This window comes from Poecile atricapillus, chromosome Z (assembly GCF_030490865.1).
Source record: "Poecile atricapillus isolate bPoeAtr1 chromosome Z, bPoeAtr1.hap1, whole genome shotgun sequence".
Classification (NCBI taxonomy): Eukaryota; Metazoa; Chordata; class Aves; order Passeriformes; family Paridae; genus Poecile; species Poecile atricapillus.
In genome coordinates, this window is record NC_081289.1 from 146,286,603 (window position 1) to 146,343,832 (window position 57,230).

The 57,230-nt window shown below is 42.4% G+C and overlaps 1 protein-coding gene across 3 annotated transcripts; it reads right to left on the bottom strand.

Annotated features, from left to right (window-relative positions):
* Positions 1-8,450: 8,450 nt before the first annotated feature.
* ARK2N (arkadia (RNF111) N-terminal like PKA signaling regulator 2N) lies at positions 8,451-55,586 on the bottom strand. 3 transcript variants are annotated; one of them, XM_058865413.1, is made up of 6 exons: positions 55,440-55,561; positions 44,377-44,489; positions 40,095-40,908; positions 21,541-21,723; positions 17,312-17,438; positions 8,451-12,199 (listed from the first exon to the last, which is right to left on the bottom strand). In XM_058865413.1, exons 3-6 carry the CDS (start codon positions 40,816-40,818, stop codon positions 12,016-12,018), a joined length of 1,218 nt encoding a protein of 405 aa, XP_058721396.1. In that variant the 5' UTR covers positions 40,819-40,908; positions 44,377-44,489; positions 55,440-55,561; the 3' UTR covers positions 8,451-12,015. The 3 variants fall into 3 exon arrangements, with proteins under 3 accessions (XP_058721396.1, XP_058721398.1, XP_058721397.1); XM_058865415.1 differs by lacking the exon at positions 44,377-44,489 and having other exon boundaries at positions 55,440-55,586; XM_058865414.1 differs by lacking the exons at positions 8,451-12,199; positions 17,312-17,438; positions 21,541-21,723 and adding an exon at positions 27,403-33,950.
* Between the last annotated feature and the right edge of the window lie 1,644 nt (positions 55,587-57,230).

Genomic DNA, 57,230 nt, shown 5'->3' on the forward strand with positions numbered 1-57,230 from the left:
CCTGCACACATCCCTGGCCGTGGCACTCGGGAAACACGTGTCAGGCTGTGCCAGAACCAGGGCCACTGGGGGCTTGTGATTTCCCCATCCCAGTCCCAGTCCCCATCACATCCCATCCCCATCCCCTCCCCACAGTGACACAGTGGCCCATTGTGTTGAAGCCCCAGTTACTGACAGAATTTATCAGTTGGGGCATCACTGACCTAAAATGGCTCCAGCCAAGCCCAGAGGGGTGCAGAGAGCACCTGGAAACGCCTGGGAGCTCGGAGCCATCCACCTGTTGGTGCAAAGAACACCCCCAGCCTAAAGAAGGGCGATTCACCCCCACCCAAAAAACCCCAAACAGGCGCACATCTCGATTTAAAGCTGTTTTAATGGAGTCAGAAGCCCCCGTTGTGCAGGAGGGATTTCTGTCAAAGCGCAGGATCCAGAGAATCATTTCACTCTGCTGCAAAACGACTTTTCCACAGCCTTCCCACCCTGCCCAGGCTGGTTTTATTTCCTTTTGCCCCCGTCCCCCTGCCTGCTGTGGCTGCCGTCCCGCTGTGGGGAGCCCCCTTAATCCCTGCTTAGCCTTATCCATCCCGTGCATCTGGCAGGTTTAAGCGCCCGGCAGCCTCCGGACGCGGATGTGCAATGGATTTGTCTGCCTGGATTATGGCATTTGGTCTGTCACTGGGTTGAGTTTGTGGGTTTGTTGTGGGTTTGTTTTTCGGTGTGATTTTCTTTTTTTTGGGGGGGTGGGTGGGGGGTGGTTTTTTGGTTTTTTTCTCCTAATCTGAGTTTGGTAACCTGAATCTCTGTAACCCCTTCCTTACCCGTCCCACAGCCCCAGGGCAGATGCCTGGGGAGGATTAACTTGATCCACAGGGAGAGCTGACAGCCCTTCCTCGAGCCTTCTCCAGAGCTGCAACCTCCACCCAAAAGGGCCCTTTTTGGGCACGTTCACACAGCTGCTGCTCTGCACTCCCCTCGAAGGGGAGCAGGACGAGTTCCATAGTGCCCTTCCCATTGCATCCCAGCTCGGATCTCCTCTCCTGCCTTGCCCAGTGCCTCAGGAAGCTGTGCTGACTCACAGGCTGCGGGAGCTCAGGACCTCTGACCAACGAACCAATATGATTTTGCAGAAGCCATTTATTGTTTACATCGCACACCTATTTATACATTCTAAAACTGCTTTTCTTCTCATTGTTGCCCCTGTCCTGTCCCTGCACCCCTCGGGGCACAGCACTGGTCACAGCCCAGCTGTTCCACCACCCTCTGTTATCTGGCTCTTGGGGTCCTGTTTCCTCATTTTTCACCTCATCTTTCTTGTTTTTAGAGTAGCTCGTGTCTCATCAACCTTGAGAAATTCCGGAGGGTGTGAAAATAAACTCTAAATAGGGTTTGTCTGGAGCACCTCACGGCCCAAGCTGCTCAGATACATTGCTACAGTGGGGGGCTCTTGGCAGGGAAAGGCTGGACTTTGTCCCCTGCTGTCACCGTGCTGTTGTGATCATTGCCCACCCCAGGGCTCAGCCAGCCCCGGCTCAGGACTGGCAGGCAGCACTTGATGTCCCAACAACATTAATATTTCCAAGGAAAGAGCAAAATTTGTTGTTTCATTTTTTTTTTTTTCTTCCCTAGAATCCCGGAATAGTTTAGGTTTGAAGGGACCTCAAGGCTTATCTAAAACCATGAGCAGGGACACTTTCTACTCTCCCAGTTTGCTCCAAGCCCTGTCCATCCTGGCCTTGGACACTCCCAAGGATCCAGGGGCAGCCACAGCTGCTCTGGGAAACCCGATCCAGGGCTTCCCCAACCCTCAGCATAAAAAAACCCTCCTTCCTCACATCCAGTCTAATCTAATTTTCCATGTTTATGCTGTAATGAAACGCTTCCTGAGTCCCGTTTGTGTCTCAGCATGGAAAAACAACCACTTCCCACCCGCCTCTGTCAGCAGCAGCAAATCACCCTCAGCACCGAGGTGTGATGTCGGGCTGGCTGTGTCACACACACCCGACGAAGGGACACCTCTTTAAGCGCTAAAAAGCCCGCAAGGCAGCCAAACCCACGCGTGAATGGGACGGGGAGGGATGCCCACCGCGCCTCCCCTGGCCCATCCCCAGCTGATGCCTGCAGGACGGGTCGAGCACCCTATAAAACAAAAACAAAATGCTCCCCTGAGACGGCTGCTGGCCCCGGGCCGGGGCTGCAGCCCTTCCAGCAGCCCCAGTTGCCTCGGGCAGCTGCTCCGGTGGCCCCCGGCAGTTGTCCCGGGCATTTCACGGGGCTCAGCCCCCGCTGCTGCGGCTCCGCATCCGCACACGCATCCCCGCCCGTCCCGGACACCCGATCCCCCGCACGTCTCCGCAGATGCCGCAGGCACAGGTTGCTGTTAAAATTAGCCCCGGGCTCCCTGCTGCCCGCCTGGTGCCTGCTGGTGAGCCCCAGCTCTGCTTTTGGGGTCCAGCACCCCCCGTTTGGGGCATCCTCCCGCCTTTGCCCCCGGCTCTCCCTAAAAGTGATGGCCGCGGAATTCCGCTCCCCCGGGATGCTCTCTGGCCCCGGGGTGTGGCGGGTGACACCGGGACGGGTGTTCTGGGGATGCTGCCTCACCCCTCGGTACCGCGGGGAAGGATTCTCCCCTTATCCAGGAGTATATCCAGAAATTAAAGGGCGATGCAGGGCAGCTGGGAAGCGCTGGGCCACACATGGCACATCAGCACCATCCTGGGGCAGGTCTGAGGGTCACCATCATTCCCAGACCTGCAAGATCTGCCCCCCAGCCTCTGCCCGCCACAAACCCCTCCGTAATTTCAGCCTGATATGGGACTTTTCACCATCTCTGCAAAACCAAGGTGCTTTGGGAAGTCAGGATGGTCTCAGCTGACTCAAAAAACCCATTTTCTTCAAATTTAGGGTTTTTTTGGGCTGGCCTCAGGCAGGACAGTGGAACAGCCCTCCAGTGAAGGGCTTTATCCAGCAATTTTGAAGCCCATGGTTTGCTCCAGAGGGACATCTCACACCCTCCCAGAGGCCTTTTTATGGAATCCCAGAATGGTTTGGGCTGGGGCTCTGAGGGTCTCAAGTCTCAGGTGCAGGAGGCACAAAACTTGCTGGTCTTGGAGGAACAACACCGGAGAACCTCCAGGGAAAAGCAGTGGTGAAAAAACTTAAGGCAGCGTGGATAGAGAAAGGGAGAAAAAGGAGGGGAAATCTCTACAGCAAATACCATTGCTCGGTGCCTGGGAGCAACAGCAATCCAAACCCAAATGGGGACTCAGAAACTGGAAGGGTTTTATTTGAGCTTTTTTTTCACACTGACATTTAATCTCAGGTTATTTTGCTGCTTTATTTTCTGCCTCCCTGTAATTTTTTCTCTTCTGCTTCTTACCTTGTTTCTTTATTAAAAAAAAAAAAAAAAAAAAGAGAGAGAGAGAGAGAGAGAAAGGCAAACTAGAGGAACTCATTATGCATTTGATTAAAGTGTAATATTTCAGCATTTCAATTTTCCAGTTTTATGGAGATAAAATAAGAAAGTGGGTAAAAATCTCAGCTCCAAAGAGCAGCCATTTGGGAGGAGAGAAAAGGAGAGAAAGAAAACACTTTGCAATTATTTCGCCATAGCCCATTTCAGATATGTGGCCCAGGAGGTGGGTTTTCCCTTTTCCCTGAAAGGAGGATTTTTGGGAGTTCACAGCAGCTTGAAGGAACCCAGCACATATCCAGAGCCCTCCCCAGCTCATTGAATGAGGGAGCACAATTTATGGTGGTAAAGGGGATGAGTGTCATGAACCCAGGGCAGGGAACGGAGCTGGGGAAGGGGCTGGAGCCCCAGGAGCGGCTGAGGGAGCTGGGAAAGGGGCTCAGCCTGGAGAAAAGGAGGCTCAGGGGGCCCTTGTGGCTCTGCACAAGTCCCTGGCAGGAGGGGACAGCCGGGGGGGTCGGGCTGTGCTGCCAGGGAACAGGGACAGGAGGAGAGGGAACAAGGTGTAACAGAGTAGGAGAGGATGGATATTAGGGAAAAAGATCTTGACAGAAGGGTGGTCAAGCATCAGACCAGGCTGTTCAGAGGGCAGGGGTGGAGCCCTCATCCCTGGAGGGATTTAAAAGCCACGTGGATGTGGCCCATGTGGACATGGGTCAGTGGTGGCCTTGGCTGTGCTGGGGGAATGGTTGGGCTTGATGGTCTTAGAGGGTTTTTCCAGCTAAAGAAATTCAGTAAGTCTGTGATGTCCCTTTTGTATCTTAATGTTTTGACAAAAATGAATTATTTTTCTTCGAGGAATTTCATTCTCCATTTGTATGGGTGTGGCAGATGACAAAACAAAGCTGTTTTTTTCTGACTTGTGGTAGTTGTTGCAAAGCAGGAGCTGGTGAAGATTCACTACATTGAGTCCTAAGTGGGATTTTGGGACTGATTTTAGGATGTGTCACATCACCCTGCTTCAAGCAGAATGACCTCAGATTCACCTTTCTCCTCCATCCTGCCCTTACTTTTGGGGAGCAGAGGTGTTGGTGTTTTTCCCTTGGTAGCCCCCTGATGTTCTCCCCACCCCAGTATCCTACCAGCTCCCTGCAGCAGCTTTGGGATGCAACCATGACCACTGCAGGAATTGTGGAAAAAGGAAAGCCCCATCCTGGAAACATGCTTTGCTGCAAAATCCCACAAACTCTGACACTAATCAAGGACATTGTACTATTTTATTTATGAAACCAGCTCCTTGGTTTACAATAACCAAAAATAAGGCAAGGTCAGCAACCTCTGTCCACATTCCAAGATCCTTGGCTTAATATCTGAAGAAACGACTCATCAGTGGTTAATTACCTCAAAATCACACCTGGTTAATTTCAGTATTCCATCCAGATGATTTGATTTTTTTTGCTCTTCCCAGGCCACTTCTCCCTGCCTTGGGATGGATGCTGGCTGCAGGGACAGGGTCTAACCATGGCAACTGGGTCCAGCAGCATTAGGAAAATTGAACATAAAATAAAATAAAATAAAATAAAATAAAATAAAATAAAATAAAATAAAATAAAATAAAATAAAATAAAATAAAATAAAATAAAATAAAATAAAATAAAATAAAATAAAATAAAATAAAATAAAATAATCTGTCTTTTCACATCCAGAAGCCCTTTTGCCTGTTTTTGAGGGCATTTTCCCTGTTCTGGGGGATGCAGAGGAGGGCGAGACGGCAGCTTAGATCCTGTATCCTCTGGCTCTGGTGCCATCTAGTGCTTTCCCAGGGGCTGCTTCCAGCCAGGGCTTCCTGAGAGAAAATATCAGTGGCCAAACTGCAGTAAAAATCATTGCTATTGCCTCCCTTGCAAAAAGGTGCTGCTGAGAGCCCTCATCTCCAGCCACCCACCCTTCCCCAGCTTTTCTGTGGGGTTGGGAGCAGGCTGAGATGAGTCTGGAGCTCCAGGAAATAAAGGGATTTCTCCCTGGGCACAGGAAAGGAAGAGGATGCAGGTATAAAAATAATTTTGGAGCATTTTGGATAACTTTAAGGGCATTTTAGAGTTTTTCTGTAACCCTGGACAAGCTGGGAATGTGGGTCCAGGGCAAGACCTTACACTGGCTATCGAAGGATGAGGGAGCGCTGCACCACCCTTCCAAAAACTTGGCTGTAGAATGTAATCCTGCTGCTTATTGGGAAAATGAAGCATTGAAACAAGACTTTTTTGGCTGTCAGGGAGCTCAGACCCTCATGGAAAGCTGACTCCCTGCATTGTGCCTTGCCCAGGTGGGACGGCTTTAAATATTGTTCTAATTCCTCCTTTTGACAAGCAGGTGGAGGAAAGAGAGATTGTCCAAGGAGTCAAGGATTCATCAGCTCCAAGTGGGATGGGGTTTTTAATGGTCTGAGACTTTTTCACAGCATCCCAACCACAGAAAATGATGGGGAAGTGTGGAGGTCTCCTACGGGCAAGAGGGGCTCAATCTCCTTTTGCTACGGGGGTTTGCACTAAACAGCATTTTCAACTTGCCAGGCCCTGTCCGAGACATGTTGTGAGGTTGTTTTTGAAATTATCCCCCTTTCTATAAGGATTTTTCTCACTGTGGTTTTGTATTCTGGTCTTGATACATTCACCTGGAGAAGAGAAGGCTCCAGGGAGAGCTGAGAGCCCCTGGCAGGGCCTAAAGGGGCTCCAGGAGAGCTGCCCAGGGACTGGGGACAAGGCCTGCAGGGACAGCAGCCAGGCAGTGGCTTTAAATGGACAGAAGGCAAGGTTGGATGGGATACTGGGGAGAAATTGTTCTTCCAGAAGGGGTTGAGGCCCTGGATCAGGTTTCCCAGAGCAGCTGTGGTTGTCCCTGGATGCTTGGGAGTGCCCAAGGCCAGGCTGGACAGGGCTTGGAGCAGCCTGGGACAGTGGAAGGTGTCCCTGCCATGACAGGGGGTTGGAACCAGAAGGTCTTTAAGTTCCCTTCTAACTCAAATAATTCTGTGATTCTGTGACTGGCCTGACATTGGGGTCCACTGGAGTTCAGCATCTCCAAGTCTGAAGTGGACATACAAGGATCTGGAAGAAACAAAACGGGAAAGGTTTGTGTGTCACGGATCAGGGGCCAGCCAGGGACAGAGCAAACTCTCCTCAGCTGCAGATGGCATTTCATCAGAGGCACCCGTCAGGCTCCAGGAGCTGTGCTCAATTCACAGCACCTACAGCAATGGAAAATGAATTTGACAGAGGACTCTTGTTTGTTTTCCCAGCTCTGATGTGGTTGCCCTGGATTCACCCGAAGCTGCCGATGCAGCGAGTAAGTGTAGAAAATTATCTGAAATTAAACTTCCAGACAGCTTTCCCCCTGCCCACTCCAGCTTTGCCCTGAGACTGTCTGAAAGATGTTTCCTTCCCAGTGGCTGGCACTCAATTCTAATTTTAAATTGAACTACAAATCCAGATGACTAACCAGATCCATGAGAAAACTTCCAAGGGGCATTTGTGAATCAGCAGTCGTCAGGACTCTCGGGATTGCATTTGCCTTTCAAAAACTCAAGATATAGACTGAGGAAGGCATGGGCTGGATCCTGGTCTGCCCTTTAGCATCAGTAACAAGAGAATTTCACCTTATTTGCACCAAAGTTGTCAGAAAATGCAGGGTTTTTCTATCCCAAGTTTGCATTTTGCAGGCATTCTGCTCCTTCCCTGTGTAGACAGAAGGGAAACTGCATCCCTGGGGTGCTCTGGAGAGAAAGCCACAGCAGCTGACATTCAGAGATGACAGCCCCAAAAAGGAGACACAAAACTGGTAGTATTCCAGCCAAGGGAGGTGATGCCTTCAGCAAAGAACACCATTTACAGATTCTCCAGGGAACTGGGGAATTCACTTAGCACAGCTCTTTCGGTCCTCATTTCAAGGCAGGCAAGCTAAAGTTTAAACACAAAATTAATCTGCATTGCAACAAATTCACTGGGAAAAGCACAATACAAAATCTAACCTGGTTTTGGGTAGTCCCAGAAATAACAATTCCCACAAAGTGAAGTGGCTCCTACATAAGGAACTGCCAAGGGCCACAGGAGAAATTTGGAGACATTTTAAGCTTCCATTCAGTGTACCCTGAAGCCTGGTGATAGAGAAGGTTCTCTATCTTGGTGATAGAGAAGGTTCAGGAGATATTTTATCTGTCCTCTTCCCACATCTGCACTGAACTCCACAGCTCTGTTCTCCCTCAGCTGCTGATAGACATAAAATAAAATCTGAGACGGGTGCCCACCTCTGCAATGACCACTAGGCCCAGAATTTGGATTTTCAGGCTCCACAAATGCCAAGGACTTGGTGAGGCTGAAAACCAGCTCACTTTACCTTCATTATCCATACTGGTACTTAAAATACGTGGATAAATGGCCTTCCTGATTGGCACTGGGAGCTTTCTCATGTGATAAATACATGTGAAACACTGGAAATGTATTGAATTATAATTATTATTATCATTCCCATTTCAATTTTGCCGTGAGGGGGCTGGCAGGCAGCAGGACCCCAAATTCAGCACAGTGCAGTTGTACTTTACCATCCTCTTCACTTGTGGCTCCAAATTCCCCAATACAATTTTGTGGTTCTCTGAATACAGCTCACCTTGGCACCACACCCTGGCCAGAGAGGAGCTGCCCTGGAGCATCAGAGTCACAGTCCCACTGACCAGCAGATGTCTGGGAGGATGGGACAGGGGGAAGCAGTCAGAGATAATGGTGGGAGGTTGCTCAGACACCTGAAGCTACAGGGAGAAGTGTTGGTCCTGCCCCGGTCCAAGATAAAAGGAAGGTTTTGCAGCCAGGAAATCATTTTATCATTTCGGATGAGCAAAATTAAATGTGTTACAGAAAGAAACAATGCTGAATTTTGGCTACTGTAACCCAGAATTTACAGATTTAATTTGGAGATGTGAGAAACACCAGCATATTTGATGGAAGTGGAAGGAAAAAAAAAAACCAAACAAATTGATATTGTTTAAATAATACACTCTATTTTATTTTGTCTTAAAATAGTTTAACCTTTATGCTACAGACTTGTTTCAAAAAACAGAAGGTCTCATCTTGCACCAAAAATATATATATTTATATATATATATATAACACTCTTTTTTATTATTATTTCTTTCCAAAGACCATTAAATACTAGATGGAAAATGAGAACTAAATAGTGAGTGTCGAGAAGAATCAAATTTTATTTTTACCTAGAGCCGCACATTTTAAACATTTATTTTCTGAGCAATGATTTGTCTTCACTATAGAAGATTCCAAGTTCACACTCCAGCAAATACCCTGAAGGGCTCGAGTCAATGCACACCGAGGTCGATGGGCAGCCCCACACCGACCCCAGTGGGTTCTGAACCAGGCCCCAAGTGCATTGGTTCTCAGCCATACAATGGCTAATTTTTTCTCTTTCCTGCTGAGAAGAGCAAAAACCACCCAGGCAGATTTTTGCTCTTTTTAAAAAGTAGAAGTTAAAAGAAAAAAAAAATAAACAAACAAGCAAACAAAAAAAGAAACAAAACCAAACAATTTCCTACCCATATCCAGTGATTGCGTTTTTCAGATCACTAGCCTTGAAGTTTGTCGAGAGAAAATACATAGTTTTAAATAAAAGAAAACCTGCATCAGACCACCATACATGAGCTGTTTGAACAAACACAGTGCACAATTGGAGGAAGTTTGGTTAGGAGGCAGTCATTTTTATGTACATGTGGAAGTCACATCGTATAGAAACTGAAAAACAAGGAGAGTTAGTTTGCATTTTTTCAGGGAAGGACTGCAAACGGGGTCCTGGCAGCTTTCTTCACAAGCGACCTTCAGGAGACTCTGTGAAATGGGAAGAAGCAGCCACAGGAGCTGGCTGTCCCAAAGTTACCTTTACAGCAGGTGTGTGAGCCCACAGCTGATGGAAACACCAGGAGGAAGGATGGGCAGAGGAGCACGGGGCCTCTCCCTGCCGTGGGGCCAACAGGCTCCATCCGCAATCCCCTCCCTTCCTCCCTCCCACAGAAAGGAATTGGTCACTACAAACACCACAGATATTTTGCTGGCCATGCAAGACACTTATGTTCAATGTTCTAGAAAGCTGGAAATGGGAATATCAATCCTTACCTAGCTGTTCTGTAAAGTGCAGTATGAACTGTTCTGCTTATGGAAGAAACAGATGCTTTTTAACTATACCCCCCTGCTGGGCTGTTTTTCCTTTATGTGACAACATAGGTAAGTCTACTTTAATTTTTAATTTTGCCCTCAGATAAAATTATGGGAAGCCAAATAAATTTTGAAACCAGCCAACATGAAAGGAAAGCAGAACTTCCCATGTCCTGACCACCCCTGTTCAGCCTTAAATAGTAAAAATCTAATGGCAGAGCTGTACAAAATTCAATAGAAACATCTGGAATATGAAGGAATGTTTCAATTGCACAGTAGACATTTAAAGTGAATAATATCGTCTTGTTAAAGTCTAATCTTTGGTTTTTGCCTCGGGAAAGACTCAAAATGACAGATGAGGGGCAGAAATTTCCATATAGTCACAGAAACTGCAGCCCACTAGAGCAGTTCCACTGGTTTTGGTAAATATTCTGGTAGAAAGTGTTTCCTGAATCTTGACATTTTCAAAACTAGCATGAGAGACATGACTGAAAGCCAGGGAAATGGTGCAGATTATTAATTAAAAAAAAAAATTAAAAAAATTAAAAACCACAACCTTAGTTTCTGACCCTGATCCTGCAACATATTTTAGGACAGAGTTTTAAGCACTTGAGTGGCCCCAAAAATTCCAGGAACAGGTCCCAGCTGAACACAGCCTTTTGCCAGGCTGGGACTTTGGAATTTGCTTGGGATTTGTTTTTTATTTTCTGAGATGGTGAATGATGCAAACAAGCAGTAGTAGAGGTGGGGACTATGAGTAAAGGATTTCACCCCTCTCCTTCATCTACTCCAGGCAAGACTTAGATAAAGGTAAAAAAAGTTCAGCTATAATTAAAAAGGAGAGGGATGCTGGGCCTTTTTATTACTTTTTCCTGTGCTTTTGAAATGTTCAGCTGTTCCTAAGTCACTACAATTACTATTTTAGCCATTCCAAGCTGTGGGAATTGACCAGTGAAATACAGCAGTCAAGTAGACAGAAGACTCAGCACTGAAGAATATAAACTGTAAATTACATTGAAAATAAAAACACTTTAATTAAAAGCTGTTCAGTGTTGGAGTCAGAGACACAGAGTGTGTGCACTTGTTTCTGATACTTAGTTCTAAGATACAGAAAAACACTGAATTTCATATAACATGAAATTCATGAGCATGTTTTCATGGTGATACATGAAAACAACTGTTAGATAGAAAAGCTAAAAGTGTGAGTGTGTAGATTAGAGAGTTTTCTTAGGTCAATGGGTGAAAAAGTTAGTTTAGAGTTTAAGTTAGTTTAGAAAGCAGAAGACAAGATGGAGGATTTAGAATGTTGTTTCTTTTCCCTTTTCTTTCTTCTTCATGTTCTTCTTTTAGAGGTTGTTGGGAGTAGTAAGTTATTGGACAGAAAATGCCGCAGTGCAACACATAGGTGATGGGTCATTGGGTCATTAAGGAAAATAATATCCGTGTCTATTGTTAATTGGGTAAGAATAAGTATAAAGATAATAGAACAACGTAGTTGGGGGCCATTTTCTGCTTTCAAACACAAAGTGAGCCACAAGGCCATTCTGTAACATCAGAAGAAAATAAATCAGATTGCAGTGAATTAACTTTGTGCAGCTAGTCTGCAGAGGCCTGCTAAGTTTTGTAATGGCCTTCTAATAAACAGAAGAAACAAGATTCTAATGAGCTCAAGAGTTTTCTTCAAACCTAGAGAAGTGAGATAAACGGGGCTCCCCAGGAGGGAGGATCCCAAAGAAACTCAGCTCAGAGGAGACTGAGAAATCCATGAGTGAAAAGAGAAATACAGAAGTGCAGCAGAATCAGAGAAAAAGAGAAAGAAATTAAAAAGAATTTTTAGAGAAAAAGTTACAGTTCAGTGCATTTGTTATGGGCCGTTTGCATTAAAGACAATCCCTCCTGCTTGTAACATAACCAAATCCACTTTAGTAAAAATACTCCTGGCCCAAATTTTGGAAGCATTGAATACCCCCCAGTTCCGCTGAAATCAGTGAGGACACAGCATTTCTCAAAACCACTGATGCTCACACAGCAACACACTAACTTCTACTAACAAACTCAAGATACTGATAAATTAAAAACGTTCTGGAGTCGGGAGGTGGGGAGGCTGGGAGGACGTAGGTTTGCACGCAGTTATTTCGTTAGATATACACGCACACATTAGTAACTGCAGATGTGTTTTAAATTTGGTGCTGTTAATTCTGGGCAGGAATCCTCCTTGGAGAAGGCAAAACCATTCGAGGTGATACTGAAGTCAGACTACATTCCTGTGGGCGTGGAGAAACGCCGTGGGTTTGGGTCTCATGGTGCCAAGGACGGGGCCTCTGGAGGCGATGGTTTAACCACTGAAGTTCTGTGCCAGGGAGGGCGGGAGGGGACAGGGCAGAGCACAGTGACACCGAGTTACAGGAGGTATTTGCGCCTGGTGTCCTCGTCCAGAGTGAGGTCCACCACTTCTGGGGGCGAGGACCAGTTCTGCTGGGGAGCCACTGCTGTCCATGGCTGTGCAGGCTGGGTGCTCCCGAACGGCGAGCCGCGCTTCCAGGAGGACACGCTCTGGATCACCCCTCCCCTGGGATGCACACACCTGCAGCGAGGAGAGGGACACGCACAGCGTCAGGGACACTGCTCAGCTCAGCCACAACACCCCACCCTCACTGTTTTATCACCATCTGGTCAGCACTTCCCTCTCCAAACTGGATTCTCCACTTGTAGAGTCCGTGGCATCTCAAACACCCAGTGAACAAAGTTAAATTTAAATTTGGGGGATTTGGTGGGGATTAAATTATTCTAAAGGAATCCCAGTGGGTGTAATGTGATCCTCCTCAAAAAAAATGTGTATGGATCCCAAGGATCTTGAGGAAGCCTGCCTGACCATGTGCAGTACCATGCACAGTTTCCTGATGGAGCTTTACCCACTGGACTTTTAAAAAGAGAAAAAGAGGAGAGGGAGATGAAGAGAGGGGAGGGGAGAGGGAGACGAGGAGAGGAGACTCGAGGAGACTCGAGGAGACTCGAGGTTTGGAGGGGTTCGGAGAGGTTCGGAGAGGAGAGGAGAGGAGAGGAGAAGGAAAAGAAAAGGAAAAGGGAAAGGGAAAGGGAAAGGGAAAGGGAAAGGGAAAGGGAAAGGAAAGGGAAAGGGAAAGGGAAAGGGAAAGGGAAAGGGAAAGGGAAAGGGAAAGGGAAAGGGAAAGGGAAAGGGAAAGGGAAAGGGAAAGGGAAAGGGAAAGGGAAAGGGAAAGGGAAAGGGAAAGGGAAAGGGAAAGGGAAAGGGAAAGGGAAAGGGAAAGGGAAAGGGAAAGGGAAAGGGAAAGGGAAAGGGAAAGGGAAAGGGAAAGGGAAAGGGAAAGGGAAAGGGAAAGGGAAAGGGAAAGGGAAAGGAGAGGAGACTCAAGGAGAGGAGACTCGAGGAGAGGGAAGGGAAGGGAAGGGAAGGGAAGGGAAGGGAAGGGAAGGGAAGGGAAGGGAAGGGAAGGGAAGGGAAGGGAAGGGAAGGGAAGGGAAGGGAAGGGAAGGGAAGGGAAGGGAAGGGAAGGGAAGGGAAGGGAAGGGAAGGGAAGGGGAAGGGAAGGAAGGGAAGGGAAGGGAAGGGAAGGGAAGGGAAGGGAAGGGAAGGGAAGGGAAGGGAAGGGAAGGGAAGGGAAGGGAAGGGAAGGAAGGGAAGGGAAGGGAAGGGAAGGGAAGGGAAGGAAGGGAAGGGAAGGGAAGGGAAGGGAAGGAGAAGGGAAGGGAAGGAAGGGAAGGGAAGGAAGGAAAGGAAAGGAAAGGAAAGGAAAGGAAAGGAAAGGAAAGGAAAGGAAAGGAAAGGAAGGAAAGGAAAGGAAAGGAAAGGAAAGGAAAGGAAAGGAAAGGAAAGGAAAGGAAAGGAAAGGAAAGGAAAGGAAAGGAAAAGGAAAGGAAAGGAAAGGAAGGAAAGGAAAGGAAAGGAAAGGAAAGAAAGGAAAGGAAAGGAAAGGAAAGGAAAGGAAAGGAGAGAAAAGAGGAAAAGAGAAAAGAGAAAGAGAAAAGAGAAAAGAGAAAAGAGATAAAGAGGAAAAGAGAAAAGAGAAAAGAGAAAAGAGAAAGAAAGAGAAAAAGAAAAAGAGAAAAGAGAAAAAAAGGAGAAAAGAGAAAAGAGAAAAAAGAGAAAAGAGAAAAGAGAGAAAAGACAGAAGAGAAAAGCTATACTAAAATATTTAATCAAAGCCATATTAAAACAAGGAAGTAATTGTCGTTCTAATTGGGGAATCAACGGCAGGAAGAACGACACGGACTCTCAAGAGAGTCAGAACAGGAGAGAATCTCTAGTTTATTGCTTCAGCCATGTTATATAGACTAGTTCGTGGAAAGTACAGAAAGGAAACTCTTATTGGTTAGTAAAGTGCTACATTACCATCATTGGTCAGTGGGGTTCACCACCCCCCTGACTTTCTCCTGCAAGGAAAACACGGGAACAGACAAACAGCACCTGCAGGCTGTTTTCTGTCTTTGAGGATTGTTTTGAATCCTCCCATGAAATTCCCAGGCTAGCTCTCAGGCAGGGCTGGCAGGCCATGGGCCCTACAGCCTGCTCCAAAGCTAGCCTCCATAAGTAATGATACTTTCATTACAATAATTGCAAAATAGGTCTTGCTAATTATGTTATTGCAACTGTTATGTCTGTTTTGTGGGTTTTTTTTTGGTTTGGTCTTTTTAAGTGAAAATTACAAACACGCTGGGAAATGCTCACTGACAACAGTTCAGCCCCACTTCAGTAAAACATTTAAGTGACTACAGACAATAGGAATAAAAGGTGTATTTGAAGATAAGGCTCCAGTGCCCTGCTGAAGCACAATTCACAAGTACCTACTCACACAGCATTTTCACCTGTTATGTCCACAGTAGATACATGACAAATGAAGCACAAGTTAAGAGCAATTAGAAAAAAGAAATGCAAAATGAAAGGCAGAATAATTTTGTGTATCATGAAGTGATGACGGGAATTTACTGGAGGCTTTAGGATGATCACTCCAATTCCAGCTGTAATTCCTACACAGGCACTAATAAAACTTGATACCTAGTGCTCCAAAAATTGGTTTGCTCTTCTAAGCACTGGTAGTGGCTGTAGCTGCTCCTGGCTGCATGGATAAACACGAGGTGCTCTGGCTGCTGGGGTAACCTTTTCCCATTTCTTTGGGAAGGCACGTGTATTTCAGGAACTCAAATTTCCTGCACTGATCAAACATCCTTGACATTTACATTTTATTTATTCCAATTTAAGTCTGTGCTATTTATTTTCTCCAAAACTACTTAGGTTACGCTCAGCTCTCTTGGTTCTGGTTGGAGTTTCATGAAATAGAATGAAAATTTGAGCTGTAACTCCTCTGAATAGAAATGTCTCATTGCCTTGTCAAATATGCTGCTTAGGTTTAGATGTGATGTTCAGAATGGCTCTTTTATTACTTCTTCAGTCATAAAAACACATACTTAAAGTATATATCTACAAAGAATTAGCAATAAGACCCTGGAACTCTAACAAATGTACAGGATTTCTTTCTTTTAAAGCTTTCTTTTAAGGAGATATATTTGTAAGCATAACTGGCAAGAAAAGCTTGTGGGCAGAGCAAATTAAATATGATGTTTGGTCTCAGGGACTGTGGTGCACCATTCTGTGAACAGTCCTCAGTGTTTAGACAAAGCTAAGACTAATTTTTCTTCCTGAACATGATGAAAACCAAGCCATAAATTATCTCACAGAAAAGATACCTTGGAAAAATAAAAGTGTTTATCCTCAAACTAGTCACACAAGCAGCCAACAGCAAAACAGTCAAACATGAGCTCAGGGAACATGCTTCCAATCTGCAACCAATGGAAGGTAAAGGCAATAAAAAAACCAAAAAAACCTCCTAGGCAAAACTAGAGTGACCAAAAAAAATTCTACTGGTGAAAAATTGAACAAACTGAAAAACAGGACTTGGTGTCCTAAGTAGATGCCAAGGAATATCCCAATGATGAGAAACAGCACCAATTCACTACGAATCTGAAGAACTACAAACACTGGACAAACTCCAGGGTGTCAACAGCCCAACGATGAGACGGAATAGGGAGCATGATAAAAACCAGGATCCAAACACTGCAGCAACTAAGCATGCAGAAAATACTGATCAAAAACCTAAGCCTTGCCCAAACAGCAACCCTGACAGAAGCCCATCAGTACTTCATAACTGCAAGCCTAGGCCTGCAGGAAAAATAAAACTCTTAAGTAGGATTCAAGCAACTGAAATGTGTGAGTATGCAAGGGAGGCAGTAAACACTGGTTTGTGGGAGATGGGTACAGGAACAAAGGAAAGCACAGAGTGCTTTTATAAAGTCTGATTTGCTGAAATTATTTCTGTCCATATCTACTAAAACTCATTTTAAACAGCAACTCTGCCTTTAGCTCATGTTTCCATTGCCATAGAGGGTGAGTACTGTTGAGGCAGAAGCATGGAAAGCTTTCAAAGAGGGGACAGAAGGGTCCTGTGTGCAGTGCTGCACAGTTTTACACCAGCCAGTGCTGGAGGGTGAATCCACACCCCTTACCATCAGCACAAAGACCCCCCCAAGCCCTGGGTTCTGCTGCATAAACAGCCAGGAGCACTGCTTCCAAAATTAGCATCTTTCAAAAGAGCTGGCCATGCAAGGACTTTCTCACTGTTCTAAAAGCTAACACTAAAACCCCTTCCTAGACCTGAAAATTTCCTTTTTTTCACATCCAACAGCACTGGGCTGTGCCCACATTATCCATGAAGTTTCCTGCCTAGGAAATTTGGTCCTGCACACCTTTCTTCTTTTCCTCAAGAAAGATTCAGTGATGGGACAAGGAACTCTGTTCCATCTTCCTCACACCTCTTTTCTGCCTCCAAGCACCCACTAGGCAGGCAGAAGAAAATTTTAAAAGGAGATTGCCTGTGTACTGTTTTAACTTGGTTTCATTCCACCAAATCCACACTCCACATTATTAGAAAATGTCAGTTTTCTTCAACTGCTTCATAATATTTTAAGCCAAGGGAAGACCACAGACTAAAGGTGAAGAGAAACATCAAAAAATGCCTACCAAGAAGAACAGCTGCACAGGATTCTGACCGAGAGAGAAACCTCTGACACCCTCATCCTCACCTGCTTTAACCTCTCTTGAAACTTGAAATAAAACCAAGATTTTTAACCTAAAGGGGATATCTTATGACATTTGCCATTGAAAAAATTACAATATTTTTACCACTACTGATTAATTAAATAAAATGGAAGCTGTTAATAACCTTAAGTTAATATTTTGAAAGGAAACGAGAACCCACATAAAGATTTTCACTTAGATATTTGCATATTCATGTATTCCTTTAAAGTCTGAATTTCTGATGTATGTTCACTTACTATCTCAATATTTGGTACTTTTATACGACACATCTTTAGCCAGTTAATGTTTGATATTGAGTCACAATTATAATCTGAATAACTATCAAGTTATTGATCTGATTGGTCACTTTCTAAAGAAAAGCACATTCTGACATCACCATGATCAGCAAAACAAAACAAAACAAAACAAAAAAGTAAAAAAGTGCAACATTTGCTGGTTTTTGGGCATCACTCATGGATGGGTAATTACGGAAGTGAAGGCCAGCAGTTCCTTCTTTATTGATTTTGGTAATGCAGACATTCTGATAAAATGAAAGTAATATTAGTGCAAGAAAAGGATAATTAATACCTGGCATGTTCCTGAACTCCAACAATCTCTACTTCGCTGTCAGAAGAGGCAATGTTAATTTCTTCATTGGCCTGGGAATTGCCACAAGAGGTTTTGTCACCTGCAAGGAAGCCTGGATCCAAGCGACCTACAGATGGGGAAAATGGGAATACAGACAGTGTTTAACAGCTTAAGTGACTCAGAAATCAGCTGGAAAAGGAGTTTCCTAACAAAAAAAACAGAACAACACTGAGATAAGAAAATCTCATTAGACCAAGTTTTCCAACTCACAAATCATCACCTGATACAAGAAAACCACTGGATTTAGCCAGTGTCAGTAGCTCTGGTGATGGTGTTGGCACACAAATGTGAGCAAAGCCTGAGTGTAGCACCAAGAACAATAAGAATTTCCAGCTCAAATGTTATGACAGTGCTAAGAGTCAGACTGTCCCTAAACCTCCTCGAAACCGTTAAAAAAAAAATTAAGAAACAAAACAATCTAAGAAAACACAATGATACTATAGCAAAAAAAAGCCTATAGTCTGGATAGAAACATCCCACACATCAAGGAAATTTAATTTAATTTCTTTAAATAAAAAACATGGGGAAGCTGATCAGTGAAAAAACAGAGCAAACCCATCACTTTCTGACAGTGCTGCTTCACAGATCTGCTCATTTATTACAAATACTTGAGAAGAAAAAGTGGTTTTCTTAAATCCCATATGCAGAAAGGCTGGTTTTTTATTACAGCTCCTCAATGACATCCAGTTTGTCAGTCAATCAAGACACAAGCCCTCTCTAAATACTCACAGCAAGTGTAGCACATTTTTGTCTTTTCTGCCAAGTGCTGCTAAGAAGGTTCTTCACCCCAATTAGTGAATTTGTTTTGAGTCATACAGGATAATACTTGCATGGGAAACACAAAGCAGCCAGAATTATTATTTCTCTCACAGAAAATAGATTTCTTGAAAAATCAATTAATTAGAATTTATAACTTCTACTCTTTTTTTTTTTTTCTCCTCAGGAAAAAGAGAAGATGATTAATTCCACTGTCTCTCTTTATCATTAGCCTGAGGGACAGTGGACAGCCGTGAAGTAGTTGATACTACCTACTTCTGAAAAACCACTTGCTCAGCTGTACTACACAGGGGAAGAGTCATTTGTTGAACAGGAAATTTGAGAGTAGGTGAATATTTTATGTGTATCGAGTTTGAGTGGACACCTCCTCAAAGATGAGAGGAGGAGGAGGAGAAGCAATAATGATCCGCAGGATTTCAAAGATGTGCGAACATGCAGAACTGATTATACCCCCAGGGAGATTAAAAGGAAAGAGAGAGAAGAAATTAAAACTTGAAACAAGTGCCAGGGAAACTTTCTAATGACTGCTTTAAGCACAAGGGAAAGATGCAAGCAAATAGAATCATAAAATGGTTTGAGCTGAAAGGGACCTTAAGACTCATCCAATCCCACCCCCTGCCATAGACAAGGACACCTTCCACTAGCCCAGGTTGCTCCAGGCTCCATCCTTGGACACTGCAGGGATCCAGGGCCAGCCCCAGCTGCTCTGGGCACCCTGTGCCAGGGCCTGCCCACCCTCCCAGCCAGCAATTCCTTCCCAATATCCCAGCTGGGCCTGCCCTCTGGCACTGGGAAGCCATTGCCTGGCTGCTGTCCCTGCAGGCCTTGTCCCCAGTCCCTGGGCAGCTCTCCTGTAGGAGCAGAGACCATGCTGCACGTTCAGCTTTTGGAAAGCCAAGACCCTTGGTGACTGGATCAGGGTTAGCAAGGGAATAAAACACATGTGCTGCCAGGTACCTGAAGGATGAGTTTCCACCTCACAAGACAAAAAAAAAATATTTGTCAGCTGAACTTAAAACAAATTAATAGCCCAGATAGTCTCTTCCTATCATTGGAGTTCAGCTGAACATTTCCTGGTAAATATCACTGACTGCCAGAAAGGCCAAAAATGGGTCATGGGTATTTCTTTAATAGAAATGGCTGGGCAGACTGTGAAACATTAAATGAAAGGGCTGGCTCAGAGGCTTTGACTCACTTGCTAGGGGCTTCACATTGACAGAGGGCAGGGTTAGATTGAACACTGGGGAGAAATTCTTCCCCATGAAGAGGGTGGAACCCTGGCACAGGGTGCCCAGAGCAGCTGGGGCTGTTCCTGGATCCCTGGCAGGGCCCAAGGCCAGGCTGGATGGAGCTTGGAGCAACCTGGGACACTGGAAGATGTCCCTGCCCATGGCAGGGGGTGAAATGGCCATTACATCTTGTTTTAATGCCTAACCACCCTTCATTTTCTTGACAGGGTAATGTCTGGCAAAGGAGCAAAGCAGATCAGCTCCTAAATAGCCCCAAAAATTTATACCTAGAGGTATAAATTGGAGTCCCAAAAGGTCCACATATTACCATAGCTTTAAGTTCAGATGACAAAAAGATAGTTAGCAGTAGTGAAACCATGATTAGCAGAGTAAATACTGCAAGAGTAGCTGAGTGTTAATCAGGATTATAGCACAGACAGACAGGTTTACAGCCTCTGGCCATAAAAATTTCATGCCTAATAACATGCCCACGCTGTTAATTTCTTTGCACAAACATTAGGATGACGCCCAAAGTGATGTTTTGTTTGCCCTGCACCACCAGGGCTTGCAAAACAGCCCCAAATATTTGCCCATGCACAGAGATGTGCTACTGTTACAAGATTTTTCACTTTGATAGAACTGCTTATGTTGTTATTTTCCCAGGGGAACACATTCTTTAAAGCCTGATAAACTAGATACTGGCTGAAGATTACACTTGTGAACCAGATGCAAGATTTGAAAGTTCTGCTTTCCCAATGTGCAACCCTAGACCTGGCAGGAAAAGGCCAGCACTGGCAAAGGTGCAGTAAGATGTGTACTGAGGCTGCAGGGTAAGGTGAATGCAGGAGCAAAAAGGCATTCATCCTTTCAGCTGCTGACATGGCCATAGCACCAGGACTAAATCCATATGAACAATCCCAGGGATGAAGAAGTCTCTTAATGTTTCCAGTTTTCTTTTACCTGCAAGTCCCCTTGGATATACGTAGAGGAAGGAAAAAAAAATTCTACCTGTGCTGCAGAATTTTAAGACAAAAGTGGAAGAAAGCTTGGTAAGAAACATTACTTTCTATTTCCTTACATTCATTTGGTGTACTGATCCATTAGTGCTATGTAATGCAGGTGATTTCAGCTGTTCTAATTGTTTAATAAATCCCTTAATAAAGGACTGGGATTGCTAGGGGTCAAATAGCTATCAGTCAGCTGCTGTTCTGCAAAAAATACCAGTGAGCTTGGAAAACAAAGGCAAGCTTCAAAAAGGCTGGAACAACATCCAGCCATGGACCACAGTGAAAATAATGCACAGAGATTCTCATACATCGTGGACTTGTAGACTCCATAGGAATGGAACATCTCTTTACAAAGCACCATCTAGTTATGTTTATTTAAACCTTATAGACAGTGAAAAGCAGCTCAGAGCCACCACAACACTCCCCATGTGGGTGCCCTGTGGCAGGAGACCTTTGGGAAACACAGCATGAAATACAAATTTGTTGTGCTCCACCATGGCAGGCAAGATTTATGTGTCTTATGTGGCCTGAAATCCTAACACAGGAGTTAAGAAAATGAGTGGAAAGGAAGTATGTTGGCATAAAAAGTTGCGGGATGAAGCTGATAGAAAATAATCCCTGTTAACATCCAAAACACTGTCCAATTTTTAAAGAGCATTGGAAATGCAGATGGAATATGGGAATAATTAATGCTTGTATTTTAGAGATATAAAGAGATAAACAACAACCATAAAAAATATACATAGGCAATCACAATACTGAAAATGAGATCAGGACCAGTTGACTAGCTGGTAGCATGGGTTGTCATAATCAACCATTCATTAACAAGATTATGTCACTTTCATTTTAAAAAAAAAACAAACACCACCAAAACCCCAGACCTAAGCTCCCTGTAGTAATTAAAAGGAAAAGAAGAAGAAGAAGAAGGGTAGTTAAAATTAGTGTCAAAAATATATTGCAGGAATATTTGTCAACTTTTATCATTTGTATTCTGGAGTACAAATGTCAGACCTTTTTAATAAACACCTGTCCTGTTCTCTCACAAAATCCACATAGGGAGTTTTTACAGCTGTATAAACTATAAAAATACTGAAAGCAAGAAAGGGAGAGCCACCAACTGCATTGCTGGCACAAATGTCAGAGAATTTAAACAAACCTGTATCAGCACTCATTTCATTCAGCAACCCTCTGGCTCTCCAGGCAGATCCTGAGTCTTGATTTCCTAAAGAATTATTGTGCTCTTGAACTACTGCAGCCGCCAACAGATTGTCCACATTTACCACTTCTGGGTCTGAGTTTGTGTCTGATATATCATAGTGAGCCACAACAGGGGGTCCATCTGCAGGGGAGAAAAGCAACATGGGTTAGAAATCAGCACAGGCTGAAAGACACCTCAAAAAGTATGAATAATTTGTTTAAGGATTAATGCAACATCCTACATGAAGCTCTTAAAGTTACATAGTGATAAACTGTATGAATTATTATTAAACGTCAGTTAATGAACATAGCCTGAGATTACAGAGACATTGTGACCTTTGCATACACAGAAAACACAAGTGTCAGAAGCACACGTTTATAAGAGTATCAGTTATTTGTGCACTGTCTTTTACATTAACACATAAACATCTCCATATCTGACAATGTTACATTTACAATCTTTAAAGGATAAAACCTCTGGTTTAAAATAAAAAAGTAATCAATTACAGGACATTAAATTGGGCAGACAAGATATTTAAATAGAGAATTTTACAGAAGTGAAGTGACAGCTTACACTATTATAGGGTTGACTGAATAAAACTAGCTTTTTCATAAAACTGATCCAGTGACGTTGAATTTAATATTAGGCAACTTTCCTTTCATAACATTCACCTGTCAAGGACAGGGGGATTTTCAAAATTGCAATGTTTTTTGGTGGTGTTTGCTGTTTTGCTTTTAAGATCAAGAATAACAAGAAACAAAATTATATTGTGCAGTAATAAATATGCTTTTCATGCAGCATGATTGTCATATGAATTATTGGTCACCTTAATGAAAGAGGAAAGAGGGAAATAAAATTGCTTACGTGATTCTGAAATCTGTCCTTAAGGAATAACAAAAAACTATTTTTGATCTGTTTTGTTAGGACCAACTAAATTCTTTGTAATGAATGAAAATCACTTATAATTGGAAAGCAATTCTGCTGGAAACAGAAGAGGCTCAGAAAAAAAACCAGGCAAGTTCAAGACAAAGATTGATGTGGAAGCAGAGAGAATGGATAAATAATGCAATTCTGAGAGGATGTGAGTGTTTTATCTCAAATGCCTTGCTCCATCTGCAGTTCACTGGCTCAGCGTGGATGAAAGTGGTTGGAGCTCCCGCTCCCCAAATGAGAGGATAAAAACTTTCTTTGGACCAAGGCTTCACCCACACAAATGAGGATGAGACAGAAACACAGGCTGGGCCAAAGCTCAGCATCTTTGCAATCCTTTAACTCCAAGGAGGTTCTTGGAGTTCTGCAGCTGAGCATCTGCAGGATCTTTTGCTATAGGTGTGACACATGGAGGGCACAACTTGAATGGGATAATAGAAAATAATCACAAACTAAGAATGTGTTCAGGAAGACAGGACTTTCAGAGTTAGAAAATGACTAATGAAACTTTTTAAACTGATAAAGAATAAAATGAAAAGCCTTAGTAAAAACTGTTTTTGGAGTTTTAAGTGGCTGTTGAAGACAGAAAGAACACGATGAACTAGAAGTTTCAAATTTACTTCTCTGAAAAGCTGTTTTTCTGAGATTTTGGAATGGATTTTAGTTTTAGGAGCTTTTTTGGAGGGGGTGTTTTTTAGTAACTTGGTGCCTGAAATAAAATTCCGCTGACTATATTCATAAACCCCTATTTTATGATTAGCAACACAGTTCATCAGAGAGTGACATTTTGCTTAAGTCGTACTAAAGATCAGTTTTGCAACAAGGTATGAGGAAATTCACAAAATATTTCAGATCAGACCTGCCTCCAAAACAACAATTCCATGAAACAATGTTACATTACAAACTTAAAACAGACCCAACAAAAATAAATGAGTAGTTAAATGCCAATGTATTAAAGACCAAACTGTTCGCAACATGAAACGCTGATGATTATGACTGGAACAGAATTCCTGATAATTAACTGGAAGGCAATCTTCGTCTTTTTAAAAGGCAATTACAAAATAATGGAATACCGAGTTCAAAATTAAGCTGGCTGATGTTCAGTTAATTATTTGTGACAGCTGATGATTAAATTACATGCAGAAGTTAGGGCTGGACTGAATCATGGGAGGCATGTTTTCTTTCAGTCTTATCATCAGAGTTCAGCGTGAACATATATAATGTGAGCTGTAAAAATAAACAGTCGAGTGCAGAAGATACGAGGGTCAAGTACAATATTGACTATTTGACCATTTTTTCAACAGGTTATCTAAAATTTCAGGAGCTCTGGACTATTCCTTCAGGCCTTTGTTTCTCTCGCTTCTGACTCAGACCTCCAAAAGCAGAAGCGAAATTTGATTTTTAGATAGACGTGTCTACACGAGTAAAACTGTATTTGGACAAAAGGCACCAATAGTCTCAAGTCAAAATTGTACCACTCCTACATGTATAATCATGCAAAAATGTATAATAAATGTATATACATGCAGAGTGATATTCTCATCACCTACCCATAGAAATAACTTGTGTGAAAGTCTTCATCAGTAGGAAATACAAGCATAAACTTGTTATCTGTAGCTCCACTCTTGTATCTTCCACACTTCCAAAGAGCACACCTTATAACTTAGCTTAAATTCAGTATACATCAAACAGACAAAAATATTTTCAATATAATTTACACACTGTAATTATATTTGTCAGGGTAATAGCCACCAATTTAACAATCTGTAAAAAAAACAAAAACCAAACAAGCTGCCTATTTACAAAGCAATCACAGCAGAGATCTATTTTGGCATTTCTCAGCCTTGCCTTTGAGGATAAGGTCTGGAAATCTTGAAAGGTCCCCAACACCTATCACCAGTAAATGACTAACAAAGCCAAGATAATGGCCATCAAACTTCAACAAATCTTCAGATTCCCCATACTTGTAAAAGAAGAAATAAGCATAAATGCTTATGTGTGTTAAAAAAAAAAAAAGTCAACAAAAACTACACAAAACCAAACAATAAAGAAGTTGCAGGCAACAGCAACTAGATGAAAGTTGCAGTGAAGGCAGATTATAAAAAAAAAAATCTTATAAAAAATCCCCTGTTCCCAAAAGCCTGTTTCCTTTTCAGTGTTGCATGGGTGGGACAGGAGTGGTTAAATCTGGAAATAAATAATACTTCCCTAGCCAAGTATGTGATCATCCAGTGATGTGATGTAAAGTGAATGTATGGTACCAAGAAATAAGGACAATTTGCTTCAGCTAGGAAATAAAGTAAAAAAAAGCTTTCAGGTTGAAAAAAAGATTAACTACAACCATAGATGTAATTCATCATCTTTTCTTTATAATAGAGAGGCTACATGTAATTACTGACTCTAACAGGATTTCAACAGATTAAAAAACAGACATCAAGACAAACCATGCCAGAAACAAAACTTAATGTAGAACTGTTTAGGGGGTTTCCTGGTCAGTAATTTAAGCTATCTACTTTAGAAAAATTACATCTTTTGAGAACCCAAGGTAGCTGGAAGAAGTACATTTCCCTGGTGACAAGCATTAATTCATTTCTAAAGCAATAAATGCTTGAAAAAGGCAAGGCTGAAAGTTAATAAGTACCAGCAGCAAAATACAGCTGTTGACATTTAATGCTATAAAGGGGGAGGGAAAGCCTGCTTTCTTTTTTTCTTCCCCAAAGAATTCAGAAGCAGAGGTCATCATGAGGACAGCGTTTCTAAGTGTCCAATTCTCCCTTAATTTACACAGCTCATCAAAACTAATTCCACTCCGAACAACTGAATCAGAAGTCACATGCACAAAAATCCAGGTCTACCACATACCAATTCTCATTTTAAAGTTGCAACACAGAAAATTAAATCACTTCTCATCTGCTACCTGCTCCCTTGCTTTTCTTAGAGCCGCATCTCAACACTCAGCAGCCTAACCCATGCTGTAAGATCCACACTCCCATTATCCCTTACTTCATTATAATGGCAGCACAAGCGGAAAGGGGGAACTCAAGCGTAAAACTTCAGCTGTGGGTTAAAAGCAGCCATTCCATAAGAAGCACTGTCCCTTTGCACTGCACAGGTTCTTTATCATTGCAAAGGAAAACACAAGATATTAGCTGGCAGAACCTGAGTGGGGAATTAAGTTCTTGAAATCTGTGGGGACAGGCTGAGAGCTGCGAGTGTTCAGGCTCCAGGGAGAGCTGAGAGCCCCTGGCAGGGCCTAAAGGGGCTCCAGGAGAGCTGCCCAGGGACTGGGGACAAGGCCTGCAGGGACAGCAGCCAGGCAATGGCTTCCCAGTGCCAGAGGGCAGGCCCAGCTGGGATATTGGGAAGGAATTGCTGGCTGGGAGGGTGGGCAGGCCCTGGCACAGGGTGCCCAGAGCAGCTGGGGCTGGCCCTGGATCCCTGCAGTGTCCAAGGCCAGGCTGGACAGGGCTTGGAGCAGCCTGGGACACTGGAAGGTGTCACTGCCATGGCAGGGGGTGGAATGGGAGGGGCCTTAAGGTCTCCTTCCACCCAAACCATTCTGTGATTACAAGTCATTCTTTCTCTTCATCTTTTTTACATTTAGGCATGCTGAGCAGAGCTCATCATCTAAACTCTTTCCCACCGCAGCCAGTGAGACTGAGATAATCTCAGCCTGGAAATCACAGTGTGGAGCATCAGGAGCACCATCTCCCCTCCTTCCCCAGTAAACAGAAAAAGTTTAGACACCACCTTAGCCCAGGCACCTCAGTTTTACAGTGCTCAATTTCCACAAGATGAACTCCAGCCTCAGGGATGGGATTTAAAATTTGCTGCATTTCCTCTACAAGTAGAGGAAAAAAGACTGAAATCTCCAGAGGACTATCCCGATTAAAATAAATCAAAAATTAAAAGCCTAATTTTGGTGGTCTGAATTGCTCTCTGGAGCCATCAGTGTCTCTGGACAAGGAAGAGACATGGAGCCATATTTAGGTGTGAATATCACCCCAAGTTTTAAGACACGCAGAACAGCATGGTAATAACAACAACAATTACAGCACTTTGTTCTTACAAGGAGCTCTCCATTAGTGGATCCCAGAGAGCTCTGAGGGGGTTATTAACCTCTTCTGTCCACGGGGGAAACTGAGGCAGGCAGTGGCCTGCAGCTTGCTCAAGGCTAAGGAGCAGAGGAGCTCAGCCTGGCTGAAAACGACATTCCCCTCCAATTACTGGGCTATTTTTAACTGGTGGATGTTTGAGGAGTTTAGAAGTAGTGCTTGGCAATGCTTTTAGGAAAGGTGCAAACGCTAAAAAGGCTACACACAGAGCCCCTGGAGACACAGCCTCTGTGAATGTGGGCACTGATGGTCTCAGCCTCCCCACTCAAACTGAATTTATTTCTATGAAAGAAATGAGAATACTGAGACACTTTAGAATAATGAAAGACTTAAGAATGCCCTCATTTACACTTGATGCTTAAATTTAAGAGATAACTCCCATTTACTTCCAGATTACATAAAACATAGAATGGACTTCATTACCTATATAAATTTTAAGGTCAGATGATCATAATCAAAATAATCATATTTTGTGTACCAAAACCTAAAAGACCAATCCTAAGTGACTTGCCAAAATAATTTTACAGTGGATACATCAGTTACTGATCCAAACAGAAAGTACTGATACTCAGAACTACAGGATGAAGTGACAGCCTTTTTGTTTCAGATAAATACAAACCTGGTACTAATTAGAACATGACCCAGACCTGACATTTCAAAAGTATGTGCAGCTCAAATGGAACAAACTACCTGAACCCTCAAACAATTCCCAAGGTGGGGAGTGGGGGCTGGAGATTTTTGGGCTGTTTAGCAACATGAAACACTTCATTGCTATTAAGATTTATTTATTTATTCCAGGTTACAGTAGTTACATTTCAAAATTTACAGGGTTAAGCAAATAATACATTGTAAATACAATAAAAAACAATAGCAGTGTAACAACATTCTCTCTAAAATAATAAAGTGAACTTTTTCAGTGAATCCACTTTCCTGACATTTTCCTTCATTTCTCACAGTAAAGCTTTTCTGTTTGGTGTTTTTTTTTAACCACAACAATAAAATAAAATTAAAACAACATGATTAAATTATTATCTGTTCTCAGACTGGATATTTTTTAATATATGACATGAAAAGCAATCTCAAAAATTCAAGTCCTTCTGAACAACATTCATACTTTCAGGCTTTTTGATGACTAGATGGAAAATATCTTGGATTTAATTTACCAAATTATGAATGACATTAATAAAGCATTTTTCATTGTGCATTAAGCAAAGGCACATGGAATATGGCTATGAATTGAGAATACTGGGAAGTGGCATCCACATTTTATCTCATTGCAGGAGCTATTTTTTGTGATCAACCAGCAGGTGTATCAACCAGATCTCTTCCCCAGTTTTACTTGGAGAAGTATCTCAGGAGTGTTTTGGAAACCACCACACCTGTACATAGCCATGGTGGTTAAAAAAAGTAAATAATTCCCTGTGTTAACAAATCTTCCACTAGGAAAAGGCAGCAAACAGGCACCCCTGCAGAAAATACCCCACTTTCCACAAACTGCACCTTTCCACAGAAGGACTGATACAGCCTCTGATGGTCCAGACTAATCCCTTGCTCTATTGCTCTGCACTTGAAATCCCTCCTAACTTAATAAGCCTATTTTGCCACGTGCCTTCATTTTGCTAATCTAGCACCAAGAGACTAATGAAATTTGTGAGAAAGACCAATTTCTTGCTTCACATTTTGCAAGGTATTGTCCATCTCTATCAACCAGCCTGATTGTTTTGGCTTCTACTGTACAAATCACACAGTGCATTTGTTCTACTACATGTAACTGCAGTGGTGACAGTGCAGACCCCCATTATTTTAAAAACATCTACTCAACTGCCCTGAATGACACCCCCCCATCAGGCAAAGACTCCCCTCAAGGTCAGCTGGAGGATTCTCTAGACAAAAAAACTGCAGAATAAGTTCAGTTTTTAATGAGATAAAAGGCATTAAAACCAGTAAAAAAGTCTACTACTATCAATGGGGCTAGGGTTTAATTTCTTAATGCCCTTGAAATATTATTTATAAATTTATCCACACACCTGTGGATACAGAAGGAGACAATATATATTAAAAGAGGAAACAGTGATAATAAATATGTTCAAATTTGTAACGTAACTGCCAAATATAATCCCATTTCATTGAAGTTAAAGACTGGTTTTCCAGTATTTACCCTAGCAGCTCAGATAAAATAACCCAACAGTTCTGCACAAACACTAAAAGACACTGAGCTTAAAAAAATAGATGTGGTTTTCTGCCTGAATTATTTTGTCCTAGTACTGTTAAAAATGACACTGAAAGTTTTACATTTTGACTCTTTGTTTTCCCTGCACTGTTATTTTTGTAATAGAAAATCTGAAAAAAAGTTCCATTACCTTGAGTTTGTTTTATGTTAATTTTTTTTTTTTCTAAATAAAACCTGACCATTCAGATATTTATTTCTAAAGACCTTCCTTACCAAAACCCCACTGAAAGGAGCATGAATGCCTTGGAAGAACCTGGAGGCAAGCCTGCAAAAACACTGCACACTGAAGCCACTGGACTTCCAGGGACTCCTAAAAAGGGACTGATTCTAGAAGGAAATTCTTTTACTGCAATGTCAGTTTGACATTTAGCGAAATTTAAACTGAGCCTTTATATAAAGGCTTACTTCTTTTGCACTTGCACAAAACATGTGAAACAAAATTGCTGTTTCACCTGCTGCTAAATCCCAACTCTGGGGTTGTACAGGTGCTCCACTGCTCTAGGCTGGAACAGCTGCCATGTTGCAAACACATAATTCAATATTTGAGGTGATAATAATATAGGAGCCTGAACCAGAGCAGCTCTGGCTGCCCCATCCATTCTGGAAGTGTCCCTGTTCAGGCTGGACGGGGCTCAGAGCAACCTGGGAGAGAGGAAGGTGTCCCTGCCCATGGCAGGGGGTGGGACTGGATGAGCTTCAAGGTCCCTTCCAACCCAAATCATTCCATGATTTTCTGAACAGGCCAGTGGGGTTTAAACTGGCACAATCATCCCTGGAATTACACCAGTCTACACCAGCTCACCTGACTCGATGCATCTGACCCGTTCAAACCATAAGTAAAATTCTTTAAAGGAACTAAAATGTTTCTTTACACCATTCTGAAGTATAAGTCCTGGGGCAATTAGAGAAACTCTAAATGTCTGTGCATGTAGGGGAGAAATCAGTAGATTTCTTTCTCCTTGTTAAATTTGAAGTACTTTGATGAGTTGTGAGCATAAACATACGTTCAAAATGTAACTCAGGCTTGAAAAGTAGATGAGTTTTCTTCTGATAGTCCTAAAGTAGTTTTTGATAAGTCAGACATTTTCCATGAGATACAGAATGGGTAAGATAAAAACTTGTTAAAATTTCATCTGAAGAAATTTTAACTCCCTGAGGGTTTCTAGTTGAAGCCCTTTGAAAATCAGAGCTCATAATGGAAATCATGACAAACTCAACTGCAGCCATGTCGTAAAAATATAGCAAAAATATTCCCAGGAGGCAAAAAAAATAGAATCTGAAACTTTGTGTTGGGAACCTGTTTTCTCAAAGAAAGATATGCCAAAGGCTGTCACACACAGTTAAAACACAGACTCATCACTAGTATTGGCATCTGGAGGTTGGTTCCTTCAGGGCTCTGCACCTCCCAGATTCAGAACACAGAGCAAGAAACGCTCCTGGTTTATGAGCAAATCCTTCATCAGGCAGGCTACACTACACCTTAACAACAGAAAGGTGGGGTTCCCCTCTCAGGCCAAACCTATTTCCCCAAGTGGAAAACCAGCTCATGGAGCGGATACCCAGCTGTGCACATCAGCGCACACTTTTCATTTCAAAGGAGAGGGTTTTCGAAAAGCTGAAGATTTGGCTCTGGTTTTGAGCCAAGTGGAAGGAGTGACCAAAGGAAACATTATTTACCTGTTACAAATCAATTTACAGCCACTGATCTTGCACAAGTGTTTTTCACCTTCAACTAGGTAGCTTTCATGGGGAAATTAAATTAAAATTATATCTAATAGGAACTATTCCCTCAGTCTTCTGGGAGAATTGAGATAATTTTTTCCTAGAAAGAGTATACAGCTTTAAAGTCCGTATGCTCAACTTCTATCATCCTCTGCTTGTTCTTTTATGTTCACAGCTGCTTGCACTGAAAACAACAGTTAGCAGTGATGGAAAAAATAAAAGGTTTAAATTTTTGCCTCCAGTAACCAAACACAATTTTTTATCTATTCATACACTGAATTCTTTCAATATTTTTCTTTTTTAAAGACTACCTGACCAATACATTGAAAATTTGCAGAAATTTCACTGGCTACATACCTAATTAAGTTACCCATTTATGAGATATATATGTAAAGGTGTTTCAGTCTGAGAAATAAATAAGTTCAACTGAACTCCTTACACAATTTGCTCTGAAATATCTAAATGTTCAATTTATACTATTTTACAAAAAACACTATGGGCATGCTTATAGACATACACATTAAAATAAACCAGTCACTGCAAAAAGCTGCTTCTGCATGCAGGGGAAGATTTGTAAAGTTGTCATGCTTTAAAATATTTTGCTCTTATCATCATCATAAATCATATATATCATATATATATCTATATATAGATATAGATATAAATACATATATAAATATATATATATATGTGTATATATATATATATCTATCTCATATATATATAATCTATGAACACCAGAAGGATCCATTTTGATGGGGGTTGTTTTATCAGCAAATACTCTTCCCTGAAAGATCTTTTTAAACAGATGAGGATAAGCTTTTAAATTGCAATCAAACATAGAACAACTTGTTTAACTTTCACCTAATATGCACACAATTTCAGACAAGAGCATTTTCTAGCAAGTTCGTATCAAAATCTGTGTATCAAAATTATGCATGAAGGTGATCTGAAAAGACTTTATCCCAGTACTTAAAAATTATCTCCTGCATTGTCTTTCAAACAGTTACTCTGAAAATAACACAGGTCTCTAACCTAATTTTTTTTTTAATGAAAGCATCATATACTTAAAAATAAAGTCAGTCTAGGACAAGAATAATGTTAAAATACCAGTGTCGATATTATACTGATAACAAAAAGTATTTCTTGAGTTCCTGTTACAGGTTTGATCCAAACTGTCACATAAATTGATGGAAAAACTCCCACTGACTTCAGGGAGGGTAAAAAAACCCCCTGACCTACGGAAGATACTGTGGTTACTCCCAACAGGAGGAAAAGAAAGTAAACTAAAACAATTAGGGGAAAAGTGACTGTGGTTTAAAAGCCAGAGTAACTGAGCTAAAGGAGACCTAAGTGTTTTCTTTACTTAAACTGCAGACTTTCATTTTCCATTGTAAAAATTTTGATTTCATTTTCATTAGAAACTTCTATCAAGTTCTACCTGATGATAAATATACATTTTCTTGGTAGCTACAGTGAAGTTACTTCACATGAAGGAAGGCCTCATTGGAGAGGTGAGCAAAAAATCCCTGTGTGTAGCAATTAAGAGTAAGAACTAAATATTGCTAATATATAGTTTAAATTAATCCTACTTTAAACATCACAGTTTCAAGCCTGCCTATTCAGGATAACTATTAGTACAAAAAAAGAACCCACAAACCAGCAAATTCTTGCCTCACTTAAATGAATCCAATGCTGTGGCATTCCCCATCACAAGTAAAGAATGATTTCAGTGGCGTTCATGCGTGGTCCAGTCTGACTCAGGCCAGCAGCTATCAGACCACCACGGTGTTTGCTTATCAGCCCTTCCTTTAAATTCCTGTGCTGAGGCTCAACCCCATCCCCTGACGGCTGCTTATCTGAGGGCAGACAGGATTGTTTTTATTCCAGCGTGAAGGATGTGGCTGGGCTGCATTTACAGGAGGAAGCAGCGGCCGCTCCGTGTGCACAGGTTGGGGTGACTCATCTCACCCCAAAGTTATCTCTTAGGGACCACTGATAAGTGAGCTTAGGGACAGCTTATGGGGGAGAAAAACACTGCCAGGAGGCATCCTCAGTCAGGATCTCTTCCCACTGAGACCCAGGGAACAGCAGAGCAGACACCTGGAGCTGGTGGAGATGACCTGCACCCAAACCAAGCACACGGAGGTGGGTGTGCATGTGCCTGTGCGTGCACGCAGGGTTACGGCAGCTGCCTCCATAAATATGCCATGTGCAACACAGCAGTCACATTGATAAAAACCCTGGACAGGGAATGAACTGCTGAATGGGAGACAAAAAGGAATTAAATCTGCTGGGCACGCTTCTTATAGACAGCTATATTTTTAGGGTAAGCTTATTTATTAGTTCTGCCTAAAAATGAAGAAGCTAATGTGTGGCATGATCAAGCTGCAAAACTTGAGAGTAAACAGAGAGTTAAGGAAATCTAATGGGTCTGTATCTAGTCTGGATCTCTAGGGTGCTTCACCTCTTTAAATATAATACTTTTTTCCTTATATAAACATTTTAACATGCAAAGAGGGCATCTGGATGAATACCCTGAATGCTCCTATTGTAGCAAACACAGCCCTACTGCTTTTGGGGCATCTAGGCAAGGATTCTAAGTTATATTTTCTCGAGTTTGGTGATGAAAGCTTAGGGTGGCTCCCCCCACACACCTCTAAAGGTGTTTATATGTGTGTACTGGCACATGCAGGTGGGTATACTGCGATTTTTTTTTTTTTAACTACATATATTCACTATAAATTAAGAAAAACAAACAATATCATGGTAATAAAACCCAAAAGAGAGAACAAAACAAACACATACAAAGAGAAAAGCAAACCTTGATTTTAGCTGAATCCAAAATAACATCAAGATTGCAAAGATCAGATTTATTTATATTTTTTTTATTTTTTTTTTATTTTTTTTTAAAGTTTATGATTGATTCAGATCAGGCTCTGCCATATTCCCATTCTCTGGAAAGACAGGAGGAAAATTGTTATTAAAAGTTGCTGGAAACTCTAGTGTGGCATCGTCATTTTGATAGCCCACGTACGAATTAAATGGCTGCTGAGGAAGTACTTGGCTATCAGGCATATGCACAAAAGCTCCTGACTGTGTGGTAGGGGGGATTCTTTGGCCAACTAGTTGGATTTTAGGTTCCCTGGGCTCCAGTTGTTGCTTGCTTTCTTCGTCCGTGTCAAGACGGGTTAGCTTTTCTATCCACATGCGGAATTTCTCCTCTGTCTGCCTCTGCATCTCGGCAAAGCAGTTCATGGCCTCTTCCAGGACATTGCCTATGCAGTTCCTATCCCACACGGTGCCCCTGTCAAGCAATCCTGGAATTTCCCTGGTCGCTCCTCCAGATCCCCCAGCACGACTGAAGCCAGCTTTAAAGACATTGAGGCCATTTGATAAGACATCATAAAGTAAGAACATAATATTGTTTATTAAGGCATGTTAAGTGAGGAAAACAACTTTTCTAATTCTGCCCCTTGGATATGACAACAGGAGAGGAATTAGCATATATTAACCAACAGTATTACTCTTATAATGAAAGTTTACACCAACTGAGGTTATAATAGAAATTTTGGCATCAAAATTGTTTTTATTCTAGAAGTCAGACAATTCTATCACAAAGGTCTCTTGTTTTACCAAATTACTCCAGTTCCCTTGCAATTTGTTTTAAATTCAACTGAAGGTGTCAAAAACGTTATACAATAACATGTTTAGTTCTATTAAGCTGCAATCCAAAATGCTATTTTTTTACTGACAAACCTGAATAATTACATGTATTTTACTTACACACTTAGACCCTTTTAATAAATGGGCTGTTAAACAAAGGTGGAATTGGCCCAAAGCTCTTGGCCTGATTTTGGGAAGCACACAGAACGCCAATGAGAACAACACAAAACACAAAACAAAAACATGGGGAGGGTTATGTGAGTGCTATGCTGACACAGGAGGGGAGAGCATCCTCTGCCAGGTGTGATGGACACAGCCCCATCACAGGGGCAACCTGCACACCACGGAGCCCTGACCAGCCTCACACCTGAGCCACCATTCCCACAGTCAGGCAAGGCAGAAAATAGGGAATGGTTGGAAGGGAACTGCTCTGCTTCCATTGGCTGTCCATCAAAGGGACATCAAAGGTAATGACTGGCATTGGGATTATCAGGAAGAACTGCAGCAGCCAGAATCTGAGCCAACCCTCATGGCCTTAGTCTGCATAACAATAACAAAAGGCAGTGGAATCTATATTTTAAAGTCTAGAGTTCACTCAGCAATCATCTAGGAAGCAATAAATCCCCAAGAAAATGAGGCTCTGTACCCATTTGAGGAATCATGAACAGTATGTGCATGCCATCCAAACACACAAATGTTACCTAAGGAAATTCCAAAACAAGATAAGCATCACATTAAACTACACAAAGGTACAGAAGATGGTAATTTAATATCTAAATGTGAAACTTGTGGCACCTTCTAGCTTAAGAAGAATAGAAAATACCCTTATAATGAGAGAAATCATTGCACAGCCTAAGTAAATATTTACTAATAAAAATCTAAGGCACTAAACCTTTATTGGGATTTCACTGAGTACATGAAATTACAGTATCACTTAAACACTACATTCTTTTTAGGAGCTGTTTAAATGAGGTATACACAGATCCTTCAGTAACAGCTAAACAAAGCCCAGGGTTATTCCTTATTTCTGAAGAGTAGTTTTTAAGTCTTTCTCACCTGTTTGCCTATCAGATATGCTGGAAATTCAGCATTCAGGTCCTCTGCTAAAAATAATTACCTTATAGCAACTAATTTACGTCCTTCCAACTGCATTTTAACTAAAATGAAATAAGTAAAATGGTACCTTTTTTTCTAAAACATGGCTCCTTTTATATTCAATAATTATTTTGCTCCCTTAAAGTATTTCTTCTGTTCATTTAGTTCTAGTACTGAACATCTCATACAATTCTGTTTATTTCTCTTTAGTCCAGATCTTACCTTAAACTCAGGAACTAACTTACAATCTTTCTAATTTCCACAGACATATGAATAAGTAATGTAATTTTTAATTGCAATTTAAATAAAAACTATTGATGGTGATAAGTGAAACAATCCTCTCAGGTTTTAAAAGTTAAGAATGAACTGGAATGATCAAAGTGGACAAAACTGTTATGTAACCTGAATAAAGTATGTATTGAAATACATATAGCCCTTCAATACAAATTTTAAAAGGCATCATTCACAGAGTATCTGAGACTTACAGCAGCAGCAAAACAATGCTTTAAATGCTTCCCATGCAGTTACTACGATAATCCTTATTCAATCTTTTCTTTATTTTAGGGTTAAAAAACCCCCAAGCCTAAAAATGCATTTTACATACTAAAAATGCTAGCCTTTATTTAATTGGTCCCTCTTCTGTCTATGAACTGTGGTTTTTTTAAATTATGCCATGTTTAAAGGAAAAGAAATTTGAGGTCACAAAGGAGTCAGAATCAAAGATTCCTCTCTCATTTTCCAGATGACACCTCCTGCAAAACAGCACCTAAGAAACGCCCCAATGCTGTCTTTTTATGGGATCTCAAGTACAATCTAAGTAATAACCAAATCCAAAGTAATTTAATTTAGGAAGTCTGGCAACATAATAATATAGGATATGCTTTATCTTCATTTTAACTAGCAATAGTTGGTTCCTCTGTGTTATTCTGCTGCAGACACTTCCAAATTAGTATTTTACAGCATATCATCCTTAACAGACTGTTTCTTTTTCCTATCTATTAACTATAATTGTCATTCTGAGTTACTTGAACCAAATTCTTCCCATGAATGATGCCTCATCCAAGATCTATGCACAGTTCTTAGGAGGAAAGAACCTGTGCCCATCTCTTTGGCCATATATTAAAAGTCTTGTCTTCTTTTTTGACAAAGTGAGATGCAGCTTTTTCAACATTAACACTCAAACTTTTTGACAGATTTTTGTGATAGCTTAAAACATGAGTCATCCCCATTTCAATTCAGATTTTTCTGAGTTGTAGAAAGCACAATGGTGGTAAAATACAAAATATTTTTGTATATTATTTGAATTTTTAAAAATCCCTTACTTCTTCCAAAAGAGAAGTGTTTACACAGCAGTAAATATTGATTCCCAGACTTGCTGTCATGCCAATTTCATTCAGAGTTAATGTGCAACATCACATGTGAAATTGTTCTAAAGGAAAAACTTCCTACTACAGCAGGAAGTCTAGCAGAATCTATTTCAGGACTCTAATGCCATGTTTATGGTGTTGAAGAATGGCATAATCCTAAATGCCAACAGAGAGGCTCAGTCATTAAAAGGTAAAAAATTGCTGCTCATCTGCAATGATCCAAAAATCACAGCATTCTTGAAATAAAGAGCCAAAGATTCTGACTGCTCACATCAGTGAAAAGGTTCTCAGGAGCACCCCTGAAGTTTAGACTGAACCCATTTTCAGGTGTACATTAACACCACAGGATGCATTCAGAACACCATAACTCACATTGTGCTGAGCTGTGCAGCTCACAGTACTTGTATTGAAGTATCACCAGTAAAATCTCGACTCTTCAGTCTTTCTTGAGGAGAAAAACAAGCCTGCCACTATTTTAATCCAAATACCTCTAAGTTCAGCAGAGAGACCTGGCTATATATTGTACAACTTGTCTGTTTGTAACTTCATGGTGTCATCATCATCATCATGTATTTCACTGAACATCTTCTTTACCTTACAAATTTAGCCAAACGTATTTCAGAGCCAGTGATGTAGACGGTTTAAAAGAAGGTTTATTTAAACTACTGCAGTATTTAAATGGAAGAGTTTTAGTGACACAACATGAAAGACTATTGTATTCTGAAATGTTGCAATTTAATTTTTCAAACCACACACAAGTAAACTTCCAGCTGTAACAGGACCTGTGTTTGCAGCTTAAGAGTCTGTGCAATTTTTGTCACAAGGGCCAAATTAACTGTCACTAAAAATTTTAAAGCATCTCTGTTGGCAAAGCTGTTTTTCAGGCAACAGAAGGCTTAAGATGAAAATTATATAAAAATAAGTGATATTGAGTAGGTAACCAAGACTGCAGCTGAATGTCCAAACACAGACTAAGGGGAACACATGCTGCCTGTAAAAAAGACTTCTGCATCAATGTGTAGAGGTAACTCTTAAAAGTCAAGGCAAAAGTTTTTCATGCTTATGTCCTGACACTGAAGTCAAACCTTTGAGATTTCCACTGTGTGCAGAGAACACTGAAGGCCCGAAATTCCACTAACACTTTTTGACACCCTGTATTGTTTTCCACCTACATGCCTGCTCTCTCAATTTTGAGGCTATTCACAGTGTTTTGCTAGGTGCACTAAAAGGGTTTTCTAGCCAGAAAAAGGACCTGAGTCCTTTGCCAGCTCCAGGCAGAGGGTCAGCAGATGGCCTGGGAACCCACCGCTGTGCTGGAGCACTGAGAGTCCGACCAGACTCGCAGCTCCACTGCAGCTCTGAAAACCACAACATCTCTTTCACCCACAGGAAGAACAGGATGCGTTTTTTGGACAAACCACATCCTTATCTCTACAGAGGGTATTTTTCTCTCGCACATGGAAGGCGTTTCCCACAAAGCAAAGCCGTTTCTATTCAAAGGAAAACCGCAACGTGGCAGGTACGCATCGCACCCCGTCACACCAAGGGGGCAGCTCAAACCTTTTAATGTCTTAAACAGAACTCAGTACCGAGCAGATGACATGTGCTGTGAAATCAGAAAAAATGTTAGTGTCCCTCCATTGGCATGGTTTGTGCACTCTTGCAGTGCAGGTATAGTTGGGCCTTGGTGTAATCATCACTAATAGTCAAGCTCTTCATGTGATTGGATCCCTTCACCAAACGCATCTCATGGTCAGGACCAAGAGTCAAATATGGGGATACATAAAAAATATCCTGGAGTGGCTTCAGGTCCTCACAATGGCCCTCAGAAACCTAAGCAGACCTGAAAATACCATGTGGTGTCATTCTTGATCACAAGGTACTTTTATGACTTAAAAAAAGAATGTGACTGAGGGACTTATTCTGTGTGTTTTGCGGTTTTTTGAGAAGTGGGGAAGAACCTGTCCCAAAAACCAATGAAATAGTTTGCTTCAACAAGATTTAAATTAGGCTTAAATTACCCAACATGTAAATATTATAAATAAAAAAATCAAAAACTGTGAAAACTACAAGACTAACTACTAAATTGGTAAAAATAATTTTAGATCACTATTAAAAGTCTACTACACAATAATTATAGGAGGATAGTATGCCTTTTCCAGACATTCTAATAATAAAGTTTACTTCCTTTTTGCAACCTGCTTCCTAGCAGGTGTGGGAAAAATGCCAGTTTTCATGGTGACAGCATCATCCACCATGATCAACTCAGTTAAATCAGTTATTTGTAAAATCTGCTGCAGTATTTTAAATAACTAATCGAGAAAGCATTAGTTCAGCAACTTAATATTGCAGTTTTCCTTTAAATGTTCTTGCTCTCTGTAAGATGTTATTTTTCTCAAAAAGAAAAAAACTTCTAGCACAACAGGCAAAAAGGCATGTAAACCCAGTAAAAATTGGCAAGCAAAAAAGTTTATTTTTACGTATTTTTATTTTTATGGATTTTATTTCTGATTGCCATATCATGATGGTTCTATGGTATAATATGCTGCAAGAATAATCCACACAAAATCCTGTCCACAGCACTTGGACTAATAAAATAACAGAGACTCAGCAGACAAAAACCTTGAAGAATTCAACTTTCTTTTGCTAGTAAAATGACACTAATAAATTGACAAGAAGGCCCTTATAATTTGCTGCCTCCCATCTTAACAAAGATGTGTCAGAAAGTTAGAAGTGTAGAAATTATTGATCCTAACAACATAGGAAAATGGTAACAACTTTGTCTAAAATGTTGAAAATTTAGGTGTGTGTATATAGCTTGGGTATCTGTGTAATCATATCTGTATCCTAAAATAGGTGACCAGCTGCAATCTGGAAGAACTTAGAATAAGGCTAAGCAGGTTTGTCATGCACTGACGTGTTGAGCTGAAAGCACAGAGTAAGTGCAATAATGGCCAGGGCCTTACTGTTACACAGGCAAGAGCTGTGCTGTGCCATTTCTAACATGGCTGCCAAGCTGTGGGCCTTTATATATTAAAGCAAAGCTGGCCACTTATCTTAAGAATTAAATTATCACCATCTAAGGGGATTTGACAGCACTGACATGAGTTCATATCGGCTTACAAAGATCTGAAAAATCCAGAATTCAAAGGTAGTCCTTCCTCCCATTTACCATTGCTATGCTTTGTTGGTGTGCAAAAGTGCACAGGAACCTCAGAACAGATTATTTAAAATTTGCCCACGTCCTGTCATTACACTGCAGTCTTCAAATTTACACAGAGCTGCAGTTCTCCTGGGTTTTTCTCAAGTGTCACTCATCTAACTTAGCATGACAGCTGAGAAACGATGTCAGGCGCGTTACAGTTCAGTTTAAAAAACATCCTCTACCTGGTATCTCTGCAGTGATTGTCTTGCTGCTCCCTGAAACCTCTTCATCGTCATCTGACGAGCTCGTGCTGGAGTCACAAGTCAGGTCACTGTCGCTGGTACTGCTGTCCTGCAGCAGGTTGTACTTCTTGCGAGCAGCTGCCTCCCGCTTCTGTCTCAAGAGCCGGATCCTCTCTTTGTGCTTTTGGCTCCGGTGACCCTTTACCTTGGTAACTCGGCCGTTCTGCTTATCGCTAGACTGTCGGTTTTTCTTGGCAGCCATTGTTGAAGTCTCACTTTCGGACCTGGATCTCCTGGATTTCCTCCCGACTGCAGCCCCAGACACTGCAGAAGGGTCTCCCTCTGAGGCGGCTTCAGCTTGGCAGGGCTCATTCTCCTCTGCGGAAGACAACGTGTCTGAGTCAGCCAAATGCCCACTGGAGGAAGGGGAAAGCATGCAGTGATTAGAAGAGTCACTCTCATAAACTCGGCCACCCGCTGGCTTATCACTCTCTGTAGATGCCAGCTGAGACTCCGAGGAGTCCCGCCTCAGTTCCATCAGCAAACAAGGCATGGAAGAGAGCACTGCAGAGTCTGCTGCAGTGGGCACGCTGTCCTTTTGAGGTTGTGTCTCGAGTTCTATAGGCCTGACTTCATCAGGAGTAGTCTCTTGCTTTTCAGAAATCTTTGGTGGAATTTCTGAATCAACAAGTTCTTCTGCTTTTCCTGCTGCCTCCATCTTCATTGCAGAGCAAGATCCTTCCAGTCTCAAAGCATTGAGCACGTTGTCTAGGGGGCTGGGTGAGCTAGACGTGGTCTCCAGCAGTGCAGAAGCCTGCACAGGAACAGAACAGTAGGAAAGAATTACACAAGTAACTCAGCCTGCTCTTCACAGTGTTACCTTAAACAACTCAATTTCAGTTGCAGACAGAATGGGTTTACAGAACCCCAGAGTGGTTTGGGTTGGAAGGAACCTTAAAGATCACCCCATTCCACCCCCTGCCATGGCAGGGACACCTTCCAGTGTCCCAGGCTGCTCCAAGCCCTGTCCAGCCTGGCCTTGGACACTGCAGGGATCCAGGGCCAGCCCCAGCTGCTCTGGGCACCCTGTGCCAGGGCCTGCCCACCCTCCCAGCCAGCAATTCCTTCCCAATATCCCAGCTGGGCCTGCCCTCTGGCACTGGGAAGCCATTGCCTGGCTGCTGTCCCTGCAGGCCTTGTCCCCAGTCCCTGGGCAGCTCTCCTGGAGCCCCTTTAGGCCCTGCCAGGGGCTCTCAGCTCTCCCTGGAGCCTTCTCTTGTGCAGGGGAGCAGCCCCAGCTCTCCCAGGCTGGCTCTACAGAAGAGCATCTTATTTCTCAGCATCATGTTGCTTTTCTTAATTTACCTTTTCCTAGGGAACTCATCCTGTTACACCAAATTATTCTTTCATTTACTTGCCCACAAAAAAATGGTACTGGAGTCACATCGAATGGGGTTCCAAGTGGAACCATTCTGCATGAACCTTATATACCAAAAACTTAGAAATAAAGAAGTGCTACTGAATCATCAAGTAAAGATGTTTTAGGAATATTTAATACACCATTCAGAAAGTCTTTGAGTGTCTCCCATGTATATGAGAACCTCAAGGCCGAATTAGTTTCTCTCAAATCTGCCACGAAAGAAGCATTAAATAGTAGGGGCTTCAAGCAAGAAACATTATCTACCCACACCATTATCCTACATTTTACTTCAAATTATAATTTAATAAATTGCATTGGTTCAGTGCAAATACAAAGACCAAGCTGTTTATTTGACTGCTAACTTGCACATTATCTACCCAAAAGTACCTGAAGCAACTTCAAGGAAATTTTCTTGGAGAGATCAATAATTACCATTCTGTCTTCATTATTCACACTTTGCCTTTCACCTGAATTTCCTCTTGGAATACAACACAGAATAAAGATCTTTCAATTACCACATTCACTTACAGATGAATGGCATGGAACAAATACTTCACAGCTTCAGAAGTACAGTAAATGATAAATTTATGGCACTTCAAAAATCCAAGTGTAGGCAAGAAAATGCAACAGTGAGATCTTATTTGAAAAACTACATTTCTGCAGAGAAGGCAAATCAGCACTTGAGCACCCTGAGGAACCATGGATGGTTCAGAAAGATTTCTCTGTACACTGAGAATCCTTTTCCAGATTCCTGATCCATTCTAAGCTGCCTGTAAGCATGTAATGGTATACATGTACATAATATACAATACAAGGGTACTTTCCTGTTTCTGAAAGGTGCTGTGCAAAGCTCAGCATTGTCCTGTGTGCCCTAACCCACTTTGAAACTTCATTTTTAGAGAATACTAAAATAGTGTTCATGCTTCCTTCAGGCTAATGAATTAACTGCTGTTTGGTGCAAGGAAATGATGAAAATACTCATGGGAGAGAAACACCAGCTAAGGAAAGAAAAGTTGGTTACTATCAAACATCACTAGAAAGATGGAGACAACAAGACCAGGTCTGCTAAATATGAGGAAACAAATCCAAAATCCCAAACAATAAACTCATAATTTCCCTTCCAAAAACCAGAATAAAATGCATGTTGTAGACTAGAGGAACATGTATATCAGGAAAAATATTTATGCATACTTGCAATGAGTAACCCTCTCTTGAAAGCAAGTCAGAGAAGACTTTCTGGAGACAGTAATTTCATCTAAGCAGTAAATATCACGTAGGAACAATTTATTTCCAAGGCTACAGCAGGCATCAACAACCCCAAATGATGAATACACACGTTCTGAGACATAAATGCGTGTCAGTAAAATCAATATTTCTATGTAATTTGCTCACAAACCTGTATTATCAAATAATTCTCCTATTATACAGGTAAATAAAACACAGATTTGATGATGGAACAAGTGGAATTTGTATTGTACCTGCTAGTGCAGCTCCCGGTTTCCTCTGGCCACGCCTTTTAAAATGAAAAGTATCTTCTCTTAAGAGTCTAAGAAATGCACACATAGGGAAAGCATTGGTTGCTCAGACACAAACCAAGAGTATTAGCTTGGCCAAATGAAAACATACTTAAATATTCATACTAATAACTGCAGAACAGTTTCTGCACTGTTCAACCTTTTAGCCTAGGGAACACAAAGAACAGAGCTTGACATGAAGCTAAAGGGCAGCCAAAGACAGCTGTAGACTTTTTTCCACGAATGTCCTACTTGGAAACATCATTTACCTCACAGCTCCCAAAGGGACTGTAACAACACCTGCGCTTGCCTTTCCATCTCTCTGGTCTATCAGCCAGGAAAAAGTATGTTTCATCTGCACATTGCCACCTTGCTAACAGCTCTATTACAATGATTTTATTTTATTTTTTAATATTAAGTGTGATCTTTAACTACTCCAAACAGAGTTTGATCCCTCACAGTGATTTTCAATGAGTTGGTAGTAGAGGAGGGAATAGTAATTTCATGACACTGGCAGGTTTCTCTGTATATAGAAATAAACCCATGTGTTCTGCTAAGGTTTGTACTCTACAAGTCCATTGAACTGGCTCTTTAGCCATCACCAATTCCATTACTTACACATATATATATAAACCATAGCTTTGCCCTCCTCTCAGAGGCAAAAAACCCTATCATGACTCAGACTATGCTGCAGGGAAGAACACAGTTTGGCAGAAACTATCTATGCCAAGGAAAGTCTTGTCTCAAAGAAAGAAAAAAATGTCCTTATTTAGTTCTACCTGAAAAATGTAGAGAACAGCAAGAAGAGACTTAGTTGAAAAACTCTCATTCCTTTCTTGCCACTCACCTTTCTAGTAACAGTACTAGAAGAGGAAATCTCAAGGTGGTACTAGTGAAAGGACATTTTTCTACTGAAATGAGAACACAGCATTGAAAAATAAGTTGTGATTACAGACACAGATGGATACTTAATTAGACACTGATCAGAAATGGCATTCTCCTTTTACCGATAAACAGATACTGCAATGGCAATTCCAAAAGGCAATTTTATACAAAACTTCTGTGCTGGATTTTTCCAACAGAAAAATGTTATTTTTCCAAGTCACACATAGAACACATCAGTGTGCAGAAACCATTAAATTATCCTGGGAAATATTTTCAAATCATGGATCATTTGTAAAGGCACACAATTTGTACACAAGGGAATCTGCACTTCAGGGAAGAAATCCAGAAGGATTTTGAAGGTCAGATTTCAGAGACACCTAGCCTCTCTGGGTGTTGTCCCCATTCTTTTCCCACCTAACTGGCTTCAACATCATATTTCCTGCTGTGCACAGAACTGGCTCACCCTTCTGTGGGTAGACTCCTTTCAATCAGCCAGCAGAAACCAAAATGAGAAAGTAAGTGACATTTTCTGCCACAGCTCGCAGGAAAGGAAGGGAGAACAAGCACAAATCATCCCTGTAGAAAAAAAACAAATCTGATTAAAAGGTGCCTGCTGTTTTGTATCATCACACCTTGAACTCACAGGTTCTGCCTAGATACAGGAGAGGGTCCTGAGCGTTTCTTCATGGCACTGTTTACTCTGAGAAGAGACTTTTCTAAATTGAAAAAAAAAAAAAAATTAACAACAAAAAGCCTCAGAGGTGATAGCAGCAACCTAAAGAACAATTTTCATGTAATATATATATATACTATGGCACAAAGACTTTTATTAAAGATAGCAGGTTTCCCAGAGCAGAGTCTCAGGCATCAGATTATAAAAATAAATAATTTAACAGAGTGTTAGAGCAGCAGATCAGCTGTATGTCTCTGGAGAGTGACCCTGCACAAAGACATCCCCAGGAAACTACACAATTTAGGCACTTGCCCCTCACCCATCTTGCCTTGCACCTCTTAGTTCACTGCTGATTTCTGAGGCCTTACAGCACCTTATCGGGTTCCTTCTCCATGTCCAGGCAGGCCATTCAACGTGTGTGGAACTGCAGCTTCTGCTGGTGGCTGTTGCCTGATGATCTCTGGTTTGAGCTGCTGGTGCCTCTGCTCCCTGGCAGAGCACGGAGAACTAAAAAAGCCCTCACTAAGGTAAACAGTACTTAGCAGCAACTAAAATATCCGTTTGTTATCGATGTCCTTCTCACAACACAGACAAAACAGCTCTGTATCAGCTATTGGGGAGATTACTAAGGAAATTAATTCCATTCCAGAAACAAACATTTCTAGCTGTAAGTTTACAGCTTAAGGTTGAAGGCTTCATCAAATCCAGCTACTCAGGCCAGGCAATCAACATACTAATCACCTATCATATATTAACAGCTAGAATGCTACTCATTCTACTTACAGCTTACTTACTTAAGCTGAACAAGGAAATATCTCTTAACAGCCTGAATACTTAATAAACCCCATGACACCCTAACCTTAACTGTACATTGTCATTTTAGCTGTTATTGAGCTGACTAATGATAAAGAATTCCTAGCTTGTGTGAAGCAAACCAGCTCTTCCTTTTCTGAACTTACGGATGGGACAGATTCTTGTTTTGGAGGTACGGCTGTTCTCACAGCAGCTTGCTGGAAAACTCACTTTAGCTTATTACTAACACATTTCCTCTTAATCACAGTCCCACACACAACGTTTCCCTGCTTATGGTCATATCACCTTTTATGCCAATTCTAGCAATTGTTGAAATTAAAAAAAAAAAAAGTCTAGCAGAGCACTACTTTTTAATGCCCTTTCAGTTAGTGCTGAAAGAGCACAATTTGAACAACCCACCTCCTCTCATCACTTCCCATTCCACTGGAAGCCATAGTGTTTTTTAAAAATAAGAAACTGTACCTATATTATTGCAGTAAATAACACTGAGTACATTCTTTAGGCTTTTGTGATGATATAAATGAAAAGTTAACTACAGTACAAGTTACTTGTTTGGAGTACACAGTTAACCAGAGATCCTTCCAGATCCTTCCAACCTCATAGTTTCAGTGCCACAGAAGTCAGTTGTTTTCATCTAAATCTGAATATGTTTTGATATTTATGAGGAACTAAATGCTGTAATGGCTCATTTTTACACAATTATTTCCATCACTAGTGGATTACATTATCTCACATTTACCCAACAGAGATGGAATAAATCAGAGGTGTGAGAGAGGTAATGACAAATGCATAACACAGAGGCTAATAAAATTATGCAAAATAGCTGACTATTTTTAAAAATGTAAACACACAGACAAGCTCATTAAGAACTCTGACTCGAACACTTGATAGACTGTGTGTCTGAGGAGGGTGGGTTGGGAAAGGAGAGAAGGTGCACACAGCCTGGGTACTGAAGGGTTGACTGCAATGCACGTCTGCTTCATAATACAGGATAAATTTTTGGCTAAAAGCCAAAGTTAGGACCTCTTCTGACAGAAGGACATGTAACTCTGAAAATGTGAAGTGCTAATGAACCTGTCCACTTCCAAAACTTCACCAAAACCCTTTGCAGGTATAGCTGTGTCTCAATCACGCTTTTTTTCTTCGTAAATCACCTTCCTTTCCACTGAAAATCAACACAATTCATTCAGTGAACTCACCAGTGACATTTTAGTACAAAAAACACACAGAGATATCAGAGAATCACATAATGGTTTGGGTTGGAAGGGACCTTAAATATGATCCAGTTCCAATCCCCTGCCAAGGGCAAGGACACCATCCAGTAGATCAAGCTGTTCCAAGCCCCATCCAGCCTTGCCTTGGACACTTCCTGGGATGAAGCATCCTGTACCAGGGTCTCACCACCCTCACAGCCAAGTATTTCTTCCTAATATCTCATCTAAACCTACTCTCTGTCAGTTTAAAGCCATTACCTTCTGCCAGACAGCACAGTGCTCAATTAACTAAAAATGAATCAATTCAAATAATCAGTCATCTATCAAGAAAGACTGATCTGCACCCAGACAAATGTAGAAGGAAAGACTTTCTGGACTTCCCAGTTTGTTCTGCTCCTCCCAAAGATACCACATATTCCTTTTAATTTTCTTTGAAGTGTCACAAACTGGTGCACTTAGAACAAGAGAAGTGTGACCAGCACTCAGTCAATTTAACGCAAGACAGTTGACTCAGCTCTGTGTGGATGTGTGTGCACGATGCTCCGCAGCAGATTTTTCATAACACTGAGCCGCCCCCACAGGGATACTGTGTAATTTATATAGCGTTCCTTTGAAAATGCTGCCCTGAAGCTGACTCACTGGCATGCAGTTCTACCTAAGGCACATTTCTGGGAGGGGAGCTGGATCTTCATCAGATGATTCACAAATCAGGCCTGGTAGCAACCCCAAAGAATAGGATCCTTTGGATCCCACAGAATTGCAGTGCAAAACAAAAGAAGAAAGGATTAAACTAATTCTGTGTTTCAACTAGTTTTGCATAAATAAATGTAAGGTTAAAAACAGGCTGCTCCTACTGAGTGCTCAACAGGCTACATACACAAATTACCCAAGACTGAATACAAATTACAAGTGTGTGTGTTAATACAATGCTTTGCAGAGCATCCTTTTCGATCTTGAAAAGCAGCATTTTTTATCCTACCTAAGAATCGAGACTGCTATTTAAATACAGGGTTTTGCATTGTAATGCTTATATTATATGCACATATTCTGCCTCTTTCAAAGGACAGGCAAGTACCAGCTAAGGTTTACTTCACAACTCCACTCACAGGCTTCCATAAACATTCACTAGCTGCACTTGGAACCCCACAACAAAAAAATTACAATCCTTGCACGCAGATAAAAGCATGCAGGGTTGGCTGCACTTAGCCTCATAAGAATCTCCTTTTTTCCTCATAATGAAACCATTTTTCTCAAGGGCACAACAGTTTAAAGTCTACAAAGCTCTCTACTCTAAAAATTAGAGGGGGCATATCTTTATTATAACCTGTTTCTAAAACTTTAAGTGATTCACTTTTACACTTTTTCTTTCAATAAAACAAGCGGCAGAAATCAACATAAACGAAGTTCCCTCTTCTCTCTGCTATGCATTGGTTTGCAGAGGATTGTCACATGGATGGACCATCTCTTTCTAAGATGCTGAGTTTAACAGATTTTCACACTTTACCTATCTCATTTCTTTTCCTTGAACAAAATGGGCTCTGTGCTTCCCCATTATACATAAGCAGATCTCCTCTAGAAATACTGTCCTACCACAATCAAAGTAATGCTCACATAAAAGCCACATTTTGAATTGCTTGTGCACCATGTAACAAATTAATCCTAATTTTCAGAGCAGAAGTTAGGAACATGTACCTGAGCTATCCTGAAAGCATTATATCTATATATATATAGCATGATATCCTGATCCTGATCATCATTGTGTCATTTGCCAACAGCTCCAACTGGTAGATCAGGACAACTGCAATGTAACCTCAGAGCAGTAAATCCATCTCAGCAGTGGCGTATTCACAAAATCATAAAGATTAGAAAATACCTCCAAAATCATCAAGTCCAGCCTTCAACCCAGCACCACCACCATGGTCACTACTAAACCATGTCCTCAAGTGTCACATTCCACAGCAATTTCCCAGCATCTCTACATCTCCCACACCTACCCAAAAGCTGAAGGCACTGAATTATACTAGCTGTGGGTTTACAACAGCATTTAACAAAGATGAGTTATGAGATACTAAGTAACTCTACAGCTTGTAAATATTTTATGGACAGACGTTTTTACACATCTTTGCCATGGGAACCAAATAAAACCGACCCTCAGGAATTTTAAAGTTTCAAATGCTTTAATTCAACACCAATGAATAGTTTTGCCATAAGGTACAGGGCAATAAGATACCCATTCTGTGGTCTCACCATTAGGTCACATATCCTAATTCTTCTGTAGAATTTGGACACATCCAAATTCAACAGAAGGGCTGAAAAGGAGCTGCTAACCCAACAAGCCCTCATCTCAAATCGTTTTTTTATCCACATAGCCACCCATATTATTCACTTGCTTCTTTAATTTAATTTAAGCTAGTAGTATCAAATCTAAATGCTGCAATACAGATTTACAGGAAGTATACCACTGAAAAATAAATGGTATCAGTACACTAAAGGCAAAGTCATGTGGCATTCAAATGATGAAATTTAACAGCTGTTGGGCTGCTGTTCTTGACACCAATTGACTAGTACCAAGAAGGTGCCAGCTGATTTCAGCATCCACTGGATTGCTAACAATCAGCAGTCTTTATGTGTCCAAAGTGCTCCTAAAAGAACAAAGGATTCATGTCACAGATCTCAATATGAAGCAAACAAAGGTTCCCGCTACAAATGAACAAAAGCTATCTTGAGTACTTAAAAAAGAAGAAAAGACTGGGTCAAAAACCAGCCATGGGTGTGACACCAAAGATGCCTCTAACATGGGCTTTACTATCACATACTTTCTACAGTATTTACTTCCAGTTGGCAGAGGAGAAGAAATTCGAGCTCTACTTCAAGAGAACAGAGAGACCAGAAAGCATTTCTTTCCCACAACACACAAAAGACTTTGCATGTATTCGACTACAGAAACGAAATAACAGTAAGAAGATACCAGGTTACCAACTACAAAAAGATAAAAAGAAAATGAAAAGGTAGTTTTCAGCAGTACCATGCAAGCAAGTATTGACAGGAAGAAAAAAAAAAACTTTTAAAACTCCATTAAACCTCTCTTTTCCCCCCTCCCCGCAAAAAAGCCCTACACATCAAACAAGCCTTAAAATGCATCTTTTATCTCAAAACTACTTCTTACATTATTATTTCTGTTTAGGAAAAAGTGGTTCAGCTGGCAGAACTAATGGTTAGCAACAGGAGACATAAACTATATAAACATCTTTCCAGTAAAAGGGGAGATGGAAGGAAAAAACAGAAAGAGAACAGAGCCTGGATTATCAAGTCAACCTCATTCCACTAATTCAACACAGCCTTATTGCTGCTGGAGCTTGGAAAGTTCCATATAGACAAAAAATGAAATCCATTACAGGTGTTAAACAGTAAAAAAAACCATTCTGATCTTGTAAAACAAATAAGGGAAATCAGGTGTCTGTTATCAAACTCACTTTAAGTTGAGGTGAGGTTTATAACTAATTATTGAGGGTTTACGATGGTAACTCTGGCAAGATATTTAATGAACTTTCTTAGTTTACATTCATTCAACAATTCCTGGATTTTTTTTAATTACAGTGAGTGGATCCAAAGTCAGTATTTCACACTTAAGATGACTTGCTAACAACAGTAAATGGAACCATGAAAAACAGAACTTCACCTTGAAGGCTTTCTAAATACAATACTCAAAGAAATAAGTGGCTTTTTTGTAACTCCTCACAGATTTTGCACAGTGCTACCAAAAGGTGTTACTTCCTCTGGAGGAACCTTAGTTATTGGCAACAGAAAGTGCACTTATCAGTAGCGGGCCCACAGGAACTGCTACCCAAAAGACCATTCTTTCCTACAAGGGCAACTTCATTTCCAAAAACCCTCTCACCAAACACAATGAGGACCCCACAACCAACATTTCATGCAACTTCCTTCATTAGGAAACAGCCTTTAAATCATTGCATTTCCAACCACAAGCACACAGAATTAGTAGACAGCTTCCCTGATCTATTCTTTTAGATTTTTCTCCCTAAATTGCCAGATTACTTAGAAATGTCTTTCTGTCAAGACCTGGCATTCCAAGAGAGCATGAACCAGAAGAGTGAGCTGAGGAGCCAGGAGAATTACCAGCTGATGAGAAAGCCAAAGTACAAGAGAACAGCACTGGTTCAGCCCCACCTTGCTATCAGGATAACCTGATTTTTTTTTCTTCAAATGTTTGACAGCGCTGTTGGAGCACCAGCCTCACACTGGAACCATGGAAATGCAATGGTCCCAGTGGAAAACAAATTACCGAAATGGTAATTGTTTCATCATGCAGACAACTGGTATTATAAAGTCTGGCTCTTAGTTATTCCCAGCTCTGCTACTGTGAGTCACTTGGCCTCTACCCATGTTGGATGAAAGGAACTAAAATCTGCCTTCTCTAAAATAAGTTGTGAAATGCTAACAATCAAGCATCATGAAACAAGACACTAGAGCAGAGAGGTAGCAAGAGGAACACTTATTCAATCAAGGTCTGGCTCTTCCTGCTCATTTTCAGGAAATTTTGAAGCCTCAGAAGAGCATCTTGCAGAACACTGCAGAATCCTCACTATAACGTCAAATCCATGATCCACACACACTGAAACAAAAATGTTAGCTTGAAGGAGTCTTCAAATACTTGCATTTAATTAAAAAGTGACCACCTGTTCCACTTATGATTCAAAAGTTGTCAGATTGAGTATTAACAGCTTCTAAGCCGTTTTCTTGGAGACCAAATATCAAAAGGCACTGTAAGACTGAAGCCCACATGCTATTCTACTACTCAGATCAATTTCTGAGCATTAGAGAGACTGTGTGGTCAGATTGATACAAAAACCCTGAACACCTTCTTAAAAAAAAAGGGATATTGGGTGGAAGGAATCATTCTGAACTTAAAGTTGACACACTTTATGACCATGGGCAAGCTCCTCGACCTCCTGGAGCAGTCAGAAATGCATCTGACAGAGTGTCACTGCAACACCTGCGCTGCTGAGCCGCATCTCATTTCCAGCCCTGCATGAGTAATCCGTGTGTGCCCCAGCTGCAGGGAGCCAGTCACATCCACAGAAAAACTGCTACAGGCTCCATTCACGCTGATCAGACACGGGGAGAGGCAACACGAACAAGTGGGAATGGGCAAAAACAGATTTAAATTTGAGCCCTTAAACAGTAAGTGACGAGGTATCAGTCACCCAGCTCAGCTCAGAGATGTACTACATCAGAGAAAGCAACAGCACAGGCTAATGTTTACACCATATGCACATTTTGATTTACAATCCCTTTCATCCAGTTCTCTTTTTGCTCAAAATTGCACATTTGTGGACGTTGTGTTCTAAACTTCAAGTCACAGACTCAGAACTGCATTATGCATTAAAAACCTGGAACAAAGATGTGACAGAAAGTACGAATTTTGTGGTGATTTGTGTTCCTCAAGTTCCCTGTAATTAATTTCTGCTGCCACAGATTCCAGTATCTTAAGTTTGGCTGCTCCTGAGTTAGAGTGATAAAGTTAAAGGCTGAACTCCCATTCATGTGCTGAACATTTATTTTGGTTCTGGAAAACCAAAAGTTGTTTCCTTTCCACATAAGGTCATCTCAGAGCATTGACACACACTGTACCACACTTTATCTCAGAGCTGTTTCCCAGTACTATGCCTGTCCCCCCCTCTCCCAGTGCTGCTTCACTTTCTGTTCCCCTCACCACCCATAATGCTCAAGGCAGAAAAGATGAATTCAAGTTTTAGTAATTCTTTTTCAGAGTACAAGTTACACACTGGCAATTACAGTAATTAAATCTTTTACTTTGATCTAGTAAATGTGTTATTAAATCTGCTGCTCAGTTTCTGTCAATGGTTGCAGTTTTCTAAGCCATTCTGTCAACTGCAGATAAAAACACAGAAGCTGAGATTGACCATAGACCCAATTCTGTCAAAAAAGTACAATCAACACAAGTTTGAAACGTTATGGACAAGTAACAAGTAAGTTGCTTGAAACTATTTACTTGTTTGAAAAACTTTCCAAAGCTTTCATATCACTAGATAATTGGTGGTATTTTGGTCAGAGGGTAACCAGAGAGTTGGATCACTCAGTGTGCAGCCCCTTCACCGTGTGGTACGTAAAGACCCCCCATCTCATTAACAGATGTTTCAGTGAGATGTTGATATACAGGCAGGTCAGAGATGGCACATACATCCTCAGTGGTTCAGGGAGTTGATGTGATAATAATACACAAGAGAAAGGGAAGAAAGTGAACAGGATCCAGGCAAAGAATCCTACATTTTAAAGGTAAATATACAGCAAGGAGAAGGAGGTCAGGACAGCCAAGGCAATTATTTCTTGTTGCTCTGATTGAGTTACGCCAACTTATCTCCCTAATGTTTGATGTTCAAAGCCCCTCATGATTATCCATATTTACTCTTTGTTCACTCAACCTTAACTTACCCCATTAATTCCACCCCCTCCACAGTGCCCATTTGTCAAAGGCACCAAACATCCTTCCTACCTCCTCTTTATCATCTAGAGCAGGGCAACATTTTCTGTGCACCGTGACCACCATTCTCAACTGCCTTGTGGGTGGCTTAGGTTCTTTCCCATTTCCTCTCCCTCCACAGCTCCCAGCTTATGGCACCCACTCCTGGTTTGTGCTCCAGGAGTCCCTCCAAGCAGGCAGAGATGACCAGGCTGCACTGCCACGCACATCATGCATCTGGATGTGTAAGGCCACAGTCCTCCCTTCTCCTGACTTCTCACTGCACCTCTTTACCAGCCACTGGGCTGGAGAGCAAACAGAAATAGTCAACACACTGCAATTAAAGAGTGTTTCAAAATGAGTCAGAACTGCTACCCTCATGTACTCAAGCAGAAATACCACCTGCCCAGACGCACACAGCGCCTTCCACCACCCTCTGCGGCCCTGCCCTCAGTTCCTCAGACAGAGCACCAGTGTCCCTGGCAAGCCAGAACCACAGAAAACTGCTTTTATTGGCTTTTAGCAGCCACATAACCACCCCTTTTGGAGCTTGCCTGGACAGCACCAGCCTCATCCAGATCACTAGAGTCAGAAAATGACTCTTAAGAATGACTGCTGCTGGACAGGTGAGTTCCCCACACTTCCTCTGACTGCTTTGCTACTGTGTATATATATATATATTTATATATAGATATGTAGGGGGATGTCTGGGTTTAGCAAATACATGACAAGCAACTCACTGTTCTCCTGAGAGTTTGGTACAGACCTATCTCCACCACAGAGGCCAACTTTCCCTCCTCCAGGGCAGTGGGGAAAGCTGTGCTGCCCCAACTGCCTGGTTCCCAGCACTTGTACCAAGGAACAGCAATTACAGGTGGTAACTGGGGCAGGAGAACCACACAGTTGGGAGCTCATAGGAGCACCATGCTCAGTTTCCACCTCAAGGTCAAACATTACATTTTTAATAGACTTAAGCAACATAACACGCTTTAAGAGAAATGTTTTAAATGTACCATTTGTTTGCTGTTCCAAGGGAAGAGGCATTACTGTTTGTACTTAAATTTTTAGCCCTTGCCTGTAAGTGAAGTATTATTTGGTCTGATGCTTGACAAGTACCTGAGAAGATCTAAAACTGAATAAAATCTCTGGGAGGGGGAATTAAAATAAATTTTACATTTTTAAAGAGATGCTTAAGGGTTCAAAGATTTACTTATTCGTTCACTTTTAAAAGCTAGAATTACTTGTCAGGGAAAAAAAAAAAAAAACCAGCAGGACTGACTTCTGCCATCTTGACATGCAAGTTTTTTTCAGCTTTTGAAGTGTTGTTACTTTGTGCTGGTTTAAAGTGTGTAAATAGTCACAGCCACGACCTTGTTTAACTAATTGCAGTTATAGTTTCACCAAGGTACCTACAAACTTTAAGGCAAGTCGCCTTGTTCCACGATTAACAAAGTAAAACATAAATACACTTAGATACTACTTAACAAAGGGGGAAGCAATATAACCCTAAGATAACTCAGAAAAACAACAACAAAAATCCCAAGTCTTTCCGAATGTGACCTTTGTTGTCCAATAACCTCCAGGCAAAGAAAGTTACTGGAACGAAGTACTGGAGCGGGGGAAATAGTTAAAATATTACAAGTCTGCTCAGTGCGTCTTTTTTTCGCTTTTAAAAAGGAACAAGTAGCACAGTTAAGTTTTATATTCCCCTCTGATGGCTGTATGGCTCGGAGCCACATCTGCAACCCATTAGACGTCAGGAGCTCAAGGGGAACCCGGGCTAGATACGCAATGAGCAACTTGAGCGTCTTTCCCATACGAAACACATTTTCCCACCAGAGGAACACACCATCCTAGGTAAACAAAGACGCAAAGAAACCCCTGGAGAAGCGCACAGCTGGAGCCCCCGCACCCCTTGTTTTTCCGAGGGGTACCTTCCGACAGCTCACACGACTTCAAAAGTCGTTACAGGAAGAAAACAAAAAGGGGGGGAAAAAAAAAAAAAAAAAAAGAGAGGAAAAAAAACCAAAACAACCAACTAAACCCCGAGGCACGTTACAAAAGTCCCGGGAAAGACAAAGCGGCCCCGAGTTGCTCCACGGATCTTTGGGGAGTTTCGCCCCGCGGGGTGAGGGCAGAGGAGAGCGGCGGGGCTGGGGCAGGAGCAGAAGCGGGAACAGCGGCGGCAGGACCAGCCCTGAGGGGCGCAGCCCCCGCCCGCGCCCCGGGGGCTGCGGGGCCGCTCCCGCCCGGGGGCAGCCAGGCCGGTACCGCCCCTCCCCGCGGCGCCGGGCCGCCCCCCGCCCGCACGGCACCGCGCTCACCTGTGCGAGGCTGGGCCCCTCGCGGCCTCCCCGGCGGGGGCAGCGGCCGGGGCATGGGCGGCCGGAGGAGCCGGAGCCGCGGGAGCAGCCGGAGCGGCCGGGAAGAGCCGGGAATGTCACCGGGGCCGCCGCGCCGTCACTTCCGCCCGCCGCGCCGCGAGCGCCCCACAGCGACCCCGCGCGGCCGGAGCGGGAACGGCGGGAGCGCCGCGGGGCTGCGGGACAGCGCCGGCCCTGTCCCCGTGTCCCCGTGTCCCTATGTCCCTATGTCCCCGTGTCCCCGTGTCCCCGTGTCCCCGTGTCCCTATGTCCCCGTGTCCCCGTGTCCCTATGTCCCCGTGTCCCTATGTCCCCGTGTCCCCGTGTCCCTATGTCCCTATGTCCCCGTGTCCCTATGTCCCCGTGTCCCCGTGTCCCCGTGTCCCTATGTCCCTATGTCCCCGTGTCCCTATGTCCCCGTGTCCCCGTGTCCCCGTGTCCCTATGTCCCTATGTCCCCGTGTCCCTATGTCCCCGTGTCCCTATGTCCCTGTGTCCCTATGTCTCCGTGTCCCCGTGTCCCTATGTCCCCGTGTCCCCGTGTCCCTATGTCCCCGTGTCCCTATGTCCCCGTGTCCCTATGTCCCCGTGTCCCCGTGTCCCTATGTCCCCGTGTCCCTATGTCCCCGTGTCCCCGTGTCCCTATGTCCCTATGTCCCCGTGTCCCTATGTCCCCGTGTCCCTATGTCCCCGTGTCCCCGTGTCCCCGTGTCCCCGTGTCCCTGTGTCCCCGTGTCCCCGTGTCCCCGTGTCCCTATGTCCCCGTGTCCCCGTGTCCCCGTGTCCCCGTGTCCCCGTGTCCCTATGTCCCCGTGTCCCTATGTCCCCGTGTCCCCGTGTCCCTTTCCCCTTGTCCCCTTGTCCGTGTCCCTGTGTCCCTATGGCCCTATATCTCTGTCCCCTGTCCCTGCCCCTGTGTCCCTATGTCCCTGTCCCTGTGTCCCTGTCTCTCTGTCCCTGTCCCTCTGTCCCTGTGTCCCTGTGTCCCTGTACCTCTGTGCCTGTGTCCCTGTCCCCGGGTCCCTGTCCCTTTATCTCTCTTTTCCTGTGTCCCTGTGTCCTTGTCCCCATGTCCCTGTATCTCTGTCCCGCTGTCCCTCTGTCCCTCTGTCCCGCTGTCCCTCTGTCCCTCTGTCCCTCTGTCCCTGTCCTCCTGTGTCCCTGTCCCCGTGTCCCTGTCCCTGTGTACCTATCCGTGTCCCTGTATCCCTGTCCCCGTGTTCCTATGTCTCTGTATCGCCGTGTCTCTATGTCCCTGTGTCCTTGTGTCCCCGTGTCCGTGTTCCCATGTCCATGCACCTGTGTCCCTGTGTGCCTGTGCCCCTGTGTCCATCTGTCCCTGTGTTCTTGTGTCCCTGTGTTCCCGTCCCGCTGTTCCTGGGCACCTGTGATCGTGTGTCTCTATATCGCCACGTCTCCGTGTCCCTGTGTCCTCGTGTCCCTGTTTGCTGATGTGCCTGTGTCCCTGAGTCCCTATGTCCCTGTGTGCCCGTGTCCCCATGCTACAGTGTCTCTGTGTCCCTGTCTCTATATCTGTGTCCCTGTGTGTCCATGTCCCTGTCACTGTATCCCTGTGTCACTGTTTGTCTGTGTGTCACTGGGCCACCATCACTGTCCCTTGTGTCACTGTGTCACTGGCACTGGGTGCCTGTGTCACTGTCACTGCATGCCTGTGTCCCTGTGTCAGTGTCACTGTGTCTCCCTGTCCCTGTCCACCTGTGTCTCTGCCTCTGTCCCTGTGTCAATGTCACTG

What these genes read in the sequence shown, in the direction of transcription:
- ARK2N (XM_058865415.1), bottom strand. Translation starts at nt 40,818, where the DNA reads ATGAAGATGGAGGCAGCAGGAAAAGCAGAAGAACTTGTTGATTCAGAA. An exon ending in AATCACTGCAGAGATACCAG is followed by an intron (nt 21,724 to 40,094) that starts GTAGAGGATGTT and finishes TCTCCCCTGCAG; the next exon opens with ATGGACCCCCTGTTGTGGCT. An exon ending in TGAAATGAGTGCTGATACAG is followed by an intron (nt 17,439 to 21,540) that starts GTTTGTTTAAAT and finishes CCCCATCTGTAG; the next exon opens with GTCGCTTGGATCCAGGCTTC.